Genomic DNA, 72,089 nt, shown 5'->3' on the forward strand with positions numbered 1-72,089 from the left:
TACTCACCAAATTATTCTACTCTACTAATATCGAACATTAAGCTATTGGGATCATTGGGGCTTTGTGGCTTTCAATTGTTAGGCTATTTGGTTCGAGGTAGGAAATATGGGTATATGTGGCTATTCTTCTTGAATTTAGGTGATTACGCCAAAATTTGAAAGATAGGCGTTTGAAACAATAAAATCACCTCTACGGACTTTAATAAACTCGATTCTCAAAAGTCTCCACTTTTGCTTTTGAGACAATGGATCGAGTTTTCAAAAATAATTCAACAACTAGTCCTTATTTCTCCCTTCTAGTCTCTTCTTCTTCTCTTTTATATATATATATATATATATATATATATATATATATATATATATATATATATATATATATATATATATATAAGCATATATATATCCATCTCTTTTTTTTTCTTTTTCGGTTTTTTTTTTTTTTTTTTTTTTTCGAAGAAGAAGAAGGACCTTATAAATATTTTCGACCGAACTCCAAGGGATAATTTTTTCAAGAATCTCCACTTATTCTACCTTACACATTGGCTAAAAGAAAGAACACCAATTCTCCGAGGCTCAAAACAAGGTTCTAAGGAATTTCGATAAAAAGGTCGGCTTGAAAGGCTCAAACGGTTCAAAGAAGGCCCAGATCATATCCCAAATCACTCATTACTCAATACGTCGTATCATAAATTTCCTAAGGTGAGTTCTAAAACCGAACATAGCATGATCTAGCACAAATTAATTCCAAATATAAAATACAAAACGTTCAACCAAAGCAATGCACAAAATGTGATTCCTAGCAATAATTCGCTTCTAAGTCCCGTTAAATCGAAAGCTAAACAAACATCCAATCATTATCACATAAAACAAGCAATTTCATCATCAAACATTGATCATCTCTCATCATCATAAATCATAGATGCATTCGACTCAAGCAATTTTTTTTTTTTTTTTTTTTTTTTTTTTTTTTTTTTTATATTCCGGAAAAACGAGAAAAACAATAAAAACGAATAAAACCTAATGCATGCAAACTAAAACAAATAAGCACAAAAATAACATGTTTTTCACCCCCAAACTTAAAATTTTCGTTGCCCTCAACGAATTTAGCACAAAGTTTAAGGATAGAAAACACCTGATTTAGTCGATGTGATCGGGGTAAATTGTGGAAGGGTTAAGAAGTGAATTGAGGCGCAACAATTCCCCCAAACTTGACTTGGGCAATTCGTCGAACACCTTGTCGGCGTTCTTGGTGGAATGCATTTTTGGAGACAATTGCCCGTTCTTGAATCCTCCCTGCACAAATCAACAACAAACCACCGAGATTATACGTTATGTGTGTGTGTGTTTGGTGAATTTGAGGCGAAAATTTTCAAAGAAAAGAAGAATTTTCGAAGGGAGAGGGTAAGGGTTCGAATTAGGAGAGAGAGAGGAGTTAGAATTGTGAAAATTGGGGTTTGGAAAAACCCCTATTTAATATTCCTGTTTTTCTTCCTCGGACGGCCGTGCGAGATATAGGCTTAATATCCGCACGGCCGCAGCATTTGTCGAAATTGGGCAGAAGCTGTTCCAAGTCTCGGACGGCCGTGCGGGATTTAAGCCTTAAATCCGCACGGCCGTGCCAAAAGCCGGTTTTGGGCTGTAGCTTCACCGAAATCTCACACGGCCGTGTGAGATTCCTCCCTTTTTCTGGCATGGCCGTGTGAATAATTGCATTTAGGTCCCTGCAAAATAAAAACTTCATATTAGTGCCCCTGAAACTTTTTTTTTTTTTTTTTTTTTTTTTTTTTTTTTTTTTTTTACGGACGGCCGACTCGACCCTCGATCACGTTTTCAACCCTGAAAAGTAAAATTCAAATAATAAATTAGAATGCATGCTTATGATATTAAAACGAAACGAAAAATTAAATAAAAATACGAAAAACAATAAAGCTCGGGTTGCCTCCCGAGAAGCGCTAAGTTTAAAGTCTTCAGCCGGACGTTGCTTCTTTAATTTCAAGCAAAAGTGACCGAGGTCACTTGGCATTCTTCACTCGCTTCCAAATACGGTTTGAGCCGGTTCCGCTTTACGTTGAACGTACGATTTGAATCGCGCTCCTTTATTTTGACCACCTCGTGAGGAAGAATTTTTTGGACAATAAACGGCCGCGACCACTTTGATTTGCGCTTCCTTGGAAATAACCAAAGACGGGATTTGCACAATAACACCAATTGTCCTTTGTGCAATTCCTTTTTTATTTTCTCCTTACGACCACAATAGCTTGACTCATCCTTCTCTCGTAACTTGCTCGAGTCTTTGGGCGGCAACATCTTCCTTGCATTCTCATCGTCGTTAAGACCTCGACTCGTATGACTTTCTCTCGGAGGATTTAAAAGTGAGTCCATGAAATAAACTTGCTCCGTCCGATTCCCGTTTCCGCCATCATCTCCTGCACTCAAAGATGCTTTCCCATTGTCCAAGATCGAAACATCAAACTTTTCATTATTTGTAAAATCCATAAGCTCAATAGCAAAACAATCATTATTATCACATGGATTTTTATTAGCACTAAAAACATTGAATTTGATTGTTTGATCATGCACAGTCATTGTAAGATCACCACAAGCACAATCAATGAGAGTTTTCGACGTGGCTAAAAACGGTCTCCCTACGATAAGAGGTATCTCCCTATCCTCATCTATATCTAGTATAACGAAATCAACAGGGAAGATAAATTTATTGACTTTCACTAGCACATTCTCTAAAATACCTTTTGGGTAAACTAAAGATCTATCGGCTAATTGAAGAGTTATAGCCGTCGGTTCAATTTCTCCTAACCCAAGATTTTTAAAAGTAGAGTACGGCATAAGATTAATGCTAGCACCTAAATCAATGAGCGATCTAAAATTTTTACCTCCTATAGTACAAGGAATAGTAAACTTACCTGGATCGCCGAGTTTTTGTGGAAGAGGCCGAGTAAGAATTGCACTAATTTGCTTCGTGAGTTGGATCATCTCGTTCCCTTGCAATTTCTTACTTTTCTTCACGAGGTCCTTGAGGAACTTCACCCACTTTGGCATCTTTTGAAGTGCTTCAATGAAAGGAATATTTATGCGAATTTCCTTCAACTTGTCCAAAAATCTTTGATATTCGGCATCGAGCTTCTTCTTTATAAACTTTTGAGGGTAAGGAATTGGAGGGACTTGTGAAGGCACTGTTGATGGTGGCTCTTCATGAGTTGATTCTTTTTCCTCATTCACTTTCGGCTTCTCGATTACCGTGTTTCTCTTCTCTTTTCGTGGGGCTTCCTCCAATTGCTTACCGTTCTTCAAGGTGACCGCTTGGCACGTCTCGACCTCGATCTTTTTCGTTAGCAATCTTTGTGGATATGGGATTGGCTCGACCCATTCGGCTACAATGACTTGCGGCTTTATTTGAATTTCTTCCCTTTTGTCGATCTTGACATCGATAGCTTGGCACGTCTCGAACTTTTGATTTCGAGGATCTTCCGTATTCGACGGCAATGCTCCCGGCGGGCGTTTCTCTTGATTCACAATGAATTGAGCGAATTGATTCTCCAAATTCCGCAGCGAGACTTGGGTAGCGGTCATGAATTGGGCCAAAATCTCATCCGTGCTTGATTTTTGGGCCGGTGGATTGTTGCCTTGAAAACTTTGTTGAGGAGGGGCTTGATTTTGGAATTGACCTTGAGGTCTTTGATATCCTTGGCCTTGTTGATTTCCTCCATATTGCCCTTGTGATCTCCACCCTTGATTTTGGAATTGGCGAGGCGCGTTGGTGACGTAGTTGAGCGATTCTACATCTTGTTGGCATTGGAGCGTGTAGTGATTTCCACCGCAAATTTCACAACATGGAGAATCAACGGCTTGGACTTGTTGTGGTGGACTTGCTTTGATGTGCTGTAGAAGGAGTTGATTTTGTTGAGCAATTTGGGTCACTTGGGCTTGAAGGGCCGTAATTGCATCTAACTCCAACACTCCGGGAACTTTCTTGGCTCCACTAACCGTCCTCTCGCTTGACTTGGCAAACCGATTTTGTGCAATTTGATCCAACATGATAAATGCATCCGGTATCGACTGACTCATAAAATTACCTCCGGTTGATGCATCTAAGACCGTTCGTGCATTCTCGTTAATCCCTTGGTAGAAGATGTGGATTTGCCGCCATTGTTCGACTCCATGTGTTGGACACTGCCGCAAAAGAGTTTTAAATCTCTCCCATGCCTCGTATAATTGCTCGCCTTGCTCTTGGACAAAATTGTGAATTTCTCGTCGGATTCTCTCGTCCTTCTCGGGTGAGCTATAGACTTTCATGAAAAGGTTGAGGAGTTGAGGCCACGACGAGATAGAGTGGGGGGCTTGGGACATCAACCACTGGCGAGCTCTTCCTTGTAGGGAGTGCTTGAAGAGAATTAATTGAAGCGCCTCTTGGGAAACGCCGTTTTGACGGTGGGAATTACAGGTATCTAGAAAATTGACAATGTGAAGATGGGGATCTTCACCTGCCAACCCACTAAATAGCCCGTTATTTTGGAGCATCGTCAAAAGGCCTTGCTTGATCTCAAAATTGTGCGCCTCAATGGGTGGATATTGGATGCTCGGGCGGAATCCGTCTAGAGTTGGGATTATGTAATCTTGAAGTGCTCGTGGACGAACTGCTGGCTGTGCTGGAAGTTGAGGGGGAGGGTCTTGCACTTGGTTTCCGTTGGCCTCGAGTAAATTACCAGCGGCCCTGCGTTCTTCGTTCTCCATTATATTATTTGCGCGTTGAATTCTCCTAGCGGCTCGAAAAGTGCGTTCAATTTCGGGATCAAACGGTTCTCTAGCAAAATTGAGTCTCCTGCGCATACAACGTACCTAAAACAAAAATAAAATAAAACGAAAATTAAATGGGTGAATTGTGAAAATTGTTCAAATCTAGAGCTAGAATAAAATAAATAATTAAAATATTCCCCGGCAACGGCGCCAAAAACTTGTTGGTCGAAAACCTACACGCAAGTGCACGTATCGTACAAGTAATATAGTGGACAATTAAGTCCGGATATCGAACCCACAGGGAATATTTAATTATCTAATCCTAGACGCTAAATTCTACCAATTATTATCAAGCCCACCCTACACAGTCGACTTTAGAGAGAATTAACTAAAATAAATTAAAAAGCAAATTAAAACGACAAAGCAAGAAAGCAAATTAAACACGAAGATTTATCAGAGTAAACAAGCCTAGGATTTTATTCTTCCCCCTATGTGATTATTATTCCCCCAATTCTTTTAATTATTCAAGCAATTAACCGGGATTATTAACCTGAGATGCTAAAATAATCATAACCCGCTTCCGCGTGTATTACAATTCTAATATTCTAGATTCAATTACTATATTCCTATGCAATTAATTCTAGAACACAGCATTAAGCACAAATCTCAATAATGGCTACCTAAGAGATTAACTATATTCCTATGTTAATACCACAAAGGCTCTTCTACCACAGTTCTAATTATTAACCCGATCTTCCGATTCATGCGATTAACAATAACATAAAAGCGCATAAAGTGGCCAGTTTCATGAACTTAATAAAACAAGTAGAAGAAATAATCCGGAATTAAAACTTGCATAAAATCATAGAAAAGGGTTCATAAATCCCACATAGGGTTCCAAATAAAATCCTAGAAATAAGAAATTTAGCTACTCATGATTAAAGGAAAAACACAAATAAAATAAGTCATAAACGATAAATCTATGCTTAGAGTCTTCGAATTCTTCGTCTTCGTTATTGCTTTGTTGCTCTCCAAATTGCGTAAAAAGAATCCCCAATTGTGTGCTTGGTTTGGTCTTATATAGGGTGAAGAACTTGGGGAAGAAGGCAGTTTCCTTGTGCAATTAAAATCCCTTTACTGCGCTGTTTCGGGGTCTCGGACGGCCGTCCCATAATTTGAACTAAAACTCGGACGGCCGTCCGAGCTTTAAATTTCCAGATTTTGGTTTTTTTCACTTTTGGCCCATATTTTCTCCAAAATTACAGTTTTGACCCCATACTTTTCCAATTCTTCAATTTATACCTGAAATATAATAAATCGACTTTTTAAGCACCAATTATCGTTAAAACACACCAAAAGCTCAAATAAAAAGATACGATAAAGTGTAAAAATATACACTTAACAATTACTCATAAAATATTTCAAATATTAATTCTTAAAACACAAACTATAAGAAACAATTGATGGAGATATAATTAGTGGAGTGCGTCATAGTAAATGCTACGATATGCCTAAGTAAGAAAGTATTTACTACTGTTGTTTACCGTAGCAAAGTTTTTGTCACGCCCGTTTCTGTAATGGCGCAAATTCTTAACAATTTTTTTTATACGAATTTAGTTTATTTGGCCTACGGTTAAAAGCCGTAGTGAAAATCCATGTTTCCACTAGTGTGTAGGTGATTCCAAATTTCCTAAGCACAAATTAAAATGAGGATAAATTACAACTGCCCCTAAGGTAATGTTTATTTATGAAAAATCCCCTTATGTCTCAATAACTACATCCATTTCATGTAATTTGAAGATTACTTACAGTAACACCCTTTTGTAGGGGGTTGATGTAAGAAATTTACAAACTCAAAAGGGCTAGATGTAATTTCTCAATAAGAAGATGTTTGTTTGTAATTACTCTTTATTTCGGGGAGGTGGATGTAATTTACCCAAAAATGAATGAGGTCTGGCCTAGGGAATGCTGCATTTTAAAATTTTAGGGTAAGGTGGATTCCAGTTGGATAAGGTGTTGTTGTGCAATCAAGGATGAAAGAAAGTGGTCTGTGTTGTATATTTTCAGTTGCATGGGGGTCAAATAGTCAGACCGGATTGTAATAAAAATATTATTAATCGTAATATGATAATATAAAAGATTTATATTTTTTTATGCCTCATAAAACAGCTCCAATACTCCGTAGAATTATTACTCTAATTTATTTTCTTATTCTTTTTTATTTTATTTTTATAAACATTATTGGAGATATTAATATTATTATTAAATGATACATTTCACTAACAACTTAAGTTTTTGGGTGAAATAGTCATTGAACAAATATTATATTAATTGTAATTAATTTTGTAACGGTGACAAAAAGGAAAGATAGAATTTTATCACTAAAACAATACTTTGTTTTGTTAAATAAGAAACTTTCTAAATAAAATATACGACCAAAATCTAATAAATTTAATACATGATGTAATTTAAAGAATCAAACATGTTATTAACTACAAAACTATTAATTATTAAGGAATTAATTTAATTTAGTATGATCCACTCCAATCCAATACGTGTAAGCAAATGAGGTCTAAGGCCCCGTTTGGTTGCCAAAATAAGTCAAGATTAACTAATTAATTGGACTTAATATGATGTTTGGTTAACCTTACTATTTTCCGGGCCGACCCGCGAAAATAGTTTTATCATGGCTAATATGGGCTTATGGGGGGATAACTAGTTGGGTCTCCTGAGGTCCAACTTAATAATCGAGCTCTGATAATAGCCCCTAAAGACCGAAGTGCACTATTTTTAATTTAATTCTTTTCCTTTTTAGAGGAATAGACGTAGATTTTATAAGGCATATCTTGCCAACGATAAAGGAAGGGTAAAACCCTCGTTACAGGTGAGATTATTTGCCTCTGCGAGGGCATTAGTTAAAAAATCACAAGATTGAAAACGAGGGAACAAGTGAAAGCAATCTTCTAGAAAAACGCCAAACTTGGCAGCAGACTTTCTTCTATCTCGGAGAGATTACATTACCTGCAAACAATCATCCTCTACAATAATTGACGTCCACCCAACCTCACTCGCATGGTGGATTTGAGCTCATCATTTTTTTTATTAACAAAAATTTGAAGTCATTTGAAGTGCATTGAGTAAACTTTCATTATTGTCTAATAATTCACGAATTCCATATAAGAAATGTAAACTAAATTACGCTAAGTATATATTACTAAATCGACCTGTAAAATACTGTTAACAACGTTCGAACTCAAACAAATCACAACGCAATATCTTGTTCCACCTATCTATTATTGTCATTGTGGAAGACCAATTAGTCAACTAAGTTGTGATAATTACTCATTATATTTCCTTTTTTCCTTTATTTTTTTTGACCTTTTTTTATCTTTTTTTTATCTTCTTTTTTTTTTTTTTTTTTTTTTTTTTTTTTTTTTTTTTTTTTTTTTTTTTTTTTTTACTTTTTGCCCTTAAAAAATGGCTATTATGTGACTTTTTGAAAAAAACAAGGCATCTTAATGTCATGGCTACTAATTACTATAATTAGAAGTGAACGATTTTAAAGAGATTAGCATAAAGTTGAGGCATCTCTTTGTAAATAGAAACAGGATTAGCATAACATAATTAGTGGGGATGATGAAGTATTAGAAGGGATGGCCATGGCAGGGGCAGACCCAGGGGTTTCGGGGGCTAAAAATATTTTAATTTGGGGGCTAAAATACATAAACTAATAGATACATAACATAATAATATAAAATAATAATAAAAAATTGTAATTTTTTTTTTCCTCCAAGACACAGTGTGGGTCCGCCCATGGCCATAGGGCGGGTTTTGGAAAACTCGCACCTGCGCCCCCGCTAGTAAAAAAATTCACCGGTAACCCGTTCCATTCTCATTCTAGGTCTGATTTTATTAAACTAGCCACCGCCTCATATAAAACATGTCCCGTACACGCTCCGCCCTGGACCCGTAAAAAAATATAATTTTTTGCATATTTATAGTTTATTTAATTAAAATATCTCTAAAAATTAGTATTTATAATATAAAATATATATAAAACTAATAAACATATATAAATGGGTTGAATACGGGGTGGATAATGGTCCATATGTTCAAAATCAGTAACCCCGTGCCCGCTACGGGTGAAAATTTCAAACCCATAACCGCCTCATTATCTAACAGGACCGGGAGTACCTAGTAAATCTGGGGCGAGGCGAAACAGGTTAAACTGCCATCCCTGGATATTAGAAAATAAAACTTTAAAGTCATATATTGTTATCTCCATTTCATATTATATTGCCGATTATGAATTCTCTTAAATATTTAAAAAAAAAACATGAATGTTAGAGAAATGTACTTTTATTAAAAAAAAAGTTATCAAATATGTATTTCACCATTATATATGAAAGGTAATAATTGAGAAATATATAATAAATAAATTATTGAAAATCTCTAAAGTGATATGAAATAATTTTGTCTTTTTATTTAAAAATATAATTTATTTGAAACTAAAAGAGCAAACACAGACCTCAATAAGATTTAATAACCCCATGTACCTTTGAAATGTAGTATTTTGGTATTTGTACCCTCAAAAAATGTTAATAACACTTCAAATCCTCCAAACACAAGAAATCATACCAAACACATCTCTAAAGAATTTTAAAAAGGTAATGGATGTAATTTAATATTTTTAATGATATATATTTATCAATCCATTCAAAACTATTATGCACAAAAAGAAAAATATATTTCATCAAGATATTAAAAGAAAATTGACAAAACATATTTTACAAAAAACGAAAGGAAAGGAAAAAAAATCTTTCAAACTATTTTGTTATCAATTTATCTTAAAATCATATTTCTTCCAAATATTTTCACTAATTAGAGACAAAACATCCGTCAATTGAATAATTTAATGATTTTTTCTCTCTAATTTTTTCTGTAATTCGATGTGATTTTTGTTTATCCGCATTTTGAACGCTCGAAATTATATTGGAGGTAAAAGAAAATAACAATTTAATTTGTTATTTTACACCTTGGCAATAAAAAAACCAATAAAAGTGAAATTATCCTCATTAAATTTCAAATATTCATTCAAGGTGCATTGTGATTTATTTATTGTGTTTCGAGGGTTCAAAATGCTATTTAATTATTTTGAAGGTGCAAAGTGTTAAAATACTATATTTTAAGGGTGCAAAGTGAAATTAAGTCCCTAAAAAAAACCATATTTTCCGAAAGAGGAAAGATAGAGAAAGCCGTTCGCTTTTCCCAACATAGGAAATATCAATTCCGCAAATGCAAAAAAAAAAGACAGATAAAAATCTGGAAATGGGGTTTCTACTTTCTCAAGATACATTGTTCTCCACATTCTTGATTTTCACAAGTGTGAAGTGTGTGTTTCTCCATTCATAATTAATTCACACAAAATTATAAAATTAAATAATAAATTTATTATTATTAATTTTTTATTTTGATTTATTTGGTGAATGGTAATAATTAATGAAATGTCGGATCTTTATGGAAGCAATGAATCTGAAGAAGATATTTCTTCTTTTCTTCAAATACTTCTCCAGAATCCCTCGTCTTCAGCTCCTCCAACCACCGCTCCTCCGGCTGCCGGCGAGTTTTTCATCGCCGGAGAGGCGGTGCCGGTGCCGGAGCCTTCCTCCGGCATCGATATCTCCGACCCCAGCTGCTTCTTTGGAAGAGATTATGATGGACTAAACCCTTCTAGCAGTGTCAAGAACCTTGCTTCCAGCTCCGAGGTACATGAAATTCACTTTTTATTTTTATTTTTATTTTTGTTTATTTATTATATATATTTTTTATTTTTATTTTATTTTTGTCTAAAAATATGTTGTAAATTTAGAGCTTTTTAAATTTTGGGATTTGACAAAAAAAATAAAAAAAAATTGGGATTTGCAATTTGCTGTTTTTAATAAGTAAAATATGAATTTCATCTTGATTACTAGTTTCTCTACTTGGATTTTGGTGGCTTGAATTCAACATTTTATTTTTATTCCCTCTGTTTCACATACGGTAGAACTTGGATAAATTAGTAACCTTGCGTAAATAATAACTTTTCTGGTCCCGACTTGGTAAAAACATACTAAATTATTAATTTAATAATTTAATATTTCACTAAATTAATAGAATTTTATTAGTTCCAACTGTATCAATTTATAGAGGCGTAACTGTAGTGTGCTTAAGATTTTGGCACATATTATGAAAAATATGTAATATGCATGAATTCAGAAGAAAAAAAAAAGAACTAAATTACCCTTTCTTATTATTTATGTTTCTAATAGTTCTCTCTCCATTAAGAGCATGAGTGCAAAATAATGTAATAAACGCGTCATTGGAAATTTAGTGACTTATAATATGAAACCAAAAAAAAAAAAAAAATTCTCTAAAGCGACAGTTAATTTGAAACGACTGGACTAATATTTACGAATGGATTGATCTTACTAAAATATATACATTTATTGTTACTCCAAACGCTTCCACTTAGGATTTGTAATTTTAACAAATTTCGACTTTGCTGAGATACGCTGCAAATATAATGTGATCGGTAATCAATTATCTCAATTTTTGAAATTTGTAATATTTTTGGTATACTTTTTTAAATCACTGAAATATATAGGAACCAGAAGGTAGTGATGCACCGGGCAATCCGTCTCTACCGCATTCATCAAAGAGAAGAAGAGCTGCAGAAGTTCATAATTTGTCAGAAAAGGTTCGTCTTTTTTGTTTTGTAATTCGATTTTGGTCTGAATATTATTCTGTTTGTTTGTCTGATCGAGCGATAGCTATTTTGTACAGAGGAGGCGAAGTCGCATTAACGAGAAGCTCAAGGCACTTCAAAATCTAATTCCAAATTCTAATAAAGTAATTGTTTCATAAATGCATCCAATTTAGCTTCTTTTTTTTCATAAATGTTTCATAAATACATTTTCTTTTATCTAATCTGCACGGAATTCATTGAGGTTTTTTTTTTTTTTTTAATACGGTAGACCGACAAGGCGTCGATGTTGGATGAGGCCATTGAATATCTGAAACAGCTTCAACTCCAAGTTCAGGTATTCATTTTTATTCCCTTAAAACGTATGTTTGTACGATTTCGAAGTGACATATTTAATCTTGATGATTAGAATATTCTGTTTCGCCCAGCACCGGAGATTTTAAATGTCTCTCTCTCTCTCTCTCTCTCTCTCTCTCTCTCTCTCTCTCTCTCTCTCTCTCTCTCTCTCTCTCTCTCTCTCTCTCTCTCTCTCTCTCTCTCTCTCTCTCTCTCTCTCTCACACACACAACTTGATAAATATATACGAATCAATCACATTTGCAGATGTTAACAATGAGAAACGGATTAAGTTTACACCCTGGCTATTCACTCGGATCGTTGCAATCAATGTTAGCACCCTCATCAGACGGATTGGAGTTGAACGAGCAGAACAACGCGTTGCTCAATGCAAATAGAGGGGCGGGCCCACTTACCTCCGACCAAGATTTTTTCATCCAACATAATAATAATAATCTCGAACCCACCAATCAGAGTTCCTCGAACAACCAGCCAATGCTCGTGCCCTCCACTTCAAATACCCCACCTAGTTTAGTGCCACATCTGATGCAAAATCATTATGGATTGCTTAACCATTTTGCCTCCGGAAAGGTATTATTAATTAGTACCGTTCGAAAACTCGAGTCTGAGTAATCAATTAAATCTCTTACAAGTTACATCAGATATAACTTCTTTTTTTTTTTTTTAATTTGTGCAGGATATTTGTAGGGACGATAATACATTGTCTCGATTGCAATTAGATAGGAGTTATAACTCGGGGAACAATTCATCGCCGGGGGTTTCTTCGTAGCTAGTAAAAAATAAATGATTGCAAAGGGTCTTAGGTATTGTGATTTAATAATTTTCTTCTAATTATTGAATTATAATTATTTTTTTTTATTTTTTTTTTAATTTTTTATTTTCTCCAGTTTATAGATGAACATACATAAATTGTTGGGGATGTTTCACTTTCAAGATTTGAGATGATTATTGTCAAATTTATGCTGGAAAGTCTAATATGAATGTGGCCTGTTTTTGTTACTGAAAAACATATTTGGTGGCAACAAAGGCCCACTTTTTTGGCGGCCCATTTGTTTTTTTTTTCCCTATATATATTGTGTATGTTGTATATGTATAACTATAAGGGTTAAATACAAATTTTGCCCATGTCTATCACTAGTGTTGCATATATATCATTTTACTATAAAATGTGACCCCTCAACTGTTTGGTCAACCATCTAATCTCTAACACAGTTAGTTTAAGTATTGTAGTTACGCTTTCACCCTTATATTTATATGATATAAACAAGCATTTTTTGTCTTTATGAATTCACCAATTTTCTTACTTTATTACGTAACACTCTGTTTGGAATTTAGAAAAATGTGCCATGTTGTGTTTGGACGTAAAAAATGAAATGCGTAAATTTTAAGAATTAAACCTCCGAGAAGATTTTTAAATCGATAATTTTTGGCCTGAAGATGAAATTATAAAATTTCAGAAATTTAAAAAGAATTTAAAAATATTAGCCAAGGAAACTAATTTTTTTGGGTGAAATTTTAGGTTGTGGAAAATAAAATTAGGGAATAAACATGAAGAAAAAATTTTGGGAGTAAATTGAGTACAAGAGAAAAAGAAAGAGACATACCTTTTGTGCACAATTGGAGGGGCAATTTCCACGAAATTGTCCAACATCTAGTGTAGTGGACGGTCAACTTTGAAAAATGGTAGTGTCTTTAACATGGCTTGACGATAGGGGCCACATTGTCTCATTCTATAGTACATGGGATATATACGACAACAGTGATAGTACATGAGTGTAATTTGTATTTCATTAATTAAATTAATTTTACACACTTCTCTAGATTTGATTCATTCAAAATAAAATTTACAACGGTTGGGCACGAACTATTATTTTACCCCGTGCCTCTAAATACTTCGGACCAGTTCTAGCTAGTAGCTACAGTTCACTCGGTGTGGCATCGTATAAACGAATATGAATATATGTATTTTTTTTGCCCATATCATTCAATTTCACATCATTTCTCATGTTTTGGAAACAGAAAAATAGAAACGGTAAATTACAATCAATTCCATGAGATAAAACGTAACTATAAGAACCCTTTTTTGGGGGAGAAATTACATCCCGCTCTCATACTTTGTAAATTTTACATTCACCTTTTATCTGAAAGGATGCTAATGTAAAAAATCTAGAATTTACACGAAGATGCATGCAATTATAAATGGAAGGATGATGGATTTTTTGTAAATAAACATTACCTCTTGGAGCAATTCTAATTTACCCTAGAAACGGAATCCATATTCATCACGAACATGCATGCATATGTACAGGGGCGTACCTATGAGTATGCTCAGGGATCGGGTGCCCCCCCCCCCCCCCCCCCCCCCACAAATTTTTTTCCCCTTATTTTAATTTATTATTTATATATTAGTTAATACACTTTCGCTCTCCAGACTTCAAATTTTATACACTTTAGTCTATAATAAAAATTCTATTAAATAATTCTATATTCTAGCCCCCAAGAAAAAATTCCTGGATCCGCCCCCTGCGCATGTAGGGGTGGTAAACAAGCCGAGCCGATGCGAAAAAAGCTCGAACTCAAACCTGAGTTTTCTTACGAGCCGAGCTCGAGTCAGTTGTTAGATGTCCGTGAGCTCATGAGTTAGCTCGCGAGCCTTATTTATTAATTTTATCTTTTTAATTATTTTTTTTATATATTATTTTTTATTTCAATAATGTATAATAATATAAAATATTATAAAAATAAATTTTAAATATTACAAAATATATATAATTACAGTTTAGTTTTTATTTTGTATTTTATAAAAACATTTTTTAATAATAAGGAAATAATAAATAAAAAATATTTTAAAAACAACAAAATAAACTTGGGCTTGAACTCGACAAAAGGACACGAGCCCGAGCTCGAGCCAAAAAGTATGGAACTCAACGAGCTCAAGCAGGAGCCAGATAAAAGAGACGAGCTCGAGCTCGTCTGATTCACAGCCCTAGTCGCCTAGTGGCATGGTATGGGAAGCTGGATCTTTTATTGTCAAATTGCATTCATTTTTTCATATTTTAAATGATACATGAGATGTGTGACACGTGTCTGCGTGCATGGCATAATGTACATATATGGATGACATGTGCACACATTTCCTCTGAACATGGAATATGTTTATTCTGAGAATTATAGATCCAATCGATCAATTCGATTGATCCCCAATATATTTTCATTAGTCAAAAGTAAAAAAAAGAAACCAGGGAGGAACATCGATTGAATAGATTAACCATTTGGATCATTTAATTAACACTTTTGAAAAAGAAAAAAAAAGTCAATTATTCGCAAGTTATACATGAGTAAAATTTTAACTTTTTAATGTTTCAACATTTCGGACAAAGTATTATGTGTTGGGACCCATGCATGATATTTTATAGGTTATTTTACAATTTTTTAAAAAAGTTAGAAACATATTTGAATTGTAAATACTTAAATATTTTTGTTGCCTTTTCAATTATTTACACAATTTAGTGATTAATTGTGAATTTTATAATCTATCGAACTAATCTATGTATTCAGATTTGCTTCTTTATACTAGCAAACCAATTTGAACGATATTTAACCAATGATCTCATATAAATATCTAGTAATTTAATTTGATTGTCATCCACAAATTTAGTTACATATAATTTTTCGTCGTCACTAATGGTCAATAATATAACCTACATAATTCCTCTAGCACCAACTTCTTATCTATATATCAAATTATCAATCACCAACGAGGGTTGGTTTCGGCACCAGGTTCATGTCCGCATTGCAACAGATCGTTGAGTCACCAGAATTTATATTCCTTCGTCAAATAATAATCGAACCAGGAATTAGAGACCCATAGAACAAGAAATTTCAACTTTTTATATAAATTATCAATCACCGAAACAATTTAATAAATAAAAAACCACCAAATTAAAAAAAGAAAAAAAAAAAGAAAAAGTGGCTAAGAAAAATACTATCACCTACCAACATTAAAAAGCAACAATGATTATTAATCCATATTGGACCAAAGAATCCACTAAAGAGGAAAAAGAAACCAAAAAAGAAATTTAAAAATGATTGAATAAAATATCTATCACCAAATTCACATTACATTAATGGTAGTAAGCAAATTAGTCCAAAAGCACTACTTAATTAGTCATAAGCTAGTTAATTTGTCAGTATTCCAACAATATTATATACAGTTATTAAATATTATAGTCTAGTCCCCATTAATAGATTCGTATATCGAAATGGTCCTTTCTCCATTTTGAACTAGTCCCATCATCACAGCTTGCACCACCACCCCCCACCACCGCCCCCCTCAGCCCCACTACCACTGGCCCGAGTGTCGTCTTCTCTGTTAATTACCTCCCATCAATCATATGAGTGAGAGTCAAGAAGATTGAGGGAGGAGAGAGAGAGAGAGAGTTAGAGAGAGAAAGAGAGAGAATATGTCTGATGGGAGTCCAGCTTTTCTGAACGACGAGCTTTCCAAACGGACCTCGATTTTCGGGCTTCGTTTGTGGGTCATCGTCGGAATCTGCGTCGGCGCCGCCATCGTCATCCTGCTCTTCCTCATCTCACTCTGGTTCACCTCCAGACGGAACAAGAAATCCCCGCCGCCGCCGCCGCCGTCGGCCCGCAAGAACCCCGCCATCATCCCGAGCGTGTCCAGGGAAATCCAGGAAATCCGGGTCGACCCGAGCCGAAACCCGGAGGCCCACCCGTTTCCGGAGCCCGACCCGAGTGCGGACCGGAACAGGATCCACATAGAGAGCGGCAAGGGGAACCGAATTGCGTACCCGGAGAAGGCAGTCGGCGGGCCTGGTTCCGGGTCGGGCGAGGCCCGGCCCGGGGCAGAGGGGGTATCCGGGCCGGAGGTGTCGCATTTGGGGTGGGGCCACTGGTACACGTTAAGAGAGCTCGAGGAGTCAACGAATGGTTTTGCTGATGAAAATGTGATTGGTGAAGGTGGTTATGGAATTGTATACAGAGGTGTATTGGATGATAATTCTACTGTTGCTGTCAAAAATTTACTTAATAACAGGTATTATTTTTCCCTCTTTTTTTCTTTTAATTTAATTTAATTTTTTTTAATAAATTTAATTTGCTTAGTGTGATTGTGAATTTTGAGAAATTAGTGGTTGAATTTGGATATATGCTTTTCGATTGTTTATTTAAATATCTACTAACTAATTATTTAGTTTAGTTAGTTAGATGTTCGGTTCTTGTATTAAATGTAATATTAAAATTGTTAAAACATAGTATTAAATGTGATTTCTCGATGACATACGTAAATTGACAATAATTATATCCGGCGATTTGTAGTATTTTTTAGATAGAATTGTCTCTTTTTTGTCACAAATTGTAAAATTAATCGACGGGTGGTGCATTTAATTGCAGGTTTCAACCGTTTTTTATTGGTTAGTACTTAGTAGCATTTAATTGCAAGTTTCAACTGTTTTTTCAAGCGAGATTAAATTAATTTAAATCTTACTTATCGTACTATCGTATATTGTACATGTTACCGACTCCTAGTATTTAGTTAATTGGACTTAATAGTGGAGCAACCGAACGCGGCCTTAGCATAATAAATCATATATTTTGATAGATATGAGTTAAAAGGAGAAATGTATGATCTTTTCTAAAAGCGAAGCCAAATTATCGGGCTCTTTTGATTTGTTTTCTCGGTATGTTTGTTTTTGTCATTTGGGGGTGTTCAATTTTTGGTAAGTCTTTTTTTCAGGGGTCAAGCAGAGAGAGAGTTTAAGGTCGAAGTCGAAGCAATCGGGCGCGTGCGCCATAAGAATTTGGTGAGATTGCTCGGCTATTGTGCGGAAGGAACTCACAGGTAATACTATTTAAACATTAAGATTAACTTTATATAACCATTTGTCTAGCAATTAAACATTTAATCATTTTCGTAAATCGTTTTATGTTGTTCTTCGTACGATATTTTTTTTCCGTTGTTCGTCTAATCAGGATACTCGTGTACGAGTACGTCAACAATGGAAATTTAGAGCAGTGGATTCATGGAGATGTAGGGCCTTACAGCCCTCTTACGTGGGATATTCGTATGAACATCATACTAGGAACCGCAAAAGGGTAAAAACGGAAAAAAAAAAGAATCAATAGTACTAATTCGCATTTTCATTATTAAATTTCCATGATTAACTTTAGAGTATGGTTGGTTAATTTTTTCTCAGGTTGACCTATCTGCACGAGTGCCTCGAGCCAAAAGTCGTGCATCGTGACATTAAATCGAGCAACATTTTATTGGACAAACAATGGAAAGCTAAAGTTTCCGACTTTGGTCTGGCGAAGCTCATTGGCTCCGAAAAGAGTTACATCACCACACGAGTTATGGGCACGTTTGGGTAATTTATCTTCTCTCTCTCTCTCTCAAAAAAAAAAATATAAATTCTTTTTTTGTCGGAGCTATATTATTGAATAAATAAAAGAATAATTAATTAATTATTGTTTTATTCTAGATACGTAGCTCCGGAATACGCGAGTACTGGCATGTTGAATGAGAGAAGTGATGTATATAGCTTCGGAATTCTTATAATGGAAATTCTTACGGGGAGGAATCCAGTGGATTATAGCCGCCCACCGGGGGAGGTATATATATATATATATATATATATATATATATATATATTATTGCAAATATTGGTTTAATAAATTGCTTCCGTATAATATAGTATATATAAACTTGCATGAAATTGGTCGAAAATTGGTAGGTAAACCTGGTTGATTGGCTTAAAGCAATGGTTTCAAATCGGAATTCGGAGGGAGTTTTGGATCCAAAGATACCGGAAAAGCCTTCTTCAAGAGCATTGAAACGAACCCTTTTGGTAGCCTTACGATGTGTGGACCCCAATTCTCAGAAGAGGCCAAAGATGGGTCACGTTGTGCACATGCTCGAGGCCGATGATTTTCCTTTTCGAGATGTAAGTTTTTAGTATAATCTAAAAATTAAAATGCAAATTTCTTGTTGTTGAGTGTATTTTGTTTGCAATTAACCTAGTTTAAATAATAAAAAAAAATTATCGTCTTTTCGACCTTCCTTTTTCAAGCTTAATTGGCCTTTTCATAGTCTCCTTCACAATTGTTGTAGTCAGTGGCGTAGCCAGGATTTTGCGCGAACTTTACATTGTTCAAAATAATAATAAATCTCTATATAAAATACTAGATTTTCAAGAAGTGGTGGGGGCCATGGCCCCCGTGACCCTATTATGGCTGTAGTTAGAAAAAAGTTACTTATGTTTTATTTTATTTTATTTTATTTTATTATTATTAGGATCGAAGAGGCGGAAGGGAAAATGGAAGAACACACCGCGACGGAGTAAAGGAAATGTTTGTAGAGAAGCAGATAACAGAAGCAGGTGATAGTAGTGGATACGAAAGCAGTGTCCAAACCGATAGGTCTTTGTTGAGGAAGCAAGAAACTGATGACGAGCAGTTGTGAAAAGACGCCGCTACCCTCCTCCAAATGTAAATATGGTTGTTTTTGTCTTTGAATATTTATATATTTTATATATCTATATTGAGGAATTATAAGCTACAATATATACTTGTAAGAAGAAAAAATACGATTTATATGTACCTTTCGATGAAGCGGAAATACGTCACGTTTTGATTTTGGCATTTAATTCAATAAGGTCGGGATTAGTTGAAGATATTGGTATTTTTGCGAAATTCGATTATTTGAGTCAATTCTGTGACAATGTTCCACATTTAAAATGTGCTATGCGTTTTGTCTCGTAAGACTGTTTGAGTGTACATTTGAAATATTGCTTAAGTTTACTGCGATATATAGTTGAAGTGACGTACATTTTGTCGAAGAATGCGATTTACTACGAGAGGATTGAACATATGAATTTCAGATTTCATTGTGTATAATATTGAGAAGATTTAGAACACGCAGCTATAGACGTGTACGGTATATTGGGTAAATTTTGCTAGGGTAGTCAGCAAACTACACGAGAAATATAATGTAAATGAGCTTTTAGCAATGATCACCCCTGTGAAACCTCTAATTGCTACAAAAATTCCTATGTTAAAATAATTAGCAAGAACCCCCTATGAAATATAGTCAAAGCCAATAACATCCTTGCGAGTTGATCGTGCGATACACTTGCCTAATATGTGAATGGGGTAAAAATACCCTTAAAATTAGAAGTTTAGATAATAAACCCCAAAATTAATGATAGACATATTTGCGGAAGTCTTTTTTTCTCATAATAATAGTATATCCATATAAAGTATAAAGTACCACCAGATTGGGGTGAACTAGTCGGATCCATCGACCCATTGAACTCGTCAAACCCAAACAAAATCATCCCGCTGAGACCGAATGGATAGACCCATCGATACAATTGAGTCCAGAAAACGGAAAAGATCATCCGGATTGGCCATTTAGGTGTAAGCCGGGTTCAGTTTTTTTTTTTTTTTTTTCTTTTTTAAATACCCATGAAACTCGTTACGCCTTGCCATACAAAACGACGTCGTTTTATTTTTATATATATAATAATAAATTAATAATATGTAATACAAGAATAAAATATCTCTTACATGACACAATTTATATTATAACAACGGGCGTCTCGTTTTGTCTATAGTTGTTTATTTTATTTCAAATTTTGTCTTATAAAACTTTGAATATATTTACTTCTTATTAATGAATTTATGGTTAAAACGTATTAATTTTGATTTATCCTTGACATTTATCATTGACACTATTCATGTTGGTTTCAATTTTAGATTTACGCTTTTCATAGACTTTAATTGCTAAATGGTTTCGCGTAAAACTTATAACTAATTTCGAAAAATAACATGAATAATTATAACGAATTTCGATCCGTGAAGGTTGGGTCCTACTATAAACTTGTCATGGACCCGTCTATTCTATACCCGTCGAAAACTCACAAACTTAGATTGTGGTTTCTGCAAATCAAGAACTGTATTGTATAAAAATGAGTTTTGCTAAAATACGAGGATTTATGACTCGCGCACACTCCAGAAATCATATTTTCATGCCCACTTTGATTAGTATAAATCGTGGACAGTTCAGTTGGGCTCCATCAATTCAATACATCTACCTACTTATCATGACTGGGTCTCCAATTTGCATCAAATGTTATTTTTTATCTATATTTATAGCTAACATATAGTAGGTTGTTAGTTATTTTTAGTAAACTCCAATTTTTTTTTTAACTTTGGTTCGGTGTTACTACACTCCTCATACTTTCGATTGCATCGATTTGTCTTCGTGTACTTGAAAAATTCTCAATCTGACCTCGCTGCTAGTTGTTAGACATTTAACTTTAACACCGTGTGATCTAAGCTCTAAAATTATAAAAACGCCACATCTCCCAGTTTAAATAATTATTAAAGAAAAAAATCAAGACAACGAAAAAACATAGTCCATAACGCCACCCACAATTTTTTTTTTAATTTTATTTAATAACTATTTACACTGGGAGGGGTGGTTTGTTTGTAATTGTCAGACTTAGATCAAACGGTATTGAGGTCAAAGGTCTAAAACCTAACGAAGATGACCACATTGAGACAATTTTTCAAGTACCTGGGAGCAAATCGATGCAATCGAAAATAGAAGGAATAAAGTAATATCGAGCCAAAGTACAAGAGATGAAGTGGAATTTACCCTTATTTTTATTATATTTTCTCCAATCATACCATTTAAATGTGGCTAAACAAATTCCTCCCAAGGCTAATTTTGAATGCCACTCTCCCCACACGAAACAGGTACAAGCTAAATATCGATGGTGCTTCAAAAAACAATCCCGGTATTGGAGGAATCATTAGAGGTTATACACTTATACATGCAATTTTGTTATGGCTTTTGCCAAGAGTATTGGTTCCTTCTACAAATAACAAAGCAAAATGTTGAGCGCTCCATGAATTATTAAAACAAACAAGAGCTATGGAAATCAGTGGTGAATCCAGATTTTTTGCCACGGGTATTCGGAATTGAATGTAGCAAAAAAATATAAATAATATTTAATAAAAATGATGGACCAAAAGTTTACGGGAGTTCGGGTGCGGAGGCCCCGACTTTTTTTTTTCTTAATAGTATACACTTAAGACAATACAAATATGTAAACAAAATTAGAGCTAAAAAAATTGTTTGCAATTTTTTTATAAAAATTTAGGAAAGATTTAGAAAAATAAATGGTGAAAATGTTAAATGAGGGGTAGAAGTTTGCATTTTTAGAATCATGCAAAAAAAAATAGTAAAAAAAGTAAGTGCTGAAGAACATGGTCTAACCACCAGTAGAAAAATAGCTTTTTACTACGACCATTAACCGTAGCAAAAGGTATCAAATTCATAGTAAAAAGATTTTCGTTACGCATTTGCTACGAATTTGCCCCGTAGCATATACGGGCGTGACAAAAACTTTGCTACGGTAAATAGCCGTACCAAATATTTTTTGCTACTGTAAATCCTAGCATTTACTACGACTTCAAAATTGTTCCATAGTAAAAAATACCTTTTATTACGCATTTTACGTAGCAAACAATTTCGTAGTAAAAAACAAATTTTCTACTAGTGAACCCTGGTGTGTAAATTTCACTTACTACCAGTTGAGCTACAACATAATTACAAAATAATTTCACATTTACTTTTATACAAATATATATATATTTATTTATAAAATCCCGAAATCAAGGGTGTGCAGCTTCACACCCTTGCAAACAAGTAGATCCGCCACCGATGGAAATCAAATGTTGGGTAAATTACAAACACCCCCCTGAGGTATGGTCAAATTACAAAAACACCCCTCTTGTTTGGATAATTACAACCACCCCCTCAACTCCTCAAATTTAGTGGAATCTTTGAGATTATATGAACTATTATCACTTGTGTACCCGTTTTATCCCATTCAAACTCTACATTATATATGAAGCAAGATGATCATAATATGTGATTTTTAGCTTGTATATATCAGTTTGTGGTGCATCAGAAACTGTATTTTTACACAAAACAAGTACAAACTAGAGCACATTCCACAGAATCTAGATGATTATGTTGAATTTGGCACAATAAGGGTGGAGGTGTAAGAAAAAAATGTAGTTGAGGGGGTAGATGTAATTATCCAAACAAGAGGGGGATTTTTGTAATTTGACCATACCTCAGGGGGGTGTTTGTAATTTACCCTCAAATGTTTACCTATTGACATCGACTCTTTTGTACTTATCTACTCTTTTGCTGTAGAAAAATCAATAATGCAGCCGATGTTCTTGCTAAACCAGGGGCGAATGAATTACAATGGTTTTAAGTATTTTGATTATGTTCTCGTTTTTTTAATCAGATTTTGGAACAAAACTTGTCCGTGATTTACACTAGAAGATGCACAACCCCTTGCACTAAAACTAGCATTTTGAAAGCTGGTATTTCTAGGAATTTACTGAATCTACATGCTCAATTTTTACAGTAGTAAAAAGCAATGTTTTGAAAATTGAAGGGGTAAAAGCTAAAAAGAATAAAATCTAGGAAAATTTGCATGAAATGTTATCTATATTATAGGCAAGGTTGTAAAAAGCGGTAATCGGGTCCGAGTCGGTCAGGCACCGAATCACAAATAATCGGTGCGGCGGTGATTAATCGATGATAAATCGGAAATAAATCGATTTTTAAAATTTAATATAATATATTTATAAATATTATTTATAAATACGCCAAACATATATAAAAAGATATTTAAACATAGTTATATCTCCATCATGTATATATCCTAATAACATAATAAAAGTTTAATAATTATAAGATCATAATAGATAAATATCCGTATAAAATATAAATAAAAAAAACATTTTTTTTTTAATTTACATTTATTCTTGAACATTCTTGGCATACATCATTAATTCTTTAACAATAACAATTAACATAAACAAAATAAGACATAAACTCATATTTTCTTTTATTAAAATCCAACTTTTATTTTGAATTATAAACAAACCAAAAAAAAAAAACCGACTTTTAACCGATTTTTGCCACCGAGTTTGACCCGCCTTAAAGGTTTGACCGCCTAAGACCGCCTAAAACCGCCTCACAGGCAAAAAACCGATTTTTCAAACATCTACACTAAAATCGTAAAGGTTTTAGACCGCCTCTGCTTCGGAGACCGATTAATCGACCGCCTCGACCGATTTTTAGAACACTGATTATAGGTAGTAGATGGTAATTTTCTCCGATCATACCAATTATATTTAAAAAAATATTATACTACATTACTTTGTAATTAGTAAATCAGAAAAAGAAAAAAAAATTAAAAAAAAAATATGCGAATGGATTCAGAGCATGGGTGTCACTGTCCGTATGATTAGATATGATTTTTTGAAAGCCAGACGGATAATATCTTACAACTACAGTAAAAATTAATTACTCAGCCGTCGGCAACATCTTTTTTTTGTTTTTTTGGACAAATATGAGAATTAGGGTAAATTACAAAAAACACCCCATGAGGTATTATTAATTTATGAAAAAACCCTCTTATTTGGATAATTACATCTACCCTCGACTATGATTTTTTCTTACACCTCCACGCTTATGGTGCCAAATTCAACATAATCATCTAAATTCCGTGGAATGTGCTCTAGTTTGTACTCGTTTTGTGTAAAAATACAGTTTCCGATGCACCACAATCTGATATATACAAGCTAAAAAACACATATTATGATCATCTTGCTTCATAATGTAGAGTTCGAATGGGATAAAACGGGTACAGAAGTGATAATAATTCCATATAATCTCAAAAATTCCACTAAATTTGAGGAGTTGAGGGGTGGTTGTAATTTTCCAAACAAGAGAGGGGTTTTTGTAATGTGACCATACCTCAGGGGGGTGTTTGTAATTTACCCTAAGAATGAAGGTACATAGTTTGTAATAACAGAGGTGAACTGTCTGCAATCTGCAGAAACAATGGAGCTGGTTCAGCTAGTTCCTGTAATTCTTCTATCATGGTTTCTTCATCACGCTTCAGCACAAAGATCAACGTACATTATCCACATGGATAAATCTCTCATGCCCAAGGCATTTTCATCTCACCGTTACTGGTATTCTTCCATCCTCCATTCCGTCCAATCTCCGACGTCATTCGCCGGCGGCGGCGAAAAACTCCGGCCGAAGCTTGTCTACACCTACGACAACGCCTTCCATGGCTTCACCGCCGTCATGTCGGAAGATGACGTGGACGCTGTGAGGAAGTCCCCGGGTTTCCTTTCGGCTTACCCGGACGACGTCGTTACCCCCGACACGACACACTCTTATAAATTCTTGGGGCTCAACACGGCGACCGGGATTTGGCCGGCGTCGGAGTACGGGAAGGACGTCATCATCGGAGTTGTCGACACCGGAGTCTGGCCGGAGAGCCGGAGCTTCGGCGACGACGGAATGACGGCTGTTCCAGCGAGGTGGAGGGGGGTCTGCCAAGCCGGCGAGGAGTTCAATTCTTCACTGTGCAACAGGAAACTCATCGGAGCTAGGTACTTCAACGAGGGGGTTCGGGCGGCGAACCCCGGCGTCGTGATAACTCTTAACTCCGCCAGGGATGATTCCGGCCACGGCACCCACGTTGCCTCCACCGCCGCGGGTAACTACGTCGACGGCGTCTCCTTCTTCGGGTACGCCGCGGGAACTGCGCGGGGCGTGGCTCCACGCGCCCGCGTGGCGGCGTACAAGGTCCTCTGGCGGGAGGGAAGCTACGAGTCCGACGCGCTCGCCGGAATCGACCAGGCGGTCGCCGACGGCGTCGACATCCTCTCAATTTCCCTGAGTTACCGCCGGCGAGATTTGTACGAGAACCCCATCGCAATAGCAGGGTTCGGCGCAAGGGAGAAGGGCATTATCGTCTCTGTCTCCGCCGGAAACCGCGGCCCGAATTTCGCGACTCTTCTAGAAGGAATCCCGTGGGCCATAGTGGTGGCCTCCGGAACAATCGACCGGTGGTTCGCCGGCAGACTAACCCTCGGCGACAGCGGCAAAACAATCACCGGCTGGACAATGTTTCCGGCGAGAGCCGCCATCAGAAACTTCCCTCTCATCTACAACAAAACACTCTCCGCCTGCAATTCCGGCGAACTACTAGCGGAAGCCCCTTTCCAAAGCATCATTATATGCAATATAACCGACGAATCCACGTCTTTCTTCTCCCTAATGAACGATCTCACACAATCGACCAACATTCGAGCGGTCGTCATAATTTCCGACAACGCTGCCATTCTCCGGTCCACCTCATTTCCCTTCCCCGGAGTCGTAATAACCTCTAATCAAGCAAAAGAGGTCGTCAAATACGCAACAAGCACCGGTTCGCCACAAGCGAGCCTCGATTTTATACAAACAACAATCGGGCCGGAGCCCAGACCAGCTCCGGCCCTGTCAGGCTCCTCATCCCGTGGGCCTGCCAGAAGCTACCCCGAGATTCTGAAGCCTGACGTCACTGCACCAGGAGTTTTAATCCTGGCCGCGTACAATCCTTACACCTCCACGGCAAGTGTCGGTAACAACATATTCCTATCGAGCGACTACACTCTCTTATCCGGCACGTCAATGGCTTGCCCACACATATCCGGAATCGCTGCCCTCCTCAAATCAGCCCGGCCCAATTGGAGCCCTGCAGCTATCCAATCCGCCATTATGACCACCGCAAACCCGCTCGATAATTCCAAAAAGCCCATCAAGGATATGGGCTCCGATTACGAGCCCGCCACGCCTTTAGGCATTGGGGCGGGACACGTTGACCCGAACCGGGCCCTTGACCCGGGCCTAGTCTACGACGCCACTATTCAAGACTATGTCAACCTCGTTTGCTCGATGAATTTCACTCCCGAGCAAACGCGAACAATCGTGAGATCGAGCTACAACTGCTCAAACCCGTCGTCCGACCTGAATTACCCGTCTTTTATTGTTCTGTACGAAATTCAAGAAAACAGAACGAGGCTGGCACGCGAGTTTAAGCGGACGCTCACGAACGTAGGGAGTGGTGGGGCCACTTATAGAGCCGAGGTGGAAAGACCGAAAGGCTCGACGATTGTTGTTTCGCCGGAGAGGTTAGTGTTCGGAAGTAAACACGAGAAGCGGAGCTACTCTTTGACGATTCGCTATCGAAGTAATAGCGAGTTTGTTATCGCGGATGGTTCGATCACTTGGATCGAAGAGAATGGGAAGCATAGAGTGAGAAGTCCCATTGTCATTTCTCCGGGGGTGGGTGATGATTAGTTTAAAAGAGTAATATTTGTTTCTGGAATGCTTATAAATTGGTGGTATATATAATGTCATATTCTTAAAGCAATTTTCAACTTGTGTTTATGGTGCATAATGTTATTGAAGAACTAATCATGTTATATATATGGGCAAATTATGGTCGAACCCTTGAGTTATGGTCAAATTACGAAAACCCTCCTCCTGTTTGGGTACTTATAGCCACCTCTTAACTATGTATTATTTTACGAAAATACCCCTCCAAAGGTAAATTCAAGGATGTTAAATCGGTATAATCGAATAGAAATTTCGGTATCCCAACATTTCATACCGTTTATCGAACTCAATATACGATTTGGTTTGGTAAATAACCGAATTACATAAATTTTATGTAAAAATATTTAAGCATAAGGGGTGACTGTAATTACCCAAACATTAGGGGTTTTTTTGTAATTTGGTCATACCCCAGGGGTTGGCTGTAAATTGCCCATAAAGAACTGAATTGATTTTGCCCAAAAAGAACTGAATTTGAAAGACTTAATTAATCTTGCTATATTACTAGTGAAGGGCAATTTTATTGAGTAGCCCTGTTTAAATTTCGATATTGCACAATGGTTTACTATCAAACAAATCGTTGGATATTTTGGATAGTGGATCGGATTTCGAGTGTGAGATTTGAACGAGATGAACGAGGATCTATGGTAGTGTTATAATGTGCTAGATTGGAATCTCTTGTATCATTTTCAGCGAGTGGCGAAGTCAGGATTTTACAACGTAGATAAATTAATGACAATAATGATTGTTTCAACACTAACGAGACTGGGATATCGTTACACGGTAGACTTAAACTTTTGGGGATTCGGGGGGCATCGCCCCCGAGTGTTTTTGAGGATTTTTTTTTTTTTTTTTTGGCATTAATTTGATTTTTATGTGCATTAAATGATACAAATTTGATGGACTTAATGAATATATAGGTGGTGTTATATGGAAGTTTTTTCAATTGCAACAAAACTTGTTATATGCTAATTTTTAACAGACTTATCAACCTTTGTCAGAAAAATGAGAAAACGAGTTCCAACAGTTATTCTAAATTTAGTGAACTTGCTAAATAATGAATTTGGCTTCTCAAATTTGAGAAGCCGATCTTATATATGCTGAAATCAACTTTTTGGCATATACAGTACAAAAGTATGGAATATTTAATCCACATCAACAAAAATAATAAAATATAAAATTGTTTATTATTATTGTTGTTGGAGTGAGTTGTTTTTCTTTTGTTTTTTGATAAGAAAATCATTAATTAGAAGGTAAAAGAGTCAACAATGTGGTAATTATAAGCATTATTCTTTTCAGTTTTGTGATATTAAAAGTTTTTGTATGGTTTTAATTTTAATTCTTTTACACTTAAATTACATTTAGACCCAAAAAAAAAAAAAGTCTTCTTCTCCCTCCTCCCATCTAGCTAAACACTTCATCGACCATTTCTCAAGCCCGCCGCCCTACCACTGTCCCACCACTATCTCACCCCTCCTACACCACCACCTTCCTTCCAAATCCGCAACCCACGAACAATCGAAATCTTTTCAAATTCACGAAGGCGGCGATGGAGGCGGCGATAATGCAGGAGAAGAATTTTTTTTAACCATCTTCACCCATACACAACTATCTATGTCGCTAAAAATTGGTGGTTCCAGATGGCGGCGTTGTCAAGGGAGAGAAATTTGAAGAAGGGGTGGGTGGCTGTGGTGCGAGACGCCGGCGGTGGCCGGCGGACTGGAACGAGGAAGAAGACGTGATAACTCTTCTTTTCTCTTTTTTTTTTTCATTATTTTGTAATTTTAGAAATTACAATTTGGTTCTCATAATGTAGGTTATTCATAATTTAACCAATCAAATTTGTTTTTAATTTATAAAGGGGTAAGTATGACATTTCACCGTAAAAATACCATAAAAAATTGCACACCCCGCGAGTGAGTGACAAGATTTGCCTCCAGGGGTCTCGATGCCCTGACTTTGTTAACACAGGGAGTTTTGGTGAATTTGTTTTTGACAGGAGGTATTTGACAGTTTGAGATAACACAGGGGTAGTATATGCAATTAACTCGTTAACATATAAATAACAACATTTAGAAAAATGATTTTTTAAAACACTATTCAGTTCCATTAATTTACAAATCTCAGTCCTAATTTTGAACAATACATATGTTCATATATTTAATTTCAGCTCAATACTTCAAATTTTATTTTACATATAATTTTGTGTGCTTACTTCGAGTTGCTTGAAATTTTCGAATTTGGATATGAGTTCACGGGACCGATATACTTTTATCTGTTAGAGAATATTATATTATAGAACTCTCCTAATATTAGGATTCTAGTATGATTCGGTTACCTAGATTAGTTAGGATTTAGTTACCTAGTCAAACTCTATTACCTTGGAATATTTCTCTATATATATTCCATGTAATCAACCCATAACATAATGGGGGTTTCTATTCTATATTTCTCTCCTTCTCCTATTCTATTCTTCCTATATGGTATCAGAGCACCAGGTTTAGGTTTTTTTAACCTAGCCAACCGTCTTTCTTCTCCATGGCGGTGACCACCCGATTTTCTCCCTCCCCGGTGGTGGTACTCTAATATTTTTTTTTTCTATCTTTTCCATGCACATCACCCGAATTTTCTCCCTCCCCCGGTGGTGCATCTTCTATATCTTTTTTCTTCTTCTTCTTCTTCCTCTTCTCTTAGCCGCCTTTCTTCTCTATGGCGGTGACCACCCATATTTCTCCCTCCCCCGGTGGTTCTCTATCTTTTTCTTCTTCTTCGTCTTCTTTTTCTATCTTTTCTATGAACACCACCCAAATTTTCTCCCTCCCCCGGTGGTTTTCTATCTTTTTTCTTCTTATTCTTCTTCTTTCTCCATGGCCTAAAATCTAGCAGCCGCTTCTATTCTTCCTCCTCTTTTCTTCTCCATAGTCTACAACCTAGCCGCCGCCTCTTCTTATTCTCAATGGCCGGCGACCACCAAACCAATTCTCTCGGTGGTGGTACTCTTCTTCTTTTCACTTATATATTTCTTCGACATCATCTTCTTCTTAGTCGATTAATCTCTTTTCTATCTCTTGGATCTCTATCCTTCTTCTAATTATTCTTCTTCTTCCCCATCTCATATCTTCTCTCTCTCGATTCAAAAGAAAAAAAAAAAAAAAAAAAATCTCTCCATGTTATTATTATTATTATTTTCTTTCTATTAATTTGGCAGGTATTTTTATCAAAGATTTCACTACTGCTGGATTTTGCGGGTTTCTGTTTTTTTTATCCAGTCGTCATGTTTGGAGTATATTCGTTCCGACTGCGGGAGCGTGCTAGCAAGTGATTGTCCAGTCTTCACGTTCGTCACGTTTCGACTGCGGGGGCGTGTTAGAGAATATTATATTATAGAACTCTCCTAATATTAGGATTCTAGTATGATTCGGTTACCTAGATTAGTTAGGATTTAGTTACCTAGTCAAACTCTATTACCTTGGAATATTTCTCTATATATATTCCATGTAATCAACCCATAACATAATGGGGGTTTCTATTCTATATTTCTCTCATTCTCCTATTCTATTCTTCTTATATTATCACTTATCATCTAGATAGTACGAGTATGGGTAGACATGACCACAATTCGGTTCGATTCTGGTCCTGTTTCCGATTTCGATTTTGAAGGAACCGGAACCGAACCGAATATTTCCGGTTTCTTTCTTGCGGTTCGGTTCTTGTACGGTTCCCGGTTAGAACCGGCCTGTTCTGACTTTTTTAAAAACAAAATTTAGTATATATTTAGATATATAACTTAAAAATAGTTAATTTTAAAAAAAAAAACACACTAGAAAAAATACTTTAAACACTTAAAAGAATTAAAGTTCTTTTTAAAATACTTTAAAAATATTTTTTTACTTTTAAAAATTAAAAAAGCAAAAGGAAAGAAACTGAAAGGGCTTGCACTTAATTTTTAAATTTTAAAGTTTAAAGTTAAATTTTAAATAATTTAATTTTTTTATGTAACTTCAAAAAATATTTAAAAGTAACTTAATTTAAAAAAAAAAAAAAGTGGAAATAATTCTTCAAAGACTTCAAAAAATTAAAGTTTTTCTTTTAAATACTTAAAAAAAATATTTTTACTTTTAAAAAAATTGAAGGAATTAGTTTTAGTTTTAAAAATTAAAAAAGAAAAAGGAAAGAAATTGAAAGGGCTTGCACTTAATTTTTTAATTTTAAAGTTTAAGTTTAAACTTTAATTATTTTTTTTTAAAACCGGTTCGAACTGTTGAAATCGCGGTTCTAACCGTCGGTTCTCGATTCAGAAAATGGGGAACCGGAACCGAACCGGTTTTCTCAGTTCCGGTTCTGGTCAAACCGGTTCCGATTCGGTTCTAAAATCGTTAACCCTGGTTCGGCTCCGGTTCCGATTCTAACCGAACTGGTGGTCATGTCTAGGTACGTGTATGGGTTCGGGATCTATTCCTTGGGAGTTTACAAACTTGATTCTTTTAATTTTATTTTTTTGCTGTGGTTAAATTTACATAAATTAAGTAGTTAGATTGTTAAATAGTACATGTCAAAATTTGAAACACTCAGTGAAATCGGGTGTATCATAGAAGAGACTAGGTTTATTTGATACTACACTCAGTGAAATACAACATGTGATTATTAATCGTTGATCTGCACACAATTGTGCACCTGTTTGTATGATTATTTAACAAATCAATAGTTAAAAATCATCTAGAGTAGCATCTCAGCTGCCAAGAGATTGAGTGGGGGTAATTGGACGACATATTGATGAGTAGTTACAAATGCATAAATTTCACAAAAGAAAAATATCTAAAACTTAAGTTGTTTGATAGCTTGAAATTTGATTTTTCTTAAGAAAATAAAGAAATTAATCTAACTGGATTTTACAATAAGATAATTAATTAAAATCTTAACTCTTTCAAAAAGTTAAAATCTTAATATACAAACCCATTGCCCTTAGTGCTCAAGAATAACGTAAAAATGTCACCTAAACGATGACCTAGCGGTTGGAGCAAGTGAGCATGTGTCAGTTGATCAAAGTTTGAATTCTTTTGCCAACTACCGCTATGTAGACTTTATCACGTATGGTCAGCCTAGTGTAGTTCACGTCTCTCGTATGATTTATAAGTTATTATACGAAAATGTTGACTTACCCAATATATCTATATAATTGGTTGGAGATTCTTTCGTCTCAAAATAAAAACATATAAAAGGTTATGTCCAGAACTATTGCACTCTGATTTTACAAGAATTATTCCACATATTTTCACGCGCTATATAACAAAAAAGCATTAAATTCTTTTATTTGGTTGTCCGCACGATTGTTGTCAATAATGGACCCACGGAAGTATTTTTCCATTGTAATTTGTCCCTACAATCTTATAAACAAGCTTTAATTAATTTTTCCATTATCTCCCACGACATGACTATATATATATACATATTTGACTTAAAAAAATTAATAAAAAATCTCAACCATCTACACTAATTGCATAAAACAGTATATTTAAACAGAAAAAAGCTATTACCATGTGATATTATTCCCACACCTACCCAATAAATCATTTAATTAATCCGAATCCACGTAAGAAGATAAACATACACATAGAAAAACAAAAAGATAGTTGTTTCAAACTGCAGAAACATTTGTAAGTTGTAAGAGAACCAAAAAAACTTCAAGAAAACAAAAAAAAAAAAGATGAGGCTGGTTAACACAGCTTCTCTAATCTTGTTTTCATGGTTTCTATTGGCTGATCAATATGTTTCAACACAAAGAACAACCTACATTGTCCACATGGACAAATCCTCCATGCCGAAGGCTTTCGCCACCTGTCACCATTGGTATTCTTCCATCTTGGATTCCACTACTAAATCGACAAATCGCGAAAAATCGTCGCCCAAGCATGTCCACACCTACGACCACGCCTTTCATGGATTTAGTGCATCGTTGTCCGAGGAGGAGCTTCGGTCTTTAAAGAACTCGCCCGGTTTCCTCCGGGCACACATCGACGGGCCCGTCGAGCCCGACACCACCCACACGTACAAATTTCTCTCTCTCAACACCGCCTCGGGGATATGGCCCGCATCTCAATACGGCAAAGACGTGATCATCGGTGTGGTTGACTCCGGTATATGGCCCGAAAGCCCGAGTTTTGGCGACGATGGCATGACCGCAATTCCCGCGAAATGGAGGGGCACTTGTGAGGTGGGACAAGATTTCAACTCGTCCATGTGCAACAAAAAGTTAATCGGAGCTAGGTTTTTCAATCAGGGCGTTATGGCGGCCAGTCCGGGTACTACGATAAGTATGAACTCGACGAGGGATACTTTCGGCCACGGAACTCACGTGGCTTCGATTGCGGCGGGAAATTACGTGGAAGATGTTTCATACTTTGGATACGCTCCAGGAACGGCGAGAGGGGTGGCCCCACGTGCCAGGCTGGCGGCGTACAAGGTCCTCTGGGACGAAGGGAGCTACGAATCTGATGCTCTTGCAGGAATCGATCAAGCAGTTGCTGACGGCGTTGATGTTCTGTCGATCTCTTTGAGTTACCGTACGATTGATTTATACGAGAATCCGATTGCTATTGCGGCCTTTGGTGCGATGGAGAAGGGCATCGTCGTCTCTGTTTCGGCGGGAAACCGCGGGCCCAATTTTGGCACTGTTCTTGAGGGGATCCCGTGGGCGGTGGTCGTGGCGTCGGGGACCGTTGACCGTTGGTTCGCCGGTACCTTGACCCTCGGTGACGGTCAAACAATCACGGGGTGGACTATGTTTCCGGCAAGAGCGACGGTGAGAAACTTGCCTCTCGTTTACAATAAGACGTTATCGGCTTGTAATTCGACCGAGTTGCTAGCGGACGCTCCCTCCGCGATCATCATATGTGTGAATTCTTTCGACTCTCCGGAATTCTCCGATCAAATTGGCTATGTATCGACATCGAACGCCCTTGCGGCTATTTTTATATCCGAGGAAACCCGCATACTGCGATCCACTTCTTTCCCATACCCTGGGGTTGTAATCACACCAAAACAGGGGAAAGGTGTGATCAAATACGCCAAGAACTCTAGTGCTCAACCAACAGCCAGCATCAAGTTCCAGCAGACAATCCTAGGAACGGAACCCCGGCCCGCCCCAGCTGTCTCCGCCTCCTCATCGCGGGGCCCGTCCCGAAGCTATCCGGGCATTTTGAAGCCCGACATAATGGCCCCGGGAGTGTTGATCTTAGCAGCCTACAATCCCGATACCTCAGTAACAAATATCGGTTCGAACATAGGCTTGTCTAGTGATTACAACCTAGAGTCGGGCACATCTATGGCTTGTCCGCACATCTCCGGAGTGGCTGCTCTCCTGAAAGCCGCGCACCCGGAGTGGGGCCCCGCGGCAATTCGATCGGCCATGATGACCACTGCAAGTACACTAGACAACACCGGGAAGCCCATCAAAGACATGGGCAACGATTACAAAGGTGCTACGCCTCTGGATATGGGAGCGGGTCAAGTCGACCCGAACCGTGCGCTTGACCCGGGGCTTATATACGATGCCACACCACAAGACTATGTAAACCTCGTATGTGCTTTGAATTACACTCGTGAGCAAACACGGACTATTATAAGATCGAACTACAACTGCTCGAACCCATCCCTCGATCTTAACTACCCGGCGTTTGTTGCGCTTTACGATCCGCTTGAAGAAGTAAGTACTAAAACACGGAGATTTCGAAGGACCGTTACAAATGTAGGGGATGGTGCGGCTACTTATAAAGTGAATGTGAAAAGGCCGAAGGACTCGGTGATTACAGTGTCGCCGGAGAAATTGGTGTTTCAAAAGAAGAATCAAAAGCTTAGCTTCTCTTTGACTATAAGCTACAAGACTTATAGGGACTACGTCATCAATCATGGATCAATCATTTGGGCCGAAGAGAAAGGAAAGCACACTGTGAGGAGTCCCATTGTGGTTACACCAGCAGAACCTTCGGGATAGTTATTTTTTGTGCATTTACGACTCGACTATTTGCCGGCCAACAATTTTATTCATGAAATCAGATTTGTGGATGTAAATTCAATAAAATTTCTTCATTTCTTGGTGTGATATTTTATTTTATTTCAGGAAAAAATAAGGTGATGTTTTATTCATGAATTCATGCCCGACACCTTTAATCAAATAGAGTGATATTTCCGAACACTGGTTTATTCAAGAAAGACATGTAAACCACACACACTGCATATATTATTGTTTCTTACATATAGGCGTAAGCATTCTCATTGAAGCATTTCGTCGAGCAGGTAAAAGGACAGAGAATGTACAATATATTTTTTAATTTTTTTGTTAGTTAAAAATTCAATTAAGACAAGTCAAATACATTCAAAATCTATAGATTTTTTTTTTAATTAAAATTATTTAGAGCGAATATTTTGTATGTAGATTTTGTTATATTAAAACACAAAATAAAGTCATAAAAAATTGACATAAGAAGCTTCACAAACCTAGAAAAATGTGCTTATGTGATAGGCGCAAGTTCGTTGTCGTTGCGTCTGAGCAAGACGCAAGTTTGTTGTAGCCGTAATAGAAACGCAAGGATGATGATGTCTTTGCTATGCACCAAGCGTAATTTAATTTTATCCAATGATGATATATACTTAACAATTAAATTAATTGAAAAACATATTATTTTGATTTACAACTTTTGGACAAAAAACAAAGCAAATGGTATAGTTGGAATTTTTGGAGACCTTTAACATAAATAAATAAAATTATATTTTTGATTTACACATTTCGGGTCAAACAATGAAACAATAGAATAATTAGGCTTTTTTTAAGGCCCATTATTGAAAAAATACTAAAGCTAGAATATAAATAATTAAAGAGAGAAAGGAAAACAAATATAAAGATAAAAAGCATATATTTTGATTTAAACTTTTTGGATCACTAATAAAGCATAGCATGAATGGGCTTTTTGAAAGCCCTTTATCAAAAAATACTATAAAAAGAGTATAAATACATTTAGCAAAATTAGGTTTGAACTTCGGAGCTCACCACGAGAAAGATGAGTTAGATGCTACACCTAATTATTTATACTGAGTGGATTTAAATCGTACAGTTCAAATTCACTTAATATAAATAACCACATATAGTATGCAATTGCCCCAGAAAGTGAGTAACTTACCACTAGACCAAATAATTTTTTTGGGGTCAGTACTTATGCATAGATGCAAAAATATTATATTTTGAAACCCCAAAAAACAACATTTTTTTGGAACGCGAAGGCGAAGGCGCAGGCCTTTTAACGTACGCTCGTGCTGGGGCATCCGCATATGTAATCAACATGCATTTTCCTAACCCGCAAGGGTGGCCTAGCGGTTGGAGCAAGGGAGCTTGGGTCAATTGACCCAAGTTTGAATCCCCTTGTCAACGGTCGCTAGGTCGAGCTTGTCACACATGGTTAGCCTAGTGTGGTTTACATCTCTCGTATGGTTTGCAAGCTATTATACGAGAGTGTAGGTTTACCCAGTGCACCTATATGGTTGGCTGCGGGTTCCTGCATTACCAAAAAAAAAAAAAAAAGAAAACATGCATTTTCCTAAACAAATGTTAAAGGTAATTTAATTCTATTACAATCAAAATTCAGAATTGGACATACTAATAATATAAGGGGTTTTTGTGCATAAGTCCATAACCAAGCATCTTTATTATTCTAGGTTTAGGGGTTATATTTTTTTCACCAATAAGCTCATCCATTTACTATTTATTATAAATAAAGGTAAAAAAATCATGTATATTGTTAGAATCCTATGGATTCTAATTGTACGAGAATTAATAAAACTTGTGCCACAAGTTTTCATATACCATGAGCTAAAGAAGGGAAGAGTCCTTGTAGCTTTTAATTCTTTTAATTTGTCATTAATTGATTTATAATAGGAATTATTCTTCTAAAGAGTTTCCTTGTTTTGAAAATATTATTTCCTACGTAATTGAGAGTTTCCTAACCCTAATGGACTCTTTTTTCCTTGTAGGATTCTTATAACATGTAGAAGTATAAATACAGCAATACGGCGCCTCAGATCTCACGTCTTCTTTGAGAGAAAAATTTACGCAGAATATTTTCTTTACTCTCGTTTTTATTGGCGTCGTTTTTGGAGAGAAGCCGATCTCCCTTTTCTTGGTTGCTGTAGCACGCCTTTTGTTGGAGAAGAAAAATTATATTTTTCCGCTCTTATATTTGCTGCTCCTGGAGCGTCTTGTTAATCGAGAGAAGATTTCAGAGAAATATTTTTTTCTCTCTCGTTTTTATTGCTCCATCGTGATACGTGATTTTCATAGAAAATATACCGGCTTCAAGGCTTTGTGGTGAAGACACAGATTCAAGGAGTATCACAAGTTTGCTTCTTCTATACAAAAAGAAGATCGGTTCTTCGGGAGAGGGGCTTAAACAGATCTCGGGAGGAGATCGATCCGCCGACTGAGGGATTCAGCGTTGAAGGGAGTTCAACCGTGCGGAACAAGGGACGTGCTGCAAATTGAAGATTTATAATTCAGAGTAGTATACAAGAACGGCGTCAACAAAGAGGGAGTCTTTGTATTTTGATTAAGTCCTATTATTGTATTCGTAAAACTAAAAATTAGTAAATTTTATTTGCAGGTCCCCGTGGATGTAGGGTACAGTTGTATCCGAACCACATTAAATTTGTGTCTCGTTTATTTCTGTTTTTACAAACTGTTTCACGAACTGTTGCAACTCTTCACGCAACAGTAACGAAAAACTGAATCTGACACAAATAATTTATATCTGCACGAAATAAATTCTATCAATTGGCATCAAGAGCCTGTCACTAGATACACTTAGTGAGATTTTGGGATTTAATTATTTTTTATTTTTTTTGTGCAGACATGAATAATCATCGTGAAGGCGCATTCCTACCACCTCTCTTGGGTGAATTGAACTACTCTGATTGGAAAATAAGGATGAAGATGTTCATCAAATCTATCGATGAATGGGCCTGGCGCGCGATTCTAATTGGTTGGACACCTCCTACCTCAATGAATGAGTCACACGAGATCATTCAAACGCCAAAAGAGAAGTGGAGTGATGAAGAAGTACGAATAGCAAATTATAATTCCAAGGCAATCAATGCTATCTTGAGTTGTATCGATGACGACCAATTCAAATTGATATCGATGTGCAAATCAGCAAAGGAGGCATGGGATGTTCTACAAGAGACCTACGAAGGAACTACTCAGATGAGCAAGTGCAAAGAGACTGTCGCTGAAACTGTCGCAACAGTTGGACAGACAGTTCCAACAAAACTCAGTGATGATGACGAGACAACCTTGGAAGAATTAAAGAAGTCCTACGAAATGATGTACGGAAAATTGCTTCAGGTATGCGAGTCGAATAAATTCTTAGAAAAAGAGAAGCTTGTTCTAATTGAGGAAAACAAAGTATTGAAGGTAAGAATTTCTACTCTTGAACAAAATGTTATTTCTTCTAGTAGAGAAATAGATAGCTTGCAGGCTAAATTTGTTCAAACCCAAGATGTTATTTCTAAGTTTAATACTGGTAGAGTAACTTTGAATGAAATTTTGAACAAAAATCAGCCGAACTACTGTCGTATAGGTATAGGGCGTAATCAGCTATCTAATGATGCATTAAAACAGAAAGAAGATCCAAAAAGAAAAATCAATTTTGTTAAACAATCCACTGTTTCACAAACTGTTGCGACAGTTGCATCAACTCAGTTATCTCAAAGAAAACGTTTTGTCCCTACCTGTCATTTTTGTCATGCTCCTGGTCATATACGACCTAGGTGTTTTAAGTACTTGAAATTAGTTAAAAGAATAATGGCCCGCTCACCACTTTCCGCTAAAATTGATCATACTTTTGTGTCGTCTCAAAAACCCAAGATAAAGGTTGATTTAGTGAATAAAACTCAACAAAAAATCTGGGTAAAGAAGTCTGATCTTAATTGTTTATCTGCCATTACTTCTTTAAACTCATGTGATGATAGTACTAACTGTTCCAACAGTTCTGGTGACAAAGCTAGTTTGGGGAATAAAAAACTTGGTAATCTGAATTGTGATAATTTGTATGCGAAAAATAAGTTTATGAATCCAATTCAGCATTCGAGAACTAAGCTTACTGATATTTGTCATCTTTTCATAAGGGGCTTGGTCGAAAAGGGGGTTGTCTCAATTGATTATGGTGCAACGGAGAATGAATTAACTGATGCTTTTGCAAAAACCCTTGATGCACAGAAATTTGATTCCTTGCGAAAATCGCTGGGAATTTATGTTGTTTAATCTGATGCAGTTGCATGAACTGTTGCAACAGTCTGTGTGTCCAGACTTGCAACTTTTAGAGGTAGGACACTTCATATGTTTTTGAATCTCATATAGGACCTGCATTAAGCATACTGCATATGATTGAGACAAATGTGAATTTGATACTTCGTGTATTTCTAAATTCTGTGGGGTAGAACTTCACCAATTCCCAAAATGATTACTTAAAAGGCTCCAACTTATTTATTTCTCTGAATAGTCTTGTCATGGTTGGATGTTTTTATAGGGAAAAGCTGCCTCTTTTAATGAGTGAAAGCTACTCTTGAACTGCTGTTACTAATATATATATATATCTACAACCATTTGGTCAGTGAATAGTTCGAAGCCTTTTTGAGTCGAGCCAGTAAATCACGTGGCCGAAAGCTCGCTACAAGGCTCAATTAGAAAGCCCAGGGGACTACACATTGCACGGCCAATATAAATTATATATATATGGTCAGTGAATAGTTCGAAGCCTAGTTGAGTCGAGCCAGTAAACCACTTGACCGAACACTTACTACAAAGCTCAATTAGAAAGCCCAGGGGACTACACATTGCACGACCAGCATAATCTCGTTCCTTTTAATTGCTCTGTTTTTCATGGGAAAAAGCTACCATTAGACGTGTGTGTACGCTACCTAATAAGAGCATCTTTGTGCTTGACTTGGGATTATTAAGTTTATTGGTTGCATTGGCAGTTGGATTTTTGGGGATTGCGTTTGTCGTAAATGTGAAGATAAATCCTATATGTTTTGTTTGTCCATGCAGTATCCTATTCACATATGTCTCTTCACTCATGTTTATTTTTCATGTTTACTTCTTGTCTTGCATTAGGCATTTAAAAAAAAAAAAAAAAAAAAAAAAAAAAAAAAAAAAAGAGACGGGATTTTTGTTTATGTGCCGTTAAATTTGATTTTTTGTTGCAACCGGATCGATTGGGCTTACTCCTCACATTTCCACGTTTCTTATGAAGTTTGGCAAAGTCTGTAGTCTTTGCTATTTAATGTTGGATTTGATATCACTATCCTTTGATTTTCGCATTGCAATTATCGTGTGGTATTGAGTTTGTGAGTTTGTGATTTTCTGTGCACGTTATGTATAGTGATTCTTCTCACTTACTTCCAAGATTCTCTCTTCGTTTTTGATCTTTTTGTTAAGTGTTTGAACAGCTTGCTTGAATCATCAAGATCATTAGTCCATGTTGAGTTATCTCTGCATGGTGATTGCCCAGAAAGGGGGAGAAAAGAACAGGAGAAAAGAACAGTAACGATGGCATGAACACAGGGGGAGTTCCGACAACTGTTGCGACAGTGCATCAGACAGTTGCTGGAACAGCGCAGGAATGCAGGGGGAGTTCAGACAACTGTTGAAACAGTGCATGAGACAGTTGCTGGACAGAAATATAGGACAAATAATAAGCATTGTGAAGAGAAGTTGTTTCTGCTACTGCATATCCTTTTATCTCGTGCTTATCTTGAACGAATTATCTGCTTTTATTTTGGAACTATGGTTTATTTACGGTTTACACTATCTGGTGAACTGTTTGATAAACTGTTGCAACAGTTTATATGTGCAGATGTTATTCTGAATTTGCTAACCCTTGTTCATGCATGTATCATATAGTTAGGGGGAGTAAATATTCTGACCAATCAATGCCAAAGGGGGAGAGTGTTAGAATCTCGTGGGATTCTAAGTCCACAACACCAAGTGAAATTCTATGGAGATGTTTATTGTCATTAATTGGTTTAGGTCTTCACAAGAATATAAAAGGAGGAGCTATAATGCCGATGTTATTTGCTGAGTCTCTTATCACGTGGATAATTTACCACGTCGTCATCCACCGCCTCCCAAGTCTACCAAGCCAAGTAAGCAAAGGGGGAGTATGAATGCATTTACAAGAGGAGCTGCCTAAGGATCATTCACAGAGGGAGATACACATGCAGGGGGAGCTGACTCCGTTGTGAACCACCTGTCAAAGCCACTACTGTGGGAACAGTTGCTGAAACTGTGGCACTTACTGTTGCAGCAGTTGATGCCACTCTTGTTGTTGAAAAGAGTTGATGATGATCTTTCGTTTTATTTGCTTCGGTCTAATCATCTGATTGTTTTATTTTCAGGTTTTTTACTCAGCGGGACAAAATAATTATAATCAATAAACGACAAAGGGGGAGATTGTTAGAATCCTATGGATTCTAATTGTACGAGAATTAATAAAACTTGTGCCACAAGTTTTCATATACCATGAGCTAAAGAAGGGAAGAGTCCTTGTAGCTTTTAATTCTTTTAATTTGTCATTAATTGATTTATAATAGGAATTATTCTTCTAAAGAGTTTCCTTGTTTTGAAAATATTATTTCCTACGTAATTGAGAGTTTCCTAACCCTAATGGACTCTTTTTTCCTTGTAGGATTCTTATAACATGTAGAAGTATAAATACAGCAATACGGCGCCTCAGATCTCACGTCTTCTTTGAGAGAAAAATTTACGCAGAATATTTTCTTTACTCTCGTTTTTATTGGCGTCGTTTTTGGAGAGAAGCCGATCTCCCTTTTCTTGGTTGCTGTAGCACGCCTTTTGTTGGAGAAGAAAAATTATATTTTTCCGCTCTTATATTTGCTGCTCCTGGAGCGTCTTGTTAATCGAGAGAAGATTTCAGAGAAATATTTTTTTCTCTCTCGTTTTTATTGCTCCATCGTGATACGTGATTTTCATAGAAAATATACCGGCTTCAAGGCTTTGTGGTGAAGACACAGATTCAAGGAGTATCACAAGTTTGCTTCTTCTATACAAAAAGAAGATCGGTTCTTCGGGAGAGGGGCTTAAACAGATCTCGGGAGGAGATCGATCCGCCGACTGAGGGATTCAGCGTTGAAGGGAGTTCAACCGTGCGGAACAAGGGACGTGCTGCAAATTGAAGATTTATAATTCAGAGTAGTATACAAGAACGGCGTCAACAAAGAGGGAGTCTTTGTATTTTGATTAAGTCCTATTATTGTATTCGTAAAACTAAAAATTAGTAAATTTTATTTGCAGGTCCCCGTGGATGTAGGGTACAGTTGTATCCGAACCACATTAAATTTGTGTCTCGTTTATTTCTGTTTTTACAAACTGTTTCACGAACTGTTGCAACTCTTCACGCAACAGTAACGAAAAACTGAATCTGACAAAAATAATTTATATCTGCACGAAATAAATTCTATCATATATGACAAAACTACCCCCAACCATTTACACTCAATTCTTAACTGTAACCCCAATTTAATCTATTTTGACCACAACAATCCAATTTTAACTTTTTTTTTTCAAAAAAATTTTGCCGCCGGATTCCGGCTTTGACTTTTCGACTATTTTTTTTTTCTTCGGGTCTGGTTTTTTTTGCCGCCGGATTCCAGCATTGACCGTCGGTTTCCGACGTTGATTTTTTTTAGTGTTTTTAAGTTTTTTTTTACGTCCGCCGCTAAACGTTGACCGTAATTGTGCTGTCATCAAAGATAATTATACTGTCTCTGACAGTAAATTAACGTAATTATACTGTCACTGACAATACATTAACGTAATTGTACTGCCGTTGACAATACATTTATATAATTGTACTGCCGTTGACAGTAAATTAATGTAATATTATTATTTTCTTTTTTGTTATTCTTTTTTTTTTTTTGATTTGTTGACAAGTCAACGTAATTATATTATTGTCGTTAACAGTAAAATAACTGTAAACACAATAATATTACTGTCAACAACATCAATATTATTATATTTATTGAGGTTTTTTTGTTTTGTTTGAGTTATTTACGGAGTAACGTAATAATATTACTGTGGTTGACGGTAATATTACTGTTGTTATAATAATATTAATGTCAACCACATCAGTATTATTATTTTGTTTGAGTTTTTTGTTTTGTTTGAGTTATTCACGGAGTAACGTAATAATATTACTGTCTATTATTGTAATATTACTGTTGTTATAGTAATATTACTGTCACTCACAGTAATATTAATTCTTTTGGCTTTTTATTATGTTTACATTTGTTGAACGGTCAACATATTAATATTACTCTATTACACAATAATAATGAGTTTTGTTGTGTTAATATTACTGTGCTAGAGATTAATATAGCAATATTACTGTGTTAAACTGTAGTATAGTTAATTTTACTGTGTTTAACAGTAATGTAGTTAATATTATTGTCAATCACAGCAATATTGTTGTTTACACTGAAAAAAAAAAGATATTACATAAAGAAAGAAAAAATAAATCGAAAAAGTCAACGCCGGAAACCGGTGGCGGAAAAATCAGGAAAAAAAAAAAGAAAAAACAAAATAAACGCCGGAAACCGGCGAAAAAATCAGGAAGAAAAAAAAAAGTTTACGCCGAAGACCGGCGGTCAACCGCGGTGACGAACGAAATTGTCCATAAAAATGTGTTTTGGGCCAAAATTGAATAATTTGTGAAATTTAGGGTCAAATTGAGGTTAGATTAAATTAAATGATGAAATTGGAGCATATTAAAATATGAGGGGCTATTTTAGTCTTTCACAAAAATCTGGACAATGTGTGGATCTCTTTATGAATAAGTACCCATTGATGGACTTATTTTTAAGAGCACATAATATAATGTATCGTACGGCGTAGGGATGACTATGGGGTGGGTATGGTGCGAGTTTTGGAAAATCCGGACTTGCCCCGCTAACAAAATTTTGCACCGCCTCGTACCCGTTCTGGATTTAATTTTATTAAACCTACTCCCGCCCCGTATAAAATCCGCCCCGCTAGCAAAATTTCCCACAGCCTCATACTTGTTTTGGATTTAATTTTTTTAAACCTACCCCCGCCCCGTATAAAATACGATCCGTACCCGCCTTGCCTCGGACCCGTAAATTTTTTTGTTATATATTTATAATTTATTTAATTAAAATATCTCTAAAAATATTTTATGATATAAAAATACATATAAAATTAATAAAATATATAAATGGGTTGGATAGGGGACATATAATGGTGCATATGTTCAAAACTCGTACCCGTTACGAGTGAAATTTATAAGACCCGTACATGTCTCACTAGTTAATAGGGCGGGAATTACACGGTAAATATGGGGTAGGGCTGGTCGGGTACTCGGCGGGACAGATTAAATTGCCATCCCTAACCGTATGTGTTAGGGTTGAGGCCCTAGAAGACTAGAATATATATATATATATATATATATATATATATGTATATATATATATATATATATATATATGGGTAAATTACAAACACCCCCTTGAGGTATGGTCAAATTACAAAAACACCCCTCTTGTTTGGATAATTACAACCACCCCCTCAACTCATCAAATTTAGTGGAATCTTCGAGATTATATGGAATATTATCACTTTTGTACCCGTTTTATCCTATTCAAACTCTACATTATGAAGCAAGATGATCATAATATGTGATTTTTAGCTTGTATATATCAGTTTGTGGTGCATCGGAAACTGTATTTTTTACACAAAAAGAGTACAAACTAGAGCACATTTCACGGAATCTAGATGACTATGTTGAATTTGGCACCATAAAGGTGGAAGTCTAAGAAAAAATCCTAGTTGAGGGGGATAGATGTAATTATCCAAACAAGAGGGGGGTTTTTGTAATTTGACCATACCTCAGGGGGGTGTTTGTAATTTACCCATATATATATATATATATATATATATATATATATATATATATATATATATATATATATATATATATATATAGAGAGAGAGAGAGAGAGAGAGAGAGAGAGAGAGAGAGAGAGAGAGAGAGAGAGAGAGAGAGAGAGAGAGACCACACACTTAAAATTAGGTAAAATGAGTTTTTTAGTCCGATAAATTTGTTAGTTGAGAGTTTTAGTCCACCATGTTTCAAAATCAGAATTTTAGTTTTGTAAGTTACAAAAGTTGGGAATTTTGGTCCTATGACCTGCTATAACAGGTAATGTGATAGTTGGTTGAATGAGTTGGCATTTAAAGTATAAAAATAGATAGATTTAAAATAATTAGGAGATGTGACTAATGAGTTGAACGATTTTGGAGTGAAATAAAATATACCATTATTTTTTTTTTGATGAATGAAATAAGCATTTTTTTAGTAATTATATTTTTTTAATTAATATTTCATAGTTTTCAATTGATAAAATAGTAATTAACCACATTTTATTACTCGTTATTGATATTTGTTTTTTTTGGTTTGATAACGTATTTTATGTTTGGAGGTTCTAGAATGTTTTTTTGGTTCATTTAATTTAATAGAGTTTTGAATATATTTTATTATTTTTTTGGTTAATTCGTAAATGTGTATTTGATTTTTTTTATTAATTATGATTGTGCATATCATCTAACTTTATAACAAGTTTTCATGAAAGTTTTTTTTTCGTATTTTTTATGAATTTGTTTGTTGGTTCAATTCATTGTAATCACTAAGTATAGATTTGTAAAAAATAAAATATTTAGATAAATATGAATTTAATTACTACTTTTATCAAATAAAAACTAAGAAATATTAATTAAACATTAGTTAGTCTTATTTCCTTCATAAAAAAATATAATGGTAGATTTTATTCAATAATTTATTGTGGTTCTTTATTGCAAATATAACAAAGAAATAAATATATAAATTAATATGTTAAATTTTCCTCATTATTTTGGTGAAATTGACATCGAGGATCAAATTTTCATCCAAAACCATCCAACTCATTAGCCACATCACCTAATTTATTTTTAATTTATTTATTTTTATATTTTAAATACCAACTCATTCAACCAACCATCACATTACCTGTTATAGCAGGTCATATGACCAAAATTCCGAACTTTTGTAACTTACAGGACTAAAATTCTGATTGTGAAACAAGGTAGACTAAAACTCTCAACTAGGAAAATTATATGACTAAGGAACTTTTGTAACTTACATGACTAAAATTCCCGATAAAAGTATGTCATTCCCATGCCTCTCAACGTAACCAAAATATATATAAATAATAATATGTCAATATCATTCCAGCAAACTGGGATCCAAAGTCGTGCTAACGTTTTCTTATAGATTTCAGAGCTATCCCTTTTGAAATTTCATGAAACTAACTAGTTGTTTTATATTTTGCTGCAACTTATTAATTATATTATCTTCCATTTATTATATTTAAGCTTGCCAGAAAAAAAAATATTATAACTAGTTTTGCCAAGAGTCGTGAACTCGAACTTATTTAGTTTATTCAATTCGGTTTGAAAGTTATATAACTTTAATAATAAGAAGTGGAACCTAAGATATGTTAAAATATTAAATTGCACAGAATTATAGGACTATTATTGAATTAAGCTTCATATTTATATTTTATATATACAGTGGCGGAGCCAGCATAGAGCCAGAGAGTGTCATGCCGCGCGCACCTCCCTTATAAAAGTTTTAATGCATTCAACCCTCACGAACTTAAAATTATGGCTTCACTAGTGCATAAATATCAATAGTTGAAAAATGCTCAAGGGGTAATTTTGTAATTTATAACATTTTTGGATGGTTTATACTAATAAAAATTTATGGCAATTTAAACACCATGCTAGGCAAATGGCTCAATTTATAGCTATGATTTCAATAATATTGAAGAAAATTAAATTGTTCTAAGTTAATGAGCAAACCTAAATATCGAGGACTAGCTGTAAGTTGGCCTAATTTAGGTGCAATAATTATTGAAGGATAAGGTAATAGATTAGAGTACATTATTTAGTTTGGAGAAAATGTGAGGACCAAATAAACTAAAACAAAAGTAAGATGGCTCCAAATGAAGAGATGTAGACACGGCTACACATGTTTTATTTTTATTTTTAGGGTAAATTACAACCGCTCACGAGGTAAGGTCTATTTATGAGAAAACCTCTCATTTTTTCATAATTACATCCATACCAAACAATTTGTTTTTCTTCCATCGACACCCTTTTGTATAGGGCTGGGACTTTGGGATCGGGATTCGGGATCCCGTCCCGTCCCGATTAGAATTTTACTATTTGGGATTAAAACTTCGGGAATTCGGGATTACGGGATTCGGGATTGGGATTAGGAACAAATACGGGATCGGGATTCGAGAATTGGCTCAATCCCGATCGGGATATTTTAATCCCGAATTAGGAAAAAAGAAAAAAAAAACTAATAAACATACACACACACACACACACACACACACACATATATATATATATGTATATATATATATACATATATATATATATATACATATATATATATATATATACATATATATATATATATATATATATACATATATATATATATATATATACATACATATATATATATATATATATATATATATATATATATATATATATATATATATATATATATATATATATATATATATATATATATATATATATATATATATATGAAAAATACAATATAATATATCGTTTCAACTTATTTTTAAATTTTTCAAATTTCATTTGTTCCAAGTTTTGTGGTAAAAATAAATAGTGCAATAATAATAGTATGTATATAATATATTCAAGTTGGTTTAATGTATAAAATAATACTAATGGAGAAAAAAAAAACAATATTTCTTAGTTTTTAGCCAAAATATGGGATTCCCGATCCCAATCCCGAATTCCCGAAATATTTAGGGATGCCGATATTACCGGGATTTAATATTATGGGACGGGATTGGGATTTTAAATTTCTATCCCGAATCCCGAAATCCCGAAAATCCCGAATTCCCGAAATCCCGTCCCGAACTCACCCCTACTTTTGTAATTTACAAACTACGGGAGGCTGAATGTAATTTCTCAAAAGTGAGGGTTTTTTTTATAAATAGACTTACCTCATGGAGATGGATGCAATTTACCCTTATTTTATTGTTATTGTTTTTTTTAAGTTATGGGATAAACATATTTTTTTAAGAAAAATTGTGATGGCAAAAAATGACAACGGGAAAAGTCGGGGGAAGCGTCGCTACAATTCGATTCATCGTTAGAGAAAGTCATAATTTCTAATGTCTTATAAAAGTTTAAATAAAAATTCAAATGAATTTGAGAAACAAATCTTCTCATAACAATGATAATATAATAATCTAACGGTTGTCCCGAAAGGGATGACCTGAAGCAAGTGAGCCTGATCTGTTAATTGACTCAAGTTTGAATCCCTTTATTGATGATTGCTATGTCGAGCCTGTCACACATATGGTTAGCTATGTCGAGCATGTCACACATATGGTTAACCTAATGTAGTTTATGTATCTCGTATGATTTGCAAGTTATTATACGAAAGTGTAGGTTTATCCAATTCACCTATCCAGTTGACTAATATCTTATACATAATTAATTATCTTGCAACTCTAGTATTAATAATATTTGAACATAACTTAGCAATGTGTCTTTTCCAGTCGCGAAATGTCGACATTGCAATAATTATCCATTAAACATATGTAGTGCAAATTTGTCGAAAAAAGAAGAAGCTAATATTACCTACCATTTTTTATTATACCCAATTTATCTTTATAATTTTCTTTTTTGGATTTATGCGATACTATAATCTGAAATGATAGATACATGATGAAATTTAGTAAATGCAGGTCATTTTTCAATTTTAAATTTTAGTACCATTCCACCATTTATTATCTCTTTAACTTCATTGTTTTGAATTATATTCCTACATTTCACTTTTATATTTAAATTTATTATATTGTGTTAAAAACACAAAAAGAATTGCGAAAAAAGTTCAACCTAGGAAAGCTTCATAAATCCAGAAAGTACGAAGTGTATGCAGATACTGTGTTTTGATGTATAGATACGATATTCTGGCAAAATAAAAGTTTTAAAGAAGAAGATGAGATTGGTACCAAAAATTATTTTATTAAAAAAAAGACCTACATTCATTAAAAAACGACCTGTATTTATCAAGTCTCTGCAATTGTTTCATTGATTGTTACACAAATATTTTCCAAAGAACTCGAACAAGATTCCCTTTGTCCCTTTCCTAAAACACTAGAACCAAAAAGGGTCCACGAAAAATAATTAAAATTTTCCAAGGTAAAAGGTCCCCATCATTTTATCATTATATACTTTATGTCTTTCTCCAAATTCTAATATACTATTTTATTTTATTTTATTTTTAGATTTTTCTTGGTCGATCACATGAGTGAACAAGTCACTTCACTAACATCCACTGAAATTCAATCTTATATACATTTACACTTTCAAATGTATTCAATAGATCTAAATCATTACCAATTAAAAGACAAAAAAATAAATAAATAAATAATTGGATAAATTACAAGCAACCCCTGAGCTATGGCCAAATTACCAAAAAAACCCTTATGTTTGGGTAATTACAATCATCCCCTCAATTATAAATTTTCTTACACGTCCTGCCCATGCGTGTAAAATTTAGTGGAATCTTCTCTGGAATATTCTCAAATTTTCACATGTTTTATCCCATTCGAGCTCCACATTTTGATGCAAGATGATCAAAAGATGTGTTTTTTGGCTTATATACATCAGGTTGTGGTGCATCGGAAACTGCATTTTTGCACAAAACGAGTACAAACTAGAGAACATTCCACGGAATCTAGAAAATTATGTTGAATTTGACACCATAAGGGTGGACGTGTAAGAAGATTCATAGTTGAGGGGCCGGGGTGATTGTAATTATCTAAACATGAGGGGTTTTTCGTAATTTGACCATACCTCAGCAGGTGGTTGTAATTTCCCCTATAAAAATAATAGTAATAATTAATAATTAGAATTATTTGATCACATATTGAAGATGACAAATTCAGTAATTACTTAGTAAATATATTTCATGGGACTAAGGTTGTTGCAACAATGGGACTTCTAACTTGATATTTACCACTAGATTCAATCCAAGTCAACGAACCATAAACCAAGGAATCTTTCATCAGCGTTTGACTTTCAATTCTCAGCTTGTAGCTTTTCTTCTCGTACTTGTCACTGAATTCCAGCCTGTCTGGTGACACACTAACTTTCAATCCATCGAACGTTGTCAGCTCCGAACTGTAAACCGATTTCCCAACCCCAACATTAGTCACTGTTCTCCGAAATTCCCTAACGGCTAGTTTTTCCGAACTTGTGCCGTTCGGATTGAAAAAGGCGATAAACGACGGATAATTCAAGTCGAGCGATGGATTCGAGCAATTATAAGCCGTCGATCTTGTGATCATCTTGATTTGATTTTCGGTGAAATTTAATGCGCATATAAGATTGATGTAGTCCTCTGAGGTTGCGTCGTATACAAGGCCGGGATCCAAGGCCTTGTTCGGGTCGATATGGCCCGACCCGATTCCTAACGGGTCGGCGAATTGGCCGCCGTTGGATCCAATTTCTTTGATTGGATTGTTTGTGTTGTCTAAAACGTAGGCGGTCGTCATCATGGCTGACCGAACGGCCGCCGGGCTCCACTCTGGGTGGGCCCCTCTCAGGAGGGCCGCCACTCCAGCGGCGTGCGGGCAAGACATTGACGTTCCCGATATAACGTTGAAGTTTGAAAAGAGACTTCCGGAGCTTTTGATTGTAGTCACCGGAGAATTCGATGGCCACGATGCGAGAATTAGGTCACCGGGGGCCATGATATCGGGCTTCAGGACGGAAGGGCAACTCGGGGAGGGCCCACGTGAGCTGTAACCGGCTAATTGTGGGGCCGGTTTTGTCCCGATGAGGGTTTCGCGGAAGCTGAAGCTGGCTTTCGGCTTGGAGTCGCGTTTGATGTAGTCGAGAATTTGTTGACCTTGCTCGAGTTTCAAGAATAGTGATGGAAACGAAGTTTGGATGAATGATTCCGCATCCGTGTAGTTTGATATGAAGACTGCACCGACGACGTTGGAGTTTTGGACAGAGTAGACTTGTCCGTCTAGCGCGTTGGATGTGTCCAAGCACACGACGATTTTGGATCCCACTTTCTTGATCGAGGTGTCGTTTTGGCAAGCCCCGACGAAAACGATGGGGGAGTACTGGCTGGAGGAGAAGTTTCCGGGATAGAGTGTCATCCCCGTCACCGAAACTCCGTCGCTCATAGTCAAACTCCCTCGAAATTCCCGGTCAATTGTGCCTGCTGCGACGGTGAGGACCCACGGTGTCCCGTTGTGCAGAGTCTCCAAATACGGCCCCTCGTTGCCTGCGGAAGTCGAGACGAAAATGCCCTTCTCCATTGCCGCGAACGTCGCTATCGCGACGGGGTCGGCATGCAGGGCGAGCCCGTCGATGCCTAACGATAACGACAAGACATCCACACCGTCCGCTATCGCGGCGTCGATGGCAGCGATTATATCTGAAAGATAAGCCCCCTCGTCGAAGAGGGCCTTGTACACCGCCACCCGGGCCCGCGGGGCCGTGCCCCTGGCGGTCCCGCCAGCATAGCCAAAGTAGGAGGCGGGGTCCACGTACCCGCCCGCTGCGGTGGTCGAGGTGTGAGTCCCGTGCCCGTCAGTGTCGCGGGCCGAGTTCATCGTGATCGTCAGGTTGGGGTACTTGGCCATGAGCCCCTTGTTGAAGTAGCGGGCCCCGATGAGCTTCTTGTTGCACATGGACGGGTCGAATTGGGTGCCGCGTTCGCACTCGCCCTTCCATCTCGCCGGAACTACCGCCATGCCACTGTCGTCGAAGCTTCTGCTCTCCGGCCAAACTCCGGTATCAACAAGCCCGATGATGACGTCGTTCCCGTAATCCGAAACGGGCCAAAGCCCGTTTTGCGGATTGAGGCCGAGGAACTTGTACGAGTGGGTGGTGTCGGTTTTGACCGTCTTATCCTTAATCGAAGAAATGTAGCCGGGGGAGTTCTTGATCGCTTCGAACTCGGAAGGCGAGAGAAGTGCGGTGAATCCACTAATCGCATTCGTATAAGTGTAGATAAGCTTATTAGAAGATGAAGATGAATAATCTGTGATACTAACTTGATCTGTAATAGAAGATAGTGTGTTCAAGTACCAACTATGGTGTGTGGAGAATGATTTGGGCATGAGAGATAAATCCATGTGGATAATGTAAGTGTCTGATTCTGCAAAATATGATTTTAGTGTAATGGAGAAGACACAAAAAATCAAGAACAAAGAGTTAAGGATTTTCATGTTTTTTTTTTTCTATTGTAGTATTCTTTGTTTTTCAATTATATATATACACTATAGCAGAGACTTTAGTTCAACTTGTTTTTATGTTAAGTCTAACTGGTAGGCATAATACCCCATAACATAAACAAAATACACACATACAGTGTGGGACCTCTCTCTATCTTTGCCCATTAAGTTGAAAAAAAAAACTTGTGTAGAGTTTGTATATATTATTGAGTTTTGGCAAAAAATTAATGCAGCACGAAATTAAATAAATGTAATTTTACATAATAAACAACTAGGTTTAGGCAGCTTGGTTTATGTGCCAGACATAGGGATGGAGATTGGAACGGAATTTTCGACTTTGGAATAGGATTTTTGGTTTAAACTCCAAGAATTTTAATTTTCTGATTTGTTTGATTTTATTTTATTTTATCCGAATTGGAATGTGTGAGTCCAATCCGATTTTAATTTCGAAATATAATTCCAAATTTTCATTTGAAACAAAAAAAAATGTTCTTATAATATCTATATTATTACGCATTTTATCTCGTAGGTGAAAACAAAATTCAATTTTCGCATATTTCAAATTTTTCATTTCAATTTCAAATTCTTTTGGAACGGTTGGAACTGATTTTTTACTCCCGAAAAAATGATATTTTTTTTCTTCGAAAAGTACCAATAATGATTCGATTTGTTCGATTTACATCCCTAGCCAGAGAACTCTTCAATTAATATAAGTGGTATACAGTGTTGAAGTAGCTTCAAGAGTTTTATTTGAATAATAAATTTATTATTTATTATATTGATGACACAATCAATAAAGACCACATAATATGTATTAATAAATTGGAATATGGAACGAATTCTAAATGACCACAAGTGATTAAAAATAATAATAATGGGTACTATGTCACAATCCCAATTTTGTTTTCAAGCCTTGCTCCAACCACCAATCATGGACTTGATAAACTATCGTGAAGAAAGGGGAATCAAAAAGCATATTTAGGGGATAGAAATATATAGCATGCACGACGGCCACAAAATCGAAACAGTAAATTACGAAAACCCTACTGAACTTAAGCTAAATAACGAAAAACATCCCTAACTATCCATAATAACGAAAACCACCTTCTGATTAACTGTTGATCGAGTTTTTTAACATAAAATGTGTACAGTCTGTTATACCTACTGTTAAATAGGTGATAAATAAAATAAAATATCTGAAAGTGTGTAAAATCTATTCTCTAGAATAAAAAAAAAATAAAACGTGAAAAGTCACACTGTAAGGGGGTTTGTGTAAGACGGAAACAAACTTCAGGGTTTTTTTTGATAATTACGAATAAGTGAAGGTGGTTTTTGTAATTTAATATAAATTTAAGGGGTTTTTCGTAATATCCCCAATATCCAATGGTCCACTAAATAATTGCAACTTCTTTTTCTTTTCGGAAAAAAAAATACAATTTAATGAAATTATTTACTGAAATATCAAACCATGTTTTCAAAATGGACCAAACATGAAATCAGTCAGACAATTGGATTAACCATGTTTATGTGTACGTGTCACTTACGATTGGATCAATATACGGAAGAAAAAAAAACTGGGAAATTTATAGTTTTCATCCATTGAATTTGCAACGATTTCACTTTTGATTCTCATGTTTGAAAAAAAACACATTTGGTCCCTCACGTTTCAATAATTTGACATTATTGGTCATTTTGTCGATTTACCGTTAGTGCGTCAGTTAAGGTAGTGATGGGTACACGTTCGATTATGTTTGTTTTAACGAGAAAATTGACGGAAATGACGAAAAATGTTGAATATTTGAAACATGAGGGACTAGATATGTTTTTTTGTGAACATGGGGGACCAAATGTAAAATCAGTGCAAACTTGACGCATGAAAACTGTATTTTTTCCAAAAAAACCATACCTATCCAAGACATTATTTTTGGTATTTAATTTAAATATATTTGATGAATAAATATAAGGATTATTTAGGTTAAATATATTTTCCACTGCCTAACCATTGATATATAATTATATATATTTGTGAACTGTTATTATTTGTTATTTCATTAGATATACATACAGTAACAACAAATTCTTATCTGCGATTTAGACAAACAAGAAAAACTTGCACAAAAATAATTTATTGAATTAAAATAAAATATTGCGGGTTACAAACTCTAATTTAATCCTCTAATTCTTCTCTCAAGAACAATATGTGTTTGACTTTGAATTTCGGAGACGGGTTGTTGACTTGATCTTCTCCGGATTTGATTTGGATTTGAATAACGTCTTCCGAGGGTCTTGCGACATGAATCTCGGATCGAAACGCTAAACTTTGACGGGTTTTGACTTGAAGATCTTGGAGTTCTTGATGGATTTGACCCTTGAATCTTCCTTCGATCTTGATTTGTTGAAGAACGCCCTCCATTTGATGAAGAACGCCTTGAATTTGATGAAGAACGACTTGAATATTGTAGAGAGAATTTTCTCCTACGGTTTTTCTTCTTCTTGAGTTGTGTTTTAAATTGTGTAGGGAGGGTCCATATTTATAGTGGTAGTATAAGAGTCCTACTTAAAGTCTACTTGATGATGTGGCGCGATTTGATTGGCTCTCTTTAAATTGATATTTATCTCTTATAACTTGAAAGAGAAGAAATAATCTTATTGGTCAATAATTAATTAATAATTATCCCCATGGCTTGTCTTGCAAGACAAGGTATAATTTAATTTAGACACAATTTAACTGGCTAATTTTATTAACCAATTAATTAATTTTATGCGTCTACACATGCATATGTTAAGACTTGGTTGTTATGTTTGTTTTCAATTATCACACGAATGCCAACGAAAGATTCAATTATCACACGAATGCCAACGAAAGATTCGACAAGGACTAGTATTTTGACAAAGAGGTGGTGCACTCTTTACAAATTTGTGCCTGACGTCAAATTTCGATGCGGTGAATTAATTGATTGTTCTTCTAAAACTTCTCCATGCGACTATGGTTTAATCGTTGAACGAGTGCATTGATTTTTTAGGCTTCGATTTTATTATAATTCTACTAAATTCCGTTCTTTCAGGCACACAGATCACTTTGAGCGATGGATTCAAAGAACTGGTTCTCGATTTCCGATGTTTTAGACGTATTAGTGATCTTCCCTTTTCTTATAGCCTTGTTTACAAAATGCCCTCCTTGAAAACTTTGAAATTGGACGTACGTTTCTTTGCAGCCACACATGGGAAAAACCCGAAGCAGTAATTCCCTCCAAATTCTAATACTTCATAATGTTGTCGTACGTGCTTTGGATTGCATTTTGTCCACTTGTTTGAGCCTATGGTGTTAACGCTCGATCGGGTTTATAATTAATTCTTGGAATATGTACAAAGGACATATGGTGTGGTGTGTTTAACAAGTTCGACAACCTTAGGCTGTTAGATTTTCGATTTTAGACTTTACAATAAAATTGTTACGAATCTGCTTTCGCTGGTTCCGTTTCTGCAGAGTTGTCCCCACCTGCAAGAGTTTCACATATGGATGTAAGTCTTGCAATACAATTTATTTGTTATTTTTATTAGGGAAAATTTGCTTCAAAGCTTATGAATTGATTTCTAATTCGATCACAAATTAAAAATATTGCTGTTATATGCTGGCAATTTATATAGCGATTTTTTCGGTTCTTGGCAAAGTCGGTGATGTTGTTGGATTTTGGCCCAAATATGTTCTGGGCCATAAAGCCCAATTGCCATTATATATACACCACCATGAGTTGAGCCCAAGTTAGTTTAAGTGAGCCCAGCCCATTTAGTAGCCAGATCCATCCGTTGGATCTCAGGCTTAATCTGGACCGTTCATCACCTCACTTAAATAGCTCTTTCTCTCTCTTCGTTTCACTCATTCTGAAACCCTAATTTCTCCCTCTCTTCTCCGCCGCTACTGCTTCTGTCTTCTTCCTCCCTTGTACTGCCTGACTGAGTTATGGCTGGAGGTCAAAGTGCACGGTACAGTGCTGACTTTGACCCTCCGGTACAGCCTTCACCGGCTCTCTTTGACTTCAGTCCCTATATATGTTGGCATGGAGGCTGGAAGAGGGTAAGACAGAGAAAACCCTAGTCAGACCTAAATCCCTTCGTTTTTTCTTCTTTGTGAGTTCAGAAATTGGGGTTTTGGTGAGTGGGTTAGCTTGAGTGCTTGATCTGTTCTTCCTTCGTGGTTTTCTGGGTATTTTAGGGTTTGAGTGTGTTTGAGAGAAAGGAGATCTGTTCTCCTTGAGGTACTCTGGTGGTGTATATTTGGAAGTGTGAATCTCTGGTGTGAAATTGGAAGACTGAGCTGAAATCTCAATCTATTTGATTTTCCAATCTGTTTCATACCTTGTATTTCTTTCTTCCTTTTATATTTTCATACCTATATATATCTATTCTCCCTGGCAGTAATTAATACTGCCTAAGGGGAATTCATATATTATTTACAGTAGGTTGAAAATGGAGCTTGGCGATTTGATACCCTACAGTGGTATCAGAGCTATGGCTATAGCTTAGCTCTACTCAAAGCGGAGTAATTTTCAAAACCTAACTTGGTTTTGTCAAGGTAACACCTCTGAAACCCTAATTTCGTTTCCTGTTCGTTTTGACCTGTGGAGATTGGGAGCCCTGTGTGGCTATTGAGTTGGCCCTGTGTGGCGTGGTGGCCCTGTGTGGCATTATGTGGCCCTGTGTGGCATTATTTGACCTTGCTTGATCTTTCCCTCTCTCCTACTTGCTTTTTTCCGCACTTAGTGTAGTTAAGGATTGCTCTCATCCACCCTTTCTTGTCCGGACCGCCTTAGTGTTGCAGGAATCTGGAAAGGGGAGGGCAATCTGATTTGTTACTGCTCTACTCTGTATTTTCTGTGTGATTCTGTGTGACTGTGTGATTCTGTGCCTCTTATCTGTGTGATACTATGAATGCTTATCCCTTAGCTCCTTTTGATGGAAAAGGGGATTTTCCTATTTGGCAACAGAAAATAAAAGGTGTTTTAGTGCAACAAAAATGTTTTAAAGCTGTTACATTAGCATATGATGATAACACTACTGCTGCCAAAAAGGCAGAATTTGATGAACTTGCCTATTCTTTGATTATCTTGAACCTAAGTGACTCTGTGATTAGAAAACTAGGAAAACAAGATAATGCTAAAGTATTGTGGGATAAATTGGAAGAACTTTATACTGAAACCTCCTTGCCCTCCAAAATGTTTTTGTTGGAAAAATTCTTTAGGTTCAAACTGGATTTAAACAAAGACATTGATGAAAACCTTGATGTTTTTACAAAACTGGTTCAGGATATTAAACTGACTGGAGACAAAAATATTGATGATTATTCTCCTATTGTTTTGCTAAATGCTATCCCTGATACTTACAGTGATGTAAAATCAGCCATTAAGTATGGCAGAGATAAGGTTTCTTTGGACACTGTGATAAATGGTTTAAAAAGCAAAGAACTGGATTTAAAAGCTACCAAGGGTAGTAAATCTTTTGGTGAAATCAACTTTGTGAAAGGGAAGCCTAAAAATCAGTTTCAAAACAATTTTCAAAATAGATTTCAAAATAAGGCTTCCTCTAGTAACCAAAACCAGTCTTTACAAAAACCTAAAAAGGGCAAGGGGTGGAATAAGTTTAAAGCCAAAGGCAGAAAGTGTTATAACTGTGGTAAAAATGGTCATTATGCTAATGAGTGTTCTGAGCCCAAAAAGGAAAGAACCAATGAACATGCTAATGTTGTGACTGATAACCTTGGTGATGTGTTTATGGTTGGTGATGTAATGCATGATTATGTGAACTCTGTGATCTCCTCTCTATGTGATAATGATTGGATTTTTGACTCTGCATGCACCCATCATATGACACCTCATAGACATTTGTTTTCTTCTTATGTGAAACTTGAAAATGGAAATGTGTCTATGGCTGATAACAGTGAAAGAACTGTAGGTGGAATTGGAACAATCTGCCTAAAATTTGAATCTGGTTTTGAATTAATTCTTAAGAATGTTAGGCATGTCCCTCAACTTAGCAGTAATCTTTTGTCTGTTGCTATTCTTGAAGATAGTGGTCTGCATGGTAATTGGGGAGATGGTTGTCAAAGAATCATGATGCATGATAAATTTGTTTTCAAAGCTGTTAGAATGCAAAATCTCTATGTGTGTTCTGCTGAACCTGTTTTGCATGCCAACACTGTTAATCATGACATGTCTATTCTATGGCATAAGAGGTTAGGTCATATAAGTGGTAAGGGTCTTGAAATTCTGCATAAGAATGATTATCTGAGTGATGATTGTGTGACTGATTTACCTATATGTGATTCATGTATCCTTGGAAAGCAAACTAAAGTGAAATTTCCTGTGTCTCCATTCCCCAATTCTTCTAAATGTTCTGATATACTTGAATATGTGCATGCTGATGTGTGGGGCCCTGCCCCAGTTCCTTCTCATGGTGGTAATAGATATTTTCTGTCTATTGTGGATGATTTTTCTAGAAAAGTGTTTGTGTTTTTACTCAAGAATAAATCTGATGTGTGTAGAGATTTAAAAATTGGAAAACCTTGATTGAAAACCAAACTGGAAAGAAAATCAAGACTTTGAGAACTGATAATGGAACTGAATTCTGTAATGCTGAATTTGATACTCTGTGTTCTGAATCTGGCATTAAGAGACATAAAACTGTTGTGTACACACCCCAACAAAATGGTATTGCAGAAAGAATGAATAGAACCTTGCTTGATAGAGTTAGGTCTATGCTAAATTCTTCTGGCTTGAAAAAACCTTTTTGGGGTGAAGCTGTTCTTACTGCTGCTTATTTGATAAATAGGTCTCCTTCTGTGCCCTTAAATGGGGAATTGCCTGAATCTAAATGGTGTGGTAAACCTGTTGATTTATCAAATTTGAAAGTTTTTGGCTGTACTGTGTTTGTTCATCAAAAACTTGATAAACTTGACCCCAGATCTGTGAAATGTGTTTTCTTAGGATACCCTGAAGGGGTAAAGGGGTATAGGTGTTGGTTGTATGGTGATCAGGGTTTTAAAACTGTGATTAGCAGGAATGTTGTGTTTAATGAAAATGAATTTCCTTGCTTATCTGTTCCTAATATTGTTTCACCTGATACCACTTCCTCTGAGGTGGAGATTCCACCTGTTAATCCTGTTCAAACTGAAAATGAAAACACTAATGATGAAGTTGTTAATAATGAGATGCCTGAAAACACTGTCTTTGATCAAAATGTTAATCTTGATGTGCCCTCTGTGAATGATCTTGGTGATTATCAACTTGCTAGGGACAGAAATAAAAGGAACATTGTTAGGCCTCCTCATTTGAATGATTACCAACTTGCTTCTCATGTGTTTCATGTGTTTGACTCTCTAGATGGTAATGAACCTAAGTCTTATAGGGAAGCTTTGAATTCTAATGAGTCTGTTGAATGGTTAAATGCTATGAATGATGAAATGAAGTCTTTACATGTTAACCATACTTGGATTCTTGTACCTAAACCTCCTGCATGCTCTTTAGTGGACTGTAAGTGGTTGTTTAAGGTTAAACATGAATCTGACTCTGTTAGATATAAAGCTAGGCTAGTGGCTAAGGGGTTTACCCAAAAGGAAGGTATTGATTATACTGAAATATTTGCTCCTGTTGTGAAATTCACCACTGTTAGAATCATGCTTGCTTTAATTGCTCACTTTAACTGGGAATTAAAACAAATGGATGTGAAAACTGCTTTTCTGCATGGGGAATTAAATGAGCAAATATATATGTGCCAGCCTGAGGGTTTTTGTGATAAAAAACATCCTGATTATGTGTGCCTTCTTAAGAAATCTTTGTATGGACTGAAACAGTCACCTAGGCAATGGAACAAGAAATTTGATGCATGCATGATGTCTTTAAATTTTAAAAGGAGTTCATATGATCCTTGCTTGTACTTTAAAGAATCTGCTAAAATTCCTGTGTTCTTGCTTATCTATGTGGATGACATGCTTCTTGCTAGTCCTTGCATTCAAACTGTTAATCATGTGATTAAATGTCTTAGTGATGAGTTTGATATGAAACTTCTTGGTAATGCAAAAAGAATTCTTGGCATGGACATTATTAGAGATAGGACTGGCTGTACTCTGTTTCTGAATCAATCCTCCTATATTGAGAAAATCCTTGAAAAATTTTCTATGTTGTCTGCCAAACCTGTGTCTGTTCCTCTTGCTCCTCATTTTTTGCTAAGTAAGGACCAGTCTCCCAAGACTGAGCCTGAAATTTCTGAAATGAAAAATGTGCCATATGCCAATGCCATTGGCTCTGTTATGTACTTGATGGTTAGTACTAGGCCTGACATTGCATATTCTGTGAGTTGCTTGAGTAGATATATGTCTAATCCAGGTTTGCCTCACTGGGAGGCTCTAAAATGGCTGCTTAGATATTTGAAAGGTACTGTTAAAACTGGTTTGATGTTTTCAAAAGGTAAATCTGAGATTGAACTCTGTGGTTATGTGGATTCAAACTTTGCCAATGATAGGGACAATAGAAAATCTTCTACCTCCTATGTGTTCACCTTAAATGGTGCTTGTGTTAGTTGGAAATCTCAACTCCAACACATTGTTGCTCTGTCTACTACTGAATCTGAATATATAGCTGCTACTGAGGCTATTAAAGAAGCCATTTGGCTTAAAGGGCTGTTGTTGGAAGTTGATATGCTTAATTCCAAAGTGGTAGTATTTTCTGATAGTCAATCTGGCATTCAACTGTGTAAAAATCCTGTTTTTCATGATAGAACTAAACACATTGATGTGAAGTTCCATTTCATTAGGGATGTGGTTGAAAAAGGGATTATTGACCTTGAAAAAATCCCATCTGAGTTCAATCCTGCTGACATGGGAACTAAATGTCTGCCTTCTGAAAAATTCTGTTCTTGTTTGCAAAACTTGAACATTCTGTCCAAACCTTGACTTGCTGTGTGCTAGTTTGTAGTCTGTGTGACTTGGTATTTATGCTTTCTTTGTGATTGCTTGTTTAAATCTTTTTCTATGTGACTAAGATTGTGCTGTCTGTGTGATTGCATTACTGCATTTATTTTAAAGTGCAGATAAGTTGTATTCTGAGTGAATTCAACTAGATATACTTGTATGAACTGTGTGCTCTTACTGGTGTGTCAAAAATACAGCAATGATGACTTCCAAAAATTTTTTGTAAATTTTCACTAATGATTCACATTTGGTCCAAGGTGGAGAATTGTTGGATTTTGGCCCAAATATGTTCTGGGCCATAAAGCCCAATTGCCATTATATATACACCACCATGAGTTGAGCCCAAGTTAGTTTAAGTGAGCCCAGCCCATTTAGTAGCCAGATCCATCCGTTGGATCTCAGGCTTAATCTGGACCGTTCATCACCTCACTTAAATAGCTCTTTCTCTCTCTTCGTTTCACTCATTCTGAAACCCTAATTTCTCCCTCTCTTCTCCGCCGCTACTGCTTCTGTCTTCTTCCTCCCTTGTACTGCCTGACTGAGTTATGGCTGGAGGTCAAAGTGCACGGTACAGTGCTGACTTTGACCCTCCGGTACAGCCTTCACCGGCTCTCTTTGACTTCAGTCCCTATATATGTTGGCATGGAGGCTGGAAGAGGGTAAGACAGAGAAAACCCTAGTCAGACCTAAATCCCTTCGTTTTTTCTTCTTTGTGAGTTCAGAAATTGGGGTTTTGGTGAGTGGGTTAGCTTGAGTGCTTGATCTGTTCTTCCTTCGTGGTTTTCTGGGTATTTTAGGGTTTGAGTGTGTTTGAGAGAAAGGAGATCTGTTCTCCTTGAGGTACTCTGGTGGTGTATATTTGGAAGTGTGAATCTCTGGTGTGAAATTGGAAGACTGAGCTGAAATCTCAATCTATTTGATTTTCCAATCTGTTTCATACCTTGTATTTCTTTCTTCCTTTTATATTTTCATACCTATATATATCTATTCTCCCTGGCAGTAATTAATACTGCCTAAGGGGAATTCATATATTATTTACAGTAGGTTGAAAATGGAGCTTGGCGATTTGATACCCTACAGATGTGGAAATATATTTGATTTGGGCTTTGCAATTAACATCTACCTTGCCACTAGGGTTGATAAGAAATTTTGGCAAATATTATAACTTAGTATATTTTCGAAAATCAGAATTCTGGAAATTAAACTGTATCGATTGTTGGAATTTATGATTATTTTATACACACTTTCAAATCGGATCCCATTTTATTATTATTATTATTAAAAAGAATTTTGAAAAATTGGAAATCAAATTTTGGAGAATTAGAATGAAAAAAAAAAAAGTTCCGCTGATTTTGGTTTTTTTTAGACGAGCGCTCTGGCGTATACGGGACCACCGGTAGAAAAGCGGACAATAGTATTTCACTCGGAGCTTATGTAACACGGATATGGGAACGTGGACACGGGGAAACTCCATTTTCCAAAAAGTTGGATACGTGAACGTGGGATAAACGCGTAAACAATAAAAATATAGGGGTGCATTCATAATTTCTAAAAAAATATTATAATGTTTAATATCATTCCACAAATTAACCTCTACAAAAATACTAAAACACCACAAGAAGTGAAAAGGAGACATAATGTTTGAGATTTTTTTAAGTGTATGCAATTCGGAGTTTTTATTTAAATTTGAATTTGGATTTATTTTGTTTGGGAACGGGTTTCCAATTTTTCATTATTATCAGAAACGTCCCAGAAACTTTTAAATATTTATAAAAACGGCCCCAAAACGGTTCCGATTGGTGTCATGGAGTTTCGATTTCCGAAACGTGGAAACGCGTGCGGGGTTGAAGAAAGTGGAACTTAGTGGATTTCTTGGGACAAAAAACGAGTTGGAGTTTGCTTTGTACATGTTGAAAAGTGCAGTCAGTTTAGAGCTAATGCACATTAGTAGGTGCGGCAAGGCATATGCGGGATTTGGTTCTTGGCAAAACGCTGACGAAAAAGGTCCATGGAGTCGAGAGACGCTTAAAATGATTCACGAACATTTGGAAGGGCAAGCTCTTGCGAAAACCGTGCGTGTCGTTATTCAACACGAAGCTTTACACAACGAAGATAAGTGGATGAGATCTGGCGGTTATTACGACATCAAGACTTTGCAGACATACTTCATTTGGTTATGGTTTAGTTCTTGTGTTGCTCATAATGGATGTTTGTTAGAAATTTTTAGATTTATTTACTTATTTATTTTATATATTTATGGTTAAGGATTTTATTTATGATAATTTTGCCATTTTGATAGTAGTAACTGAAAGACACACGTCGTAACTGAAAGACACGCGTCAATATATAGCATACTCAGTGAACATAACCAGGTGTGGCATCGAGACCTCTGGGGTTTGTGGAGCTTAATTTTTTATATGAGATTTTTTGCCCTCCTAACTTTTACTAAATTATTATGAATTTGGCTTCTTTTTAGTTTATTTCATTTTAATTTATGACTATCCATTCTTGTTACTCATTTACCATACAAAATAGTTTAATTAAGCAAAATTTTGATCCAGCAAAATTAAAATCATCTACAGATTTTGTGTTTCAGAAAGACAAGAGAAAAAATGGTTATAGAAGATCCCTGATAGTGTTTCAAATTTTGACTAACGAAGAGTTCATTACTTCTATTTGACAAGTAAAAAAGATTAGCAATTGTTGTGACACAATTTTCAAAAGTCGCACGTGGAAGAAAAAAAAAATATCTTCGATCCTAAATAATCTCTTTTTTTCCTTTGCACAAGTATGTAAAAAATCAATAAATATGACTTGATTTTAATAATATTATATAAAAAAAGACTAAAATGACGTTTATTAACTAATAATTTATCGGAGAAAGTTGATATTTATAGTTGATTTAATAAGGTGAAAACATGAACATATACATATAGAAGATGTTTGGCTTAAGCTTATAAGCTGTTAGAAAGAGCTTTTAAGATGTTAAGAATGTATAAACTCTTTTAAAGTGTTTTGTAAAAATCATAAAAAATATCTAAAGAATTCAAAAAATAAGTTACGAGAGAAGTTTTAAGATATGTTTTAGGTCAATTTACGGCCAATTCCCTGAGGTAAGGTCAAATTACAATAATACCCTCATGTTTGAATAATTACAACCACCCCTCGACTTTGTATTTTCTTACGAAAAAACCCTATGTGACATTGTTAGGGTGGACGTGTAAGACAATACATAGTTGAGGGGCGGTTATAATTACCCAAACATAAGGTTTTTTTTTTTGTAATTTGACCTTACCTTAGTAGGTAGCCGTAATTTGCCCCATGTTTTAGAAAATACCTCTACCCCACCTTTTATTTAAAATCCTACAATATTTAAAAATAACTTATAAGCTCATTATCCAAACACATTAAAAATGTGGACGATTGCCGCGAAGGGTGACGACAGAGCGGGTGACGCGCTCCAGGGCATCCACTTGCTGCAGACGAGGGCGGTGGAGTTGAGGCCGCGGACGTCGAGCACGGCGGCGATTATGTTTTTCGCATAATTTAAATTAAAGTGGACATTAATCGAACTATAGTCGATTAATAAATCAACTATTTTTTTTATAGTCGATTTATTATTTTTAGGTCTTATATATACTTTAATATTTTAATCAACTATCGTCGATTAATAAATCGGCTATGCAAACAGCGTAATTGAATAACGTCCAGTTTAATCCAAATTTCGTGAAAAAACATAAGGTAAATTGAAAAATCGCGAAAACGCATAAGGAGGAAGGTTTTCTCAAATTAGTTTTTAAGAGGGTTCTACCTCACATAATTTTTCCAGGCGAGGGGAGTCTTGTTATTTTTTCTTAAAAATTAATACAAAATAAGACGTAACAACTTATCAGCTCTTAAAACAACTTTTTAGATATAAGAGTTTACCAGCTCTTAAAAAGGCTTATCAGTTACTCAAAATAAATTTAGCCAAACAAACTCTTAGTTAACTATTGAAAATATACAATTAAAAGATAATATGAAAAGAAAAATATTTCACAAAACATACAATTATTTGGAACAAAGAGTATTAAGTAAAAAATAATAAATTCTTCAAAAAAAGTAAAATAATAAAGGTTGGGGAAATTGAGTAAAGCGCGCGGGATATCCTCAACTAACAAAAAAGCTGTATTATAGCTATTGCCACCTCCATTGCAGCTGTCACAAACCAAACCTTTTAGACTTTAGTCGATGAAATTTGTTTCTTTCCTTATTATTCCATCAATAATAGTAAAATGGACAAAACTAAGTTAATGTAACAATTTATTTTTCAAACGTAACGACAACTGGTTCGGTCATTTTCATTTTTGCCTAATTTAATGAAACTCTCCAATCCGGAAAGTTGCAACGTTCTTCTTGTAATACAGTAAAACATCGATAAATTAATAATATTACTTAAATAATTGTGTCGTTCATTCTTGGCTAGGTAAAAATCTACTGAATTATTAATTTGATAATTTAATTTTCTAAATTAATAGAATTTTGGCTAGTCTAGATTATATTAATTTATAAAAGTTTAACTGTATTAAGATTATTGAAAAATGGAAAAAAATATCTATTTTATAATATTAGTGTGAACATGTCTTACTCTCTTAGCCCAAAAAACATAAAGTCCTACCAAAAATCCAAGACTATTTACTTTCATTTCACACCAACTGGTCTTTTAAAATTTCGATTGATAAATATTTAATTTTAATAAAAAAAAAATATATATAGTATGACTTAAGTGTGTTTTCAACTAATTATCTCTGTATTAATTAGTTTGTTTGTGTGATTTAATTTTCTAAATAACCAATGAGTAGTGAGAAAAAAAATTCAGAAAAAAAAAATCCCCAATTAAATTTAGTTATTAAATGACAAATAAATGAACTTAACTTTTTTCAAAGTGACAATTATTATTTTCAAAATAGAGGAAATGTGATAAATTTGAACTTTTCGTAATCTTGACTTATTAAAAGAAAAGGAAATTACGGTCATCCCTGATGTAAGGTCAATTTATGAAAAAAATCTCGCATGTTAGGTAAATTAGAAACCACCTCCTCAATTATGAATTTTCTTACACGTTCACCATTACAGTGTCAAAATTAGCTGATTATTCTAGATTATATGAAATATTCTCATGTTTGTACCCGTTTTACCCCATTCGAGTTCCATATTTTGAAACAAGATGATCATAAGATGTGTTTCTTGACTTATAAATATCAGATTGTGGTGCATCAGAAACTGCATATTTGCACAAAACAAGTACAAATTAGACAACATTCGACGGAAGCTATAAAATTCTATTAAATTTGATATCATAAGGATGGAAGTGTGAGAATAATCATAGTTGAGGGGACTGATTGTAATTACCAAAAGAGACAAAAAAAATTTTTCGTAATTTGACATCAGGGAGATTGATGTAATATTGTAATAGGGTAAATTACAAACACCCCCCTGAGGTATGGTCAAATTACAAAAACACCCCTCTTGTTTGGATAATTACAACCACCCCCTCAGCTCTTCAAATTTAGTGGAATCTTCGAGATTATATGAAATATTATCACTTTTGTACCCGTTTTATACTATTCAAACTCTACATTATGAAGTAAGATGATCATAATATGTGATTTTTAGCTTGTGTATATCAGTTTGTGGTGCATCGGAAACTGTATTTTTACACAAAACGAATACAAACTAGAGCACATTCCACGGAATCTAGATGATTGTATTGAATTTGGCACAATAAGGGTGGAGGTGTAAGAAAAAATCATAGTTGAGGGGGGTAGATGTAATTATCCAAACAAGAGGGGGTTTTTGTAATTTGACCATACCTCAGGGGGGTGTTTGTAATTTACCCTATTGTAATATAACCAAAAAAGGAAAAAAGAATCAAAAAACAATAAATTGCTTTTCAAAATTACAGTTATTAGATGAGTGGGAAACCGTTCACATTCAAAGTCCCACTGCAAAAACCCCTCATCACTTTAAACAAAGATTTTCATTTTCACACACTGAAACACACAATCAAAACACGCACAAAATGCACGCAAAGACGGACTCCGATTCGACAAGCTTCTCGCCGCCGTCGCCGGACCACAGCCGGCGGCCCGTTTACTACGTCCAGAGCCCGTCACGCGATTCGCACGACGGCGAGAAGTCGACGCCGGTGCTGGGCAGTCCGATGGGATCGCCGCCGCACTCCCAATCGTCCGTCGGCCGCCACTCCAGGGAGTCCTCCACCAGCCGCTTCTCCGGCTCTCTCAAGCCCGGATCGAGGAAGATTTCGCCTAACGACCTCGGATCGGGCGGCGGAAGGGGTCACCGGAAAGGCGGAGGACAGAAGAATTGGAATGAGTTCGATGTGATTGAAGAGGAACGTCTTCTCGGAGACGACGAGTCGAGGAAACGGCTGCCCCGCCGGTGCTATTTTCTGATCTTCGTCGGCGGTTTCTTCGTGCTCTTCTCGTTGTTCGCTTTGATTTTGTTGGCCGCCAGTAAACCTCAGAAACCCGCAATTTTGATGAGGGTGAGTTTTTTTTTAATTATTAATTCTATTTTTATTTAATAAATTAATTAATTATATTAATTTGTTTTGCTTAGAATGAGGCAATTTTGGTGTCGATAATTTGGGGAAAAGTTCAATTTTATTGAATTTTTGGTGCTTGTGTTAAGTACAATGTTTGATAAAGTTAGTTTAGATGTTTATTGAATGTGGATTATGCCGTTAATGCTTGCTGGTTGATTACGATGTTTATCGGTTTGATTTGTTCGTTGTTTCGTGTTTGTAGTTCGAGCTAGAAAGCCCTGTTTCTTGATCGAAATGTTTGATTAAATTTGTGTCTAATTCAATGGGTGGATCGATTAATCGATTTTCCATGTTCATGTGAAATGCCCTGAAATAAGGTTGTATTAATTTTTATTAATTGTTTTTTTGGCAGTCGATTAAATTCGAGAGATTTGCGATTCAAGCTGGTTCAGATCACACCGGAGTTTCGACCGATATGTTGTCGACAAACGCCACAGTCAACTTCACTTTCACAAATACTGCTACTTTTTTCGGTCTTCACGTTTCATCTACCCCTTTAGCTCTCTTCTACTCGCAACTCACCATTGCCTCTGGCGACGTAATTATCCCTATTTGCTTCGAATAATTATGTCTTTAAAAAAAATAATAAAATGGGCCTATGCCGTTTTTCGCTATGCTTATTTTACTTTCTTTTCTTTTTTTTTTTTTTTGCAGGTGAAAAATTTTTACGAATCAAGAAAACACTCGACGAACGTAAGTGTAGTAGTGGTTGGTGATAAGATTCCGATGTACGGAAGCGGAGTTACTTTAAGCACTCATTTGGGGCTGACAACTTTGCCGGTGCCGTTGAAGTTGGAATTTACGGTTCGATCGAGAGCTTACGTTTTGGGGAAATTGGTGAAGCCTAAATTCTACAAGAAGGTTAACTGCTCAATTGTTTTTGAGTCCAAGAAATTGAATATTCCAATATCCCTCAAGAAATCATGCACATATGACACATGAGAGAGCACTGCTTGTATAAAAAATTGTGTCTTTATTTTATATATTTGTATTTAAGAAAGATGGCGATGATAGATATATATAGTTATGGACATATTTTGATGGAGAGAGAAAAATACAGGGTGGGATTTGATGAACTTTGAACAATTAATTTTGATATATTTAATAATACACACTATTTTTTAGACAGGACCCAACGGGTAGGATTAAATTGTCATTCATTCCTACTAGTATGTTTCCATGATGAAAAGAAGTGGTAATTAACGGATAATCTTATGTATTAAATTAAGGGATAATTAGTGAAAACCCCCCAATTCATTTACTTATATAAGGGTGGATATAACCTCTTTTTCATTATTAGTGAGAACCCCCTACCTTATATTAAATAATTTATTTTTTAATTAATATTATATTTAACATTACTAATATACCTAATTTGTCCTTCTATGTTATATTTAAAATAACCAAACCTATTTTACGTTATATCTATTTCTCTTATTTCTCTCTCCCTTTTCTCTCTATAAACCGCCGCCTCCAACCCTCCCCATCTCTGCGTTGCCGATGCCGCCATCTCCAACCATCTTCCGTCTCTGTGTCGTCGTCTACTCTCTCCTATCGGCGTTCCTCCCTCCACCGCCGCGAAAAGAAGGCGGTCTCCACCCCTGAAATTCTCTCGTCATGGACGGTACTAGGGTTTTCGGTAGGGAGAATGACGAGACTACGCAGCGGCGCTAGGGTTGATATTGCGTTTGAGATTTCAATAGAGACCACCGCCAATATTATTTGATTGTTGTGGTTCTTCTTCTTCTCTGATTTTTTTAACCCAATTCTCGAATCTCAATTTTCTTAGTTGGAGATTTTGGTTGAATTCTTATATTGAAGACTAATTTTATGTTCAATCAATAGTATATTGGATGTTTGTTTTTTGTTGAAATTGTGTTGGTGTTATTTACAGACATATAGTTGTTTTCGTACAGTAATATAGTTGTTTTCGTACAGTAATATAGTTGTTTTCGTACAACAATATAGTTGTTTTCGTATAGTAATATAGTTGTTTTCGTACAACAATATAGTTGTTTTTACTACCTTTTAGTTGATGTTAATAAATAGTTGATTTAACAAATAGAATAGTTGATTTTGATAAATGAGAGTTGTTGGAGATATATAGTTGTTTTAATAACAGTTGTTTAATATAGTTGTTTTTAACATTAGTTGTTTTAATATATAATAGTTGTTTTATTGAAATATAGTTGTTTTAGCTGAAGATAAAAAAAATACTAAAAAAATATTTTTAAAAAATATAATAGAAAGTTATAAAAAATATTTGTTTTTAAATATAATTTTTTAAATAAGAAATAAATAAATAAACGAAAATTAAAATTAAAATATAAAAATAAAAAGTGCATCTAAGTATGGTATAATATGTAGTGAATAGAGGAAGGGTAAATTTGAGAATAAAAAAAAGATGGGTCTCTCACTAATAAAGGAAAAGGAGCTGGACCCATGCTTATTAAAATAATGCTAGAGGGGGTTCTCACTAATAGTCCCTTAAATTAATAAACGCTATGGCACTAAGAAAATCCTGATGGTAATTTTATATTTTTTTAAAATAATATTTTTTTTAATCTCCAATTTTGACTCCTATTTTTTTCATAGCAAATCTAGCAGATTATTATTCAATCTTAATCCAGGATTAAACCAACAAAGTGATGAATGACATCTTTAATTTGTAATAATTACTTTTTTTAATCAATTTTTTCTCTACTAATCTCTAACTTTCACTTTTAAAATACTATCATGACGCGTGCATAAGAGCAACTCAGTAGGTATTAAAATGGAACATTTAATCTTCATTTGATACTTGAAATAATACTCTGGTACTTATAGAAAATGGATATGCTCCAAATCGTAGGCATCAAATAAATTATTTTATTTTTAAACATGAATTAATAGATATACTTGGTCCTTATTCCATAGGAATTTGTTAAAAAAAAAAAAAAATTTCACATTGAAATTGTGGTTACTATTTTTTAGGAATATTTGATACTTGTTTTTTTTTTTTTCTTTTTTGTGTATTTTTGCACCTCTAGGAGATGAAGTATCAAAAAAACTACTCCCTTAATGTCTCCATTGGAGAACAAATTTTGAGTTAGGTATCAAAATGATAGTTTTAGCATTTAGTATTCCATTTAATTCCCGCGTTGGAGTTGCTCTAATAAATTAAAAAAAGTCACTAGCACGTAGTAAATGATGAATTAGAATTACATATGGAACTTCCGGGCATTACCCTCGAAATAGATTTTTGAGAAATATGCACACAGAATAACATAAATATGTAAGCATTTCATAATAGTAGGATCATTGAAATTACGAGCGCGTTTAGTGTTTATTACAAAATCAATACATCCTAAATGTGTAAAAAGTAAAGAAATGTGAATCGCTTTTTAAACAAATCACATATTTTGTTATTTCTAAACAAGTCTTGTTTGAAAAATTCTTAATTTCAGATTTTAGGGATATAGAAAAATAGGGTTTTTGAGTAAATTTGAATAGAATTCCTACAAGTTGTAAATATACAATGTGCACTTGCACACAAGTGACGACCCGCCACAGGACAAACACAGTTGGTAATGTAAATTCTTAACCATAGGAGTAGAAACTGAAAATTGTATTTATAATATAATATTTGATATGGACGAAATCGCCCTCATGAGCTTTCTAACCCTTTATCGGGCCATGGATCGGGTTGTCACTTTTATTGGGCCAATGTATGATCCAAGTTGTAGTAATCCGAGTTGCATTCGTCCTTATTGGGCTCAGAATTGAGATCGAGCTGAGCACATCTTTGTTGGGCTCGGGTACTGAACCGAGTCGGGACCCATATACTCGGCCCAACGTCTTAGTAAGCTCAAGAAGAGGAATTATGGCAACTCTGCTTATTTCTTGTCCACCAAGTATCCTCCCTTATAAAGGGAGTCACTCAAAACTGTTTCTTTTATAAGCT

At 35.5% G+C, this 72,089-nt stretch overlaps 6 protein-coding genes across 7 annotated transcripts; 5 read left to right on the forward strand and 1 right to left on the reverse strand.

Annotated features, from left to right (window-relative positions):
* Nucleotides 1-10,199: 10,199 nt before the first annotated feature.
* Nucleotides 10,200-12,820, forward strand: LOC105971306 (uncharacterized). 2 transcript variants are annotated; one of them, XM_088815557.1, is made up of 7 exons: nucleotides 10,239-10,517; nucleotides 11,396-11,488; nucleotides 11,575-11,640; nucleotides 11,766-11,831; nucleotides 12,098-12,421; nucleotides 12,528-12,654; nucleotides 12,739-12,820. In XM_088815557.1, exons 1-6 carry the CDS (start codon nucleotides 10,239-10,241, stop codon nucleotides 12,618-12,620), a joined length of 921 nt encoding a protein of 306 aa, XP_088671683.1. In that variant the 3' UTR covers nucleotides 12,621-12,654; nucleotides 12,739-12,820. The 2 variants fall into 2 exon arrangements, with proteins under 2 accessions (XP_012851608.2, XP_088671683.1); XM_012996154.2 differs by having other exon boundaries at nucleotides 10,200-10,517; nucleotides 12,528-12,820.
* A 3,112-nt stretch (nucleotides 12,821-15,932) lies between these two features.
* LOC105971402 (putative serine/threonine-protein kinase At1g01540) lies at nucleotides 15,933-19,631 on the forward strand. The gene is made up of 7 exons (XM_012996256.2): nucleotides 15,933-16,910; nucleotides 17,610-17,714; nucleotides 17,846-17,968; nucleotides 18,070-18,240; nucleotides 18,355-18,484; nucleotides 18,607-18,816; nucleotides 19,167-19,631. The coding sequence occupies exons 1-7, from the start codon at nucleotides 16,315-16,317 to the stop codon at nucleotides 19,332-19,334; spliced, it is 1,503 nt and encodes a 500-aa protein (XP_012851710.2). The 5' UTR covers nucleotides 15,933-16,314; the 3' UTR covers nucleotides 19,335-19,631.
* Nucleotides 19,632-24,419: 4,788 nt separating this feature from the next.
* LOC105971229 (subtilisin-like protease SBT3) lies at nucleotides 24,420-27,257 on the forward strand. Its single transcript, XM_088815558.1, has one exon. The coding sequence runs from the start codon at nucleotides 24,813-24,815 to the stop codon at nucleotides 27,105-27,107; it is 2,295 nt and encodes a 764-aa protein (XP_088671684.1). The 5' UTR covers nucleotides 24,420-24,812; the 3' UTR covers nucleotides 27,108-27,257.
* Nucleotides 27,258-32,677: 5,420 nt separating this feature from the next.
* Nucleotides 32,678-35,314, forward strand: LOC105971438 (subtilisin-like protease SBT3). The gene has a single exon (XM_012996292.2). It carries the CDS (start codon nucleotides 32,848-32,850, stop codon nucleotides 35,131-35,133), a length of 2,286 nt encoding a protein of 761 aa, XP_012851746.2. The 5' UTR covers nucleotides 32,678-32,847; the 3' UTR covers nucleotides 35,134-35,314.
* A 14,882-nt stretch (nucleotides 35,315-50,196) lies between these two features.
* Nucleotides 50,197-52,822, reverse strand: LOC105971401 (subtilisin-like protease SBT3). Its single transcript, XM_012996255.2, has one exon. The coding sequence runs from the start codon at nucleotides 52,569-52,571 to the stop codon at nucleotides 50,292-50,294; it is 2,280 nt and encodes a 759-aa protein (XP_012851709.2). The 5' UTR covers nucleotides 52,572-52,822; the 3' UTR covers nucleotides 50,197-50,291.
* A 14,606-nt stretch (nucleotides 52,823-67,428) lies between these two features.
* On the forward strand, nucleotides 67,429-69,270 carry LOC105971294 (uncharacterized). The gene is made up of 3 exons (XM_012996141.2): nucleotides 67,429-68,086; nucleotides 68,499-68,684; nucleotides 68,801-69,270. Exons 1-3 carry the CDS (start codon nucleotides 67,601-67,603, stop codon nucleotides 69,086-69,088), a joined length of 960 nt encoding a protein of 319 aa, XP_012851595.2. The 5' UTR covers nucleotides 67,429-67,600; the 3' UTR covers nucleotides 69,089-69,270.
* The last annotated feature ends 2,819 nt before the right edge of the window (nucleotides 69,271-72,089 follow it).

This window comes from Erythranthe guttata, chromosome 3, assembly GCF_056151865.1.
Source record: "Erythranthe guttata isolate IM_541 chromosome 3, IM_541, whole genome shotgun sequence".
Taxonomy (NCBI): Eukaryota; Viridiplantae; Streptophyta; class Magnoliopsida; order Lamiales; family Phrymaceae; genus Erythranthe; species Erythranthe guttata.

Excerpts from the sequence above, each read along its gene's own strand:
- LOC105971402 (XM_012996256.2), top strand. The coding sequence starts at position 16,315 with ATGTCTGATGGGAGTCCAGCTTTTCTGAACGACGAGCTTTCCAAACGG. Across the intron at positions 17,969-18,069 it reads ATACTAGGAACCGCAAAAGG|GTTGACCTATCTGCACGAGT; the intron begins GTAAAAACGGAA and ends ATTTTTTCTCAG. Across the intron at positions 18,485-18,606 it reads ATAGCCGCCCACCGGGGGAG|GTAAACCTGGTTGATTGGCT; the intron begins GTATATATATAT and ends GAAAATTGGTAG.
- LOC105971294 (XM_012996141.2), top strand. The coding sequence starts at position 67,601 with ATGCACGCAAAGACGGACTCCGATTCGACAAGCTTCTCGCCGCCGTCG. Across the intron at positions 68,087-68,498 it reads AACCCGCAATTTTGATGAGG|TCGATTAAATTCGAGAGATT; the intron begins GTGAGTTTTTTT and ends TTTTTTTGGCAG. Across the intron at positions 68,685-68,800 it reads TCACCATTGCCTCTGGCGAC|GTGAAAAATTTTTACGAATC; the intron begins GTAATTATCCCT and ends TTTTTTTTGCAG.
- LOC105971438 (XM_012996292.2), top strand. The coding sequence starts at position 32,848 with ATGAGGCTGGTTAACACAGCTTCTCTAATCTTGTTTTCATGGTTTCTA.
- LOC105971401 (XM_012996255.2), bottom strand. The coding sequence starts at position 52,571 with ATGAAAATCCTTAACTCTTTGTTCTTGATTTTTTGTGTCTTCTCCATT.
- LOC105971306 (XM_012996154.2), top strand. The coding sequence starts at position 10,239 with ATGGTAATAATTAATGAAATGTCGGATCTTTATGGAAGCAATGAATCT. Across the intron at positions 11,641-11,765 it reads TAATTCCAAATTCTAATAAA|ACCGACAAGGCGTCGATGTT; the intron begins GTAATTGTTTCA and ends TTAATACGGTAG. Across the intron at positions 12,422-12,527 it reads ACCATTTTGCCTCCGGAAAG|GATATTTGTAGGGACGATAA; the intron begins GTATTATTAATT and ends TAATTTGTGCAG.
- LOC105971229 (XM_088815558.1), top strand. The coding sequence starts at position 24,813 with ATGGAGCTGGTTCAGCTAGTTCCTGTAATTCTTCTATCATGGTTTCTT.